Here is a 68,532-nt window from a genome sequence, read left to right on the forward strand (position 1 = left end):
GGTAGTGATACGAATCTATTTGGAGGAATCGGACTTATGGTGTGATAAGGAGTCGGATGAATGCAGAATTTGACAGTCACGTTCTAAAACTTAGGTTGTAGCCAAGTTGGAAGCGATTTGAAATCTAGCAATTTGTTCCATTTGTTAGGAGTTTGCTGATCACATTTTCCAATGGCAATGCAAATCAGCATTGCTTGCGCGATATTAGAGCTTGGGCCCAACGATTCTAACGAACTGAATATAGCTGATGCCTTGTCAATCAAACCACGCAATTGTTGATAGTTTGATTTATCGGCTGGTTGCAGCGTGAATGACGAGGAAATACCTTCCAAAAAATCAGAGTGAGATTATCAAAGCTTTGCCTGCATCTATCTAAAGCCTTCGGGTAGTTTTCTCTGGTTTCCTGGAATGCTGTTACGTTTTCCAGAGTTGAACCCTTAAGGCAGGACAACAAATAATTAAATCGTTATATATATATTTGAAAGCCTAGGTTCACGAGCGATAAGTTGAGTGAAAGATGCAATAAAATTTTTGTATTCTGTACTCCCCCTAAAGGTAGGCAGCGACAACCTTGGCAAGTGTGATGGAGTGGAAATAGGAGTCGGAACTGTTGTCTCGTCGTAGCCAACCCATATTTGCGCTTGAATTCAAAGTTTAGCTGTAAGATAGCTATCCTCTAAATCTGCGCGACCTGTGTCTGATGGATCCAAATCATCAATGTCAGCTTGGACTGAGAGTGCTTGCTTGAAGTATGACTCTAGTATTCCTACCCGATACTGTAACTCCGCATGTGAAGGTTTTTCATAGGAGTCTTTTGATACATCAACCAACGATTTAATATGTGATATATTGCGTTTTATATCAGCGCGCTTACGTTTGTATTGTTTAAGAGACATTTTCCTTTTAACTTTTATTTTTGAATATCCCAAATGTAAAACGAAGGGGATAACTCATAAAGTATCGAAAGCAACTCCGATAACAAAAATGTTCCAATCGGTAAAGTAGCGAATATGCATGCATGTAAACATCATAAAACATACATATGTATAATAATAAAGTTAGTTTGTTTTTATACTTACGCTTTCCAGTGAGCGGTAAATTCAGCATAAAATAAGAACTTAATATCTCACCAGAGTGCAAAACAGTAATGCGCAAATTAAACGGAATCACAGGTCCAGGTAACCTAACAACAACTGCGAATATAACTGCAACGCACTTATGAAATGTTATCGATGTGGCTTGTGATACTGTCCAGTGCTAGGCATAAGGCATCATTTAAGTTGCCGGACCACTGCAGTATATTTCAAGCAGAGGACTTTGCTATTGAGAAAGCCGCGAAGCTAGCTTCTAATGCATCAGCAGGCAACTAGACAGATAACATCTACGTAGACGGCCAAGCAGCAACCAAGCCAATAACCTCCTGTCGCATATCAGCCAGAAATGTTTTGGTATGCAGGGCAGCAGTGGAGAGTGTCGGCAAGAGCAAGCGGCTTCACTTCTACTGGGTGCCAGGTTTCAAAGGCATCCATGGCAATGAGATAGTGGATGAGATTGCCAAGAGTGGCGTTCGGCTGTCGTCCGATAACGTGACCGATATTGGTAAATCCATGCATTTTCTTTACGACTATCTGGATAAGAGCATGTCAAGAAAGATTAGCATTTGAAGGAATGATCTACCAGGATGCAAACCTGCAAAGGTAGGTAGGTAGAAATTGTAGGAACATTATTGGAATACTAGTCACAGTCTGGCGGCGGCACACGCCTGCAGAATAGGGCTGACATAACTGGATGACTGCAGGAAATGTCAAGAGCAAGGCACCAAAGAAACAGTGGAGCAAGGCAAGTGCACTAGCAGGGAAAAGCTTAAAACATTCGAAGAAGTGCCCCATAACCAATTGAAATTCACGTCATGCGCTTGCATTCTAAAGGATTTAATTCTCATTATCTCAAGAACTACGTAACGGCACTACATCTGGCTTCGCTAAGGGCCAAAACTGGTCTATACGTCTCATTAGAATAGCAGACTAACCCATCATAGCCTTAAAAAACTATATTAAATCTTTTTTAATAAAGGTTAGAAACACACGTATAATTCGCTAAAAATCTGATCTCATAAATATCCCACTGTTTTCGCATTTTATTTCTGCTGGATTCTTAGTGGTAGTTCGTTGTTTTGACCGTCATCTATTCAGCGACCCATGTGGTGGCAGTGCTGCCAAATTAAACCACCAAATCATAAGCTCTCTACAAGAAAAGAGAAACGCTTCGGATCATATCATATTTAGTTTTTTTATTGAACCAATTATATTTTCCAATTTCTTACGACTTTGCTTGCCTCTTAAATTTTTTTAGTTTTCCAGTCAAGACTACCAAAATTCTAAAATTAAAAGCATTAACGTGCAATTCTTAAGACTTTTGCTTAAGAAAGTGATGAACGATAGACGTACACCAGAGTTTCGATTAGATTAAGAAACTCATAAAAACTTTAACAGATATCTAATGGCGTTCTTTAGTAAATAACCAGCGATATAAGGGGGGACCAGGGTTGATTCGAGTAAAATAAGACCACATTTAGTTTATATTAACTTTTCTTGGGTGTTTGGAACACCTAAAAGGAAACGTCGAAGACCCAATAAAGTATATAAAACCCAGTACAACAAATTACGAGTAAATTTTTTCCGCAGCGGTGAGATAATAATTTTCGGAAAGAGGAGGTTTTTCATGATTATTTTATCCGAAGAAAATAATAGACTGCTTCGTCTTAGTATTTTGTTACACACAGTTGAAGTTTAAAGGTCTACGGAGTGGTGTAAACATCAATGAAACATTGTAAACTTTGTTTTTTGTGTAGTGCGTTGGCTTAAACTTCGTATCCGGGGGTTTTTGGTGTCAAGGAATTCGAATTTGTGGTTTAATTTAAAATTGTAGACAATCTAGTAAAAAAATCGTCAATTAAACGCCATCTACAGGCTAAGTGGTTGATATGAAACCTAAACAATGTTCCTCATGAAAAATTAGGGTTCTCTTATACAACAAAACTTTCTCACTGAAAGATACACAACATTTACATATTATTTCAAAATTTATTATTAATTGGAATTACTTTTTAACTTTAGAATAAAATATTTAAGTGCATATTAAGTATATGTTCCTTATTCATGTTTTCTGGAATGTTCAGCAGCATCAATTTTTTTTTTCTTTACATTGTTTTTCCACTGTTTTTATTTCCAGTAAGCATAGCTTCCACATTTTCGTCATAGTTTTACGCACATTTGTTGCCAGAAAATTCTTCTACAGCCATTATCATATAGTCGAAAGCAGATCGTTCGTCACAAATCTAAACTTCTTTTTTCTCCTTTATACCATCCTAACAAAGCACTTTGGCATAATTTACATACAAAATGTGGTGTCCAATATGCGTTTAAATTTTAACAACCCGATACAATGTTAACGCTTCTCGATATTTGCAAAAACATTGCATTATTATTTTTTTATAGAGAATAAACCCAAAAAATTATGTTTAAACCACTCCGTAAACCTTCAAACTTCAACTGCGTGTAACAAAAAACTGTGAGGTAACAGTCTATTACCTTCTTCTGATAAACTGATCAGGACAATCTCTCCTTTTCGAAAATTACTATCTCATCGCAGCGGGAAAATGCATGTTGTAAAGTGCTTGCATGGAAAACTTTTTAATTTGAAGAGGTATCTTTACGAAATTAGGCACGAGCTATTGTCTAACATTATTCGAATCGTATTACTATAGCATATAGCTGCCATACTAACTGAAAGATCGGAATCAAGTGCTTGTATGGTAAACTTTTTCATTTGACGAGGTATCTTAACGAAATTTTGCATGGATTTTTTTAAGGCAATAATGCAATCTCCAAAGAAATAGATCGGATCAATGTTGCCTTTAGTTGCCATACAAACTGAACGATTGGAATCAAGTGCTTGTGTAGAAAATTCTTTCATTTGACGAGGTATCTTCACGGAAGTTTTCACGGATTATTATTTAAGGCAACAATATATTCTCCGCAGAAATTGTTCAGATTAGATCACTTTATCATATAGGTGTTAACTAAGTTATCGTTTGCTCTTGTTTTTTTATTAAAATTGTGAAATTTAATATAATATATAATAGTATATCTTTCGAATGGAATGTGCGAATAATTCAAAAAGTTATATAGGGGCATTGAATCAATCTTGAATATGAAATAATTAATTTTGATGAGGATTAATACTAAGGTGCAAATAATGACATTTTACAGAGGCGACATTTCAGTTATAATTTTTTTAATAAAAGAATAATTTTATTGTAATAGTTAAGTTTTATTACAATTTGATATATGTTCTGCAAAGTACATTATTTTGCTCTATAACCAATTCGCAACTCACGCTGTGTAAATAATTTTTTTACACCTTGGGTTACATTATTGATGTTTTAGTGAGGATTCCTAACTTTTTTGAAAATATTATATAGCCTATTTGCACCGGAGAATGTGTAACATCCCAACTGTGAATGTATTTTTCAAACAAACAATCAAAGCGTATCTCTCAACTTTAAAAGGTAAATCAGGATTACGAAAAGTGCGATAACTCAATAAATAAAAGCGCTAGAGACACTAAATTCTGCACCCAAGGTGATACAAAAAAGCTTTATAAGGACCTTTATCAAAATTGGACTAATTTCAATAAAATTTAGCACATAATATTAACTAGACAGTTTTATATTACAGAGCGAAAATGGGAATAATCAGGCTACAACCACGAATACTGTATAATTTTTTCACTTCCCAGTTTACAAATCAAGCACCAATGACTGTATCAGGATAAAACTTTGTACGAAGAGTGCCTCCAAGGTGTGTCACCTTGTGACCGAAAAGTGTCGATATTGGACTACAACTGTTCCAGCTCCCAGATACCGAAAATTGCGAAGTTTTTGTTACAAATTATGGTCAATCTGTGGGATATAATATCGAAATTCAAAAAAAGTCCTTTTCTGATGATAGAATGCTCGTATATCAAAAATGGGTTCAAACGGTCAATACTTTTTTTTAGTATATATCGAATATAACGATTATCGAACTTATAGTTGACTTGATACCGGATATTGGTCAATATGTAAGATATCTTAACAACCGTTACCACCACAGGTCCCTCGACAGTCGGGTTTAACTAATCGAAAGGGGCACGGATATTTATCAGCCCAAGGACTGTCAACTTCAACGAAATTACTTCAAGAATGTTTTCTGGCGCTAAAACAACAACATATATAAAATACTCTGAACGTATAATGTTAGATATATTATAGCCGAACAATGCCCACACGTTTCTCCTCATCCAATTTATCCCACCCTATTCACGAACTGGACGAAGAAGTACAGACTGGATCTCAATATCTCCGACGATGAAGTTAAAATTCCGACGATTAACAACCTTAAAATTTTAGGCGTTACACTAGACAGTCTGCACTTTTTCTCTCCGCACACAAAAGCGATTGTTACAAAAGTACAGAGCCGCAACTAAATTTTCACGTCGCTAGCCGGCTGCATTTGTGCAAAGAGACGTTGTTGACAATATACAAAGCAATCGGTGGGCTGCAGGTTAAAATCCTACACATCCAGAATAGACCCCGATATATAAAACCTATATCCTGCATGCAACGAATCACCGCACAACACTAATCACCTCTTTACTTGTCCTATGAATCCCACTCATTAACCCTTCACTCCCTATGGTCCGAGCCCGTCGAAATAGCTTGCTTTCTGAGCCCACTGTTAACTTGACTTCTTACTTTCCCCAAAACAGGGTCTAAACAAACGTTACAATAACAACAAACCATTCACGATTTCTTCGTAAAATGAATATTAAATGTTTTCGCAACATTTTTTTATGTAAAGTTTTGCCAACACCACATGGGCTTTTTAAGGCTTTCATATTTGCAAGTTGCAAGAGTATAAAATGTGTGATATCCCCGAACTTAGCCCTTCCTTACTTGTTCTTTTACATTTTATTTCGTAATGTTTACTATTGTTTTACACATAGTACAGTTTGTTGTTAAAAAATGTTTTAAGGGGAAATTATGTTAGTTTTTTAAATTTAAATAAATACTAAACATTTTGAATTAGTTCGGGAACCCAACTACCGCATAGGAACATGGTTAGCGAAGTATCGAACATTGTAATCGATTGTTCAATAGTGATATTTATACAAAAATTATCACAATCCTGTGCTGTTGGATATATAAGATATTCTTTCGAGAAGATTAAGAATAACTTTTGGAATTCATAATGGCAAAAATGGCTTTTCAACATCAGGCCGGGACGGCTATGGAATGCTTAAGTGTAAACAAAATTTATTTATTTATTATTTTATATAACAAGCTATATCTTAGATACCTATTACACTTCATAAAGAGAAAGATTACGATATAGAAGGCAGAGAAATTCTGAAATGTGGGTTTAAAATAGGAGGTGGTATTGATCAAGACTTCAAAAAAAGTCCTCAAGGATATACAGATTATGTTAGTAAGTAAAAGTTCAACCAAATTTAATTTAATCGTATACATTTTACAGGGCATTTATGTTACGGAAGTGCACGATAAGAGTCCTGCTTCCCGAGCTGGTCTTCGCATCCATGACAAAATTTTGCAGTGTAATGGCTATGATTTTACAATGGTAACACATAAAAAGGGTGTAAGCTATATACAAAAAAACCCAGTACTAAATATGCTTGTTGCCAGAAAGGGAGTCACTTCAACATAAGTATCAACTCTTCCGCATTTATGTCAGTAATTTGACTCAAGCGCAAATTTTATTTATTTGATAAAATTAACCACCCTTGTCTGAATAGAGTGTCAACTTAGTGTGACTGTCCAACGGCGTCAATTTTGCATTTAATATTAGAAACGCGATTCGTCAAACGACAGTAGATGGCATAGTTCAGTTGAATTACAAATTTCAGTTTTGTTTTCTTTGTTTAAAAAATAAGTAAATTCAGTTAATGGATTATTAAACTAATGTAAAAATTCGGATTCTGTGTTTGTCAATGTGGTTTGAAGTGCACAACAACTTATTTAAGTATATTTAATGTAAAGATTGTGATAAATAAAAATTAAGTAACTAGTTTTACAGAGTGGTGGTTATTTCAAATATCAATGTTTTCAAGTTGAAATGTGAAAAGCGAATTTATTAGCTTCACCTGTATGTATATTTGTAATTTTTTTCAGGGAAAGTGAAACCTAAGAGCAGAAAACTTACACCACGAGAAGGTGTTTTATTTTAATTATTTTAGTATGATACTTAAACAAATTGAAAATATGAGACAAAAAGTTTCACTTTAACTGCGATCGATTGTCTTCGAGTTACAAATGCAGCCAAACTCTTCATTAATCGGCTTAGTTTCTTTCGTCCATCTGTCACATACATACTACAGAGCTGGGATTTAGAATAGTTTGCCCCGATTTTTGTTTATCGTTTTCGAGATATTTGCATTTAAAGTTAAAAAATTTAACTATTTAAAGTTCCTATTTTTTAATTTATAATGATAAATGTATAGTTTAGGTCCTCCAACTAAGGAGGCCTCAAAAACGATTTTTTTTTTAAATTTTAATGGTCTTATTTTACGCGAGGATTAGAAATCCGTGAGAGGAAAGTGAAATTTTGGGAAAACTTTAGTATAACGTCCCACGCTTTCGGGGATAAAATGGGTATGGGCGGATAGAGGAGATCCTCCAGATCAAGAATATATATAGATATAGCCGCGGGAAACTTATAGTTTTCGAGATATTTGGGTTTAAAGTTCAAAATTTCGACTATTTAAAGTACGCATTTTTCCCATTTCGAATGAGTTATACACTTATATTTTCCACTTTTATATCCACTAACACTTCACTAATTCGTTTGTACACATTTATTTTACATTATATAGTGCAAAAATAGTTTAATTCAATAATTAAATTATTGTTAAATTCTATTAATTCTGACAATAGCAAAAGGGTTGCAAAATTTCAAATAACCAGTGTTACCTTATCGACATCTTTTGTAATTGAACTGAAAGAAATTAAAACAGATAATACCCCAAATACAGGTATCCAAAACCTAGAGAAATAAACTATTACAAAGCATTGATGTTAAGTATTATGCTATACCCTCTATGACAATATTACTTTTTTCTTGTAGAACTTTTTGCGTTGGCGGCCTTCGGCCGCGCTTCAAAAAAATAACCCTGGTCGGTCCAACACCGGGGTGTATCAAGGTTTTTTTGCGCAGAACTCCTTTTTGCGTTGGCGGCCTTCGGCCGCGCTTCAAAAAAATAACCCTGGTCGATCCAACAACGGGGTGTATCAAAGTTTTTTTGCGCAGAACTTATTTTTGCGTTAGTGGCCTTCGGCCGCGCTTCAAAAAAAAAATAACTCTGGTCGATCCAACACCGGAGTGTACCAAAGTTTTTACGCGCAGAAATTCTTTTTGCGTTGTTTCCCGTATCTAGGATACAATCTCTCTGTTAATTTTATTTTTCTTCGTTTGCAAAATGTATTAGTATGGCAACACTGATGTTTTGACATTCACAACCATTTTGTTATTGTCAAAATTAATAAAATTAAAGAATGATTTAAATATTGAAATAAAGCTATTTCTGCAGCATCTAATATAAAAAAAATTTCTAAAAACGAATTAGTCAAGTGTTAGTGGATATAAAAGTGAAAAATATAAGTGTATAATTCATTTTAACTCGCAAAAATACGTACTTTAAATAGTTCAAATTTTCAACTTTAAACGTAAATATCTCGAAAACTATAAGTTTCCCGCGGCTATATCTATATATATTCTTGATCTGGAGGATCTCCTCTATCCGCCCATACCCGTTCCGTCCCCGAAAGCGTGGGACGTTATTCTAAAGCCGACCCGAAATTTTCAATAATAATTTTTTTTTTTGAAAAAATTCAAAAAGTATAAGTTAAATATTGAATTAAAATTAGATTTGCACTATTTAACAAATGTGTATAAACAATTTACTGAAGTGTTAGTGGATATAAAAGTTAAAAATATCAGGGAAAAATCATTATAAATCGAAAATTTATACACGTTCACGCTCAGGATCATAACCATGAGTCAGTATAATTGTTTTTCTGTGATACGGCAGAAAATTGGGATCGCCTTTTGCTGTTCAAATATATATTTGGTAAATGTACAGTTAGTTAGGGGACCTAACTAAGGAGGCCTCAAAATGAAATTTTTTTTAATCGTCTTATTTTTACACGTAAACTACAAATCCGTGAGCGGAAAGTGAATTTTTTCAATAATTTATGTATATTTTTCAAAATTTATTTAACACACTGCACATATCACATATTCAAGTCACTTAGTTGTTGTTGTAGCGGCAAAATTCTGCAGAATTCAGATCACTTAGCTGTAATTACCAGTTCAGCGTGTTTAACATTTTCTTATGAAAACAATATACTGAAGAAATGTAACAGTCACAACTTCTTTTGAGCCGCGATCTGATGGTATGGACGAATATCGGAGATCGTCGAACTCCTTTCGGCACTGGCGGCCTTCGGGCGCGCTTCAAAAAAAATAACCCTGGTCGGTCCAAAACCAGGGTGTTCATAATTCAATCGCGTAATTACCAGTTCAGCGTGTTTAACATTTTCTTATGAAAACAATATACTGAAGAAATGTAACAGTCACAACTTCTTTTGAGCCGCGATCTGATGGTATGGACGAATATCGGAGATCGTCGAACTCCTTTCGGCACTGGCGGCCTTCGGGCGCGCTTCAAAAAAAATAACCCTGGTCGGTCCAAAACCAGGGTGTTCATAATTCAATCGCGTCAAACTCCTTTCTGTACTGGCGGCGTTCGGCCGCGCTTCAAAAAAATAACCCTGGTCGGTCCAAAACCGGGGTGTTCATAATCCAGTCGCGTCAAACTCCTTTTCGTTGCTCTCAACCTTGATGATAATTTTCATCATGATGCAGAGTATGTGTAATTATTAATATCACAATAAAAGTGCACTAACTTTGATAATTTAATATACATTTTCAGAAAGGTTTATGAAGAAGAGGAGTAAATACACCAAAAAACTTGAACAATATGCGATTTTTTCAAAAAAAAAAAAATAAAACAATTAATTTAAATGTATCACAATTTTTTATTTTTAAATTTTTTTATTTTAAAAAATTTAAATAAAAAAGAAATATTGAAAAAATTCACTTTCCGCTCACGGATTCTCAATCTACGCGTAAAAATAAGACGATTTAAAAAAAATTTAATTTTTGAGGCTTCCTTAGTTGGGGGACCTAAACTATACATTTACCATATATTTTTCCATAAACTGATTTTAAAAAAGTCAGCGTCAAATCTTTTAAAAACTTTCCCAGAAGTAAGATACAAAGGTTGTTTTTCCCTTTAGGCCAAATTATTTGGACACGTATACAAAAAGAACTTCAAAAGAAAATAGGAGAAATTAAGTTTTCTCTTAAAATTGTGTGGTGGCTTCAAGACATTTGCCGGCAGGGAAATTTCACTGTTGAATTAATACATTTGTCTATTGATAAAATAATTGTCTATTGAGTGAATGGCTAAAAGTATACATCGTATACGCAAGTATACAAAAGTATATTGTATAGAGCCAGTTCATATACAGATTCTTTTGTAACCCAAACCGGTTTAATGTGGTTGAAGGGACGACAAGGAAAGACGAAGGGACTCGTGCTCGGGTGGCACGCTTTGTGTTCTTGTTCGTTATAGCTCGCTGCTACCCTTTTCAGCATTCCTTTTCACTTTCAAATTCTTTGAATGGAGGAGCGCTCGGTTTCAAATGAATCTATGTATACCATTCGTTCAGAAATTTGAATTCTGTTATCTATTTTTTGTATGTGATATGCAAATATGTATGCATGGAATAATAGAAAGATTTTGAAAAATTGTAAATAAGGAGAAAATTAGATACTTAAAATTCAATTAAAAATTTTAATAACATACCGCGCAACCGCAAAGAATTTAGTTCGAATATCATTTTATTTAAAACAAAAATTGTAACTAATTCAAGGATGTTTTATAATAAATAGAAAAAAATATGGAATTAGAAAATGATCGGTCTTTAATACTTATAGATTAGGAAAATCAATTCTGATTCCGACAACTATCAAGTGAAAGAATCAGACGAAATTTAAAATTGTGTTTTATGAGAAGTAGGTGTGTGGTTGTGGTCTGATTTCACCCATATTCGTACTGCGACATAGATTCAGCATAATACTACCTACTGAATTTGCTTGAAATAGGTCGATTAAAAGACTATGTCTCTAGCTCATTTATTTATAGACTTATTGCACTTTTAGTGGTTTTTCACAAAACCGTACACATACATATACGAAAAAATTTCCTACTTATCCGTCCCACTCTAAATTTTTATATGTTGAAAGTCATTAAATACACTACAATTTTATTCTATTTTGAAAAAAATAAAAAATATACATTGTCGGAAGAAATGCTAAACTTTTTGCACACTTTTCTATACAAAAACTAGTTAACTCTATTGAAAAGCCATAAACGTTCACTGAATACATATATTCTCTGAAGAGATTAACATAAGTTGTGAATTTCATATAAGAAGCGATCCCAAGAAAAAGTACGAAAATTACAAATTTTTATACTTCATAACTTTTGAATGAACAGTCCAAGAGCAAAATTGTTTACTGTCGTGATTTTTAATTATAAGAGCAACAACTTGTGTGAATTTCATTAAAATCGGAGACTAAAATTTATAAAGGGTATAATGAATAATTATTATTTTGAGTCCCAATGTAAAAGTGAACTTAGTGTACATGTGTATGTATACATGTCCCTCAATATGCAATTTAAAAAAAAAAATAAAAAATTTGCGCAAGCGACAAAAAAAAAAGCGCAGACGCACCATCACCTACAAAGCAAAGTGCGTTCATTTATAACTCTGTGTTGCGCACTTTTTTCTGTGCGCCTGTTCAACCAAATCGTTCGTTTTTATATGAAATTCCTTCTCGCAAAAGCGCAAGGATGACAAACAAAATAAAGAATTAATTGAGTGAAAAAGTTCAAATTTTCAAATCAACCAAAATTCCAATTTTACAATTGTCACTGATACCATCCCCCCGCATTTGCATGTTGACTATAAATGAACAATGAATGACAGAAGGAAGAATTGACAACATGGCCTATTAGCGACTTAAAATATTATTTTCATTTACTTTATATTTTGCACTATATATGGCATTAAATTATTTAAATTCTGCCGCATTAGCCACTGTTTTATTATTATTATTTGCTCAATAAGCATATTGCTCACGCAACGCACATATTTACATGAATTGAAAAAATTGTCTATTAAATGTTTATGCTTTTCATAATTATAAATTTTGTCATATCATAGAAATTGAAAGCACAAACTTAAATAGGTTTGCGCGTCGAAAATTCATTTAAGAACATTCGTTGGTGTTTTTCCGTTTCCCACATTGCATGGTGTACATTTCTTCTCGAAGTTATATTTTTCGATGAAGGAACTCCTGTGAAAACTACAAATTACATAAGAAATGATTTGATTTAGTATTTGCACTATATTAACATTATTAAAATTTGGTTGGTAACCAAACACATGATTAACCTATGTTAAGGTAATCAAACAAAATGTTAAAATATGAGCTGATGAAGAAATCTTCCACTTTCAATTTTGTTCTGAAATGAACTAGAAGAAGCAATTTTTAATAACAATTCCAATAAATAAAGTATATTTACATATTCAACATACAAGTATATAATATTAGCCAGTTATGATTATATTACATTGGGAAACACTAGTTTTGCTCTATGAAGTTTCTTACCCGACTTTGTAAGATTTTTTCACTCTAATTCCAAATCTGTAGTAAATTTGCCTTTAGCAGCTTTAGTTTTTTACATTTCTAGCCAAATACTACTATAAATACTGTTTATACTTAACATGAAAAAAACTTTCTTTATGTGCATTCCAACGACCCTCGTATCGCTCTTCCATAGTACGAATATACTGATGAAAACGTTCTCCTTTTTCTTCGCTAAAATCGCTTTGGGAAGCTCTCTAAATGGCTAAAGAGGAAGTGCAATATTTTACTGATATATATAAATAATTCCATATCCTTGTATAGAGCTTTTAAAAACTGTTTTTATCAGACCTAACCTTATATAAAGAGGCGTTAATATAATGCGGTCACTGGCTACTAGAGTGGCATTCATCACGTTCATACCTCTCGGTACTAAATTCACTCCCAAAGGCCAAAATTTTTTTGTCCAGTGTTCTGTCTTGGCTTGGATATCCTATAAGCACATTTGGTATATCTTCTTTGTTGACCCAAAAGAAAATTTACCATTTTAAGATGGACGCATACCAGCCGGTTATGTTCTATGTATTTTATTTTCCCAAAGTAGTCCATATAGGTCTTTTTTATATAGAAACAGGTGCATTTAAACTGCATTCTCTAAACACCTAATCACTACAAACATCACAAAAACTATTCGGATCATTTAAACGTGTTCTTCTTAATGTAGACATAGTGTTTTATTTATTACATTTAATAATTTTTATTTACCGTTTCTATTAATTTGAGTGAGCCGAGTAACAATATTTCCAGAAGTACCTGTATCACTAAAACTATAGCTGCTAAAAATAAATTGAGTTTAAATTCACCTCTTTACGATGGCGACATAATTGATTCCAATCGATTTCTAGCTCGGGCAGCGCTATGAGAGTTTTTGTCTGTTCTCTGCAATTATATATAATTTCTTTAGAAGCAAAATAAAATTCAAGAACTTACCATCTTTATAAACGACTTTTGATGTTAAAATTAAGGTAGTTAGGTAGTTGCTGTCTGACGACGCACCTAGGCCTGTAGGATGTCCATTGTGATACCACCGGAACTAATGCTACGCAATTCAGCATTCGTTTTCATTTAGAAACTCTTATCCTGATTGCAATAGCGCTCGGTTTTAAATGAATATATACGATATGTTCGAAAATTTTAATTTTGTTATCTATTTTTTGTATGTAAAATTAAAATATGCATAGAATAATAGACATATTTTGAAAAATTGTGAATAAGGATAAAATTAAGATACTCAAAAATATTTAATTAACATTTCTAATAATATTTAGCGGTATTAAATGTTATAATATATACATATTTATATAAATTAATACTAATAAAAATGGGTTTACTTTTACTTTTTTATATTTACATAAAATATTAAGATGCTTTCATATTTATTTCTTTTAACCGCAAACTTTAGTTCAAATATCATGTTAAATATTACTTAAAACAAGAAATGTAATTAATTTATGAATGATTTGTAGTAAACAGAAACAAATGTGGAAAAAAAATACGGGTTTTTAATAATTCTCGATAGCTATTCAATACATTCTAGTGGATTAGGGAACCCCCGTCATAAGATTTTATTTGAAAATAATAATAGTGGTTATTTTAAATATTGTTCAACCATTTTCATGATAATTCCTTGTAAGCAAAATATGAGACCACCATACCAACATACAAATGAAATATAGCCGAACCGCTTAAACATTTGCGAAAATTTTATGATAAGGAATGACAGAAAAACTCGATTCGAGTCACTGGACTCTTTTCGGTCAGAACGACACCAAAAGAGAATTTGTCGGTAATGAGCGACAAAAGAGCCCCCATTTGAACGCCAGAATGATTGAATACAAGATTACGACAATAATTTATCGTTACTTTTTTCGGTTTAGGCTGTGACAATTATTACAAAAACCAATTGCACTATGGCGCCATCTTGTGACGTAATTATTTTGAGTTGAGAAGAAAAGCATAAACAGCATGTGAAGACTTTTGTTAATTCGTGAAACATACTTAATTTTCTATTTTATAGTAAAAAAATTACGTCATAAGATGGCGGTTGACGTAATTTCTTGGTAGATCTTAAAAACTTTAATTAAAAGGCCTTTGGGCCTCTTTAACTGCAAACGCACTATTTGAGTACGCATGGATACGAGTAGGTATTATATAGACTAGGTAGAAAAAGTCTCCGCTCACTGGGTACAAAATATTTTAAACTTAAATAAAAGTTTGACCAATTAAGAAAATTAAAAATTTTTTGTGCTATTAAATCATATATTTTCGTTTTTCATATAATTCAATAAACAAAAGCCACAGAGATCATTTTCATTTTAAAAACAATTAATTTAAACGGAAAAAGTCTCCGCTCATCAAACAGAACCAATAATATCAAGTAATTATAAAAAGTTTAATAGCTGGTGGGGTAGCCTCGAAATTTTAAATTTTGAATGCTCAATTGATTGAGGTCAGGTGATTGTGGAGTTGAATGTAGCTGTTTTGGAGCATTGTAAAGAAGCCAAAGGCGAACAAGATCCGCTGTATGCTTAGGGTCATTGTCCTGTAGGAAACAAAATACGTTTGGCAATCCTAATTTGTCAGCACTTTGCTTCATTTGTCGTTTTAAAATATTTAGATAATAAAATTTATTCATTATTCAAGTTTGGATGACGTATCTGATTTCACAAAAGCTTTTACCGTCCTCCCTTAATTTTAATATTATTTACCTCTCATCAACACTTATTTCGATTAAAGCTGATAATTCGAAAAATTTACACACAAATTGCAGATTTTTCCTTCGATTATCTAAATCTGTATTATTGACAACAACGCACAAAAAATTATCAGCTCTTAAACGCGTGGAAACTACAATAAATTAAGGTAATAAGCACTTTTTCTGCTTATTCTGTATTAGTAGAATTCAAAAAATGCCGTTAACTTTTGCAAACGCACATAGGAATTCCAAGAAATTTGGCGACTATGTTATTAGCATGCGCATCTGATGTTCTGACAAGAACTTCAAAAACACATTCCACGAATTGGTGAGCGGAGACTTTTTCTACCTAGTGTACATATATATATTTGTCCGTAACAGTTCGCTGCTACCCAATTCGACATTCGTTGTCATTTGTAACTCTTTTTATGGTTGCAATAGCGCTCGGGTTCAAATTAATATTTACATGTTCGGAAATTTGAACTTTATTATTGTTGTACTTTTACTATGCATATTTTCCAAACCACTAAAGATATTTCACGCAAACTTGCTGAGAAGAATTCCCTCTAATGTTTTTTCAAGCAATGTGAAAATAAGTGAAATCAAATGATAACCATGTCCACTATCCCTATAACGGCAATGTTATTAATTGGTGGAAGTGTGAAACTTAGCCAGTTATTGCATTTGTACGAGTATTTGTTTAAATACAAATATATTTTACATTACTACTCAGGAGATCTTTCTCAATCCCTCGTATTTATTTTTACCGTTACAATTTCATTGAGACCTAAAATGTGTCAAGCAATTAAAACTAAATTACTGAAATATTGAGTAACTTCTTGGCATTAGAAAAGTGACAAATTTGTTGAGCCTCTAGATAAAAATCTCAAAGCTGGACGAGGCAAGCTAAAGTGTTTTTTTTTTATCTGAAGTTGAATTGCTTCAACTTCAAACTTCGCCTCCATACCATAAATACAACCATTAATGCAAATACATCTTCTTTTCATAGTGGAATTGAAAGTGGATTTGAATTATACAGTTTTCAATGGTTGACTTATTTTATATAATACACAATGAATAAAACATACACAGGATTTTAATTTGAAATATGTTTATTACAAAACTTTTAAGTCCGTTCGTCGTTCTAGAATGTGTATACAAGTTTCATACTTGAAATTAACGATGCCCAACTCCTTCAGTGCGTTCACCTTTTGCTCGAGATTTGTTTGAGATATTAGAGCTTCGTGTAACAAAAGTGCAGTACCGCGTGCGGCGTTCAGCAACTTGCTTGAGTCGTGAACTCTATGTAATAAAACAAAATCTATTTAAATATTATATTTCAATCTATCATTATGTGTAAAGACATCATAAATAAATAAATAATAATTGTACATAGACATTTACTGGTATATTTTTATCTTCGCTAAAGATTTGTTGTATTTTTAACATTCCTATATAAACATGCCACACAAAAAAAAAAAAACACAGGTCCCTGTTAAAAATAAGTGCAGTTTATTTTCCATAAAAGTTTGTGAAAGCTAAATAGATAATTAGTTTGTGCATAAAAATATTTTTTAGTTTTACCGGGCCGCCTTGAGAAATAACGATGGCCTTACCAGTCATGGGGCTCTGGCGCGGCGAAGTGTTCTCCTATATAACCAGAGATCTGAAAGCTCTTCACCATGAGAGTCCATCTTATGGACCAAGATGAGCGAAGAATAAGAACAATAATCTCAACAAAAAACCGACAATAAATCGACTGCGCTCATTATGGTTCATGCGAGAGACGACGATATGATGTCATGCAGTGGCACCTACAAGACGACTTCTACTGCGATCGACGAGACGTAGACCCCAGAACAATGCCTTTTCGGAGGGCGTAAGGGGAGGAAGAAAGCTTAATGTCCTTGATGGTGGTCTTGATGACCCTCGCGGGGAGGCACTTACATGATGGTTAATTACCGGAAGAGACTGAGAAACTCACTTTGAGTAAGTTTAGGTTGCAGCAATTCCTACAAAGAGAACAGCAGGAGAATATACCGTGTCCAGCCAGTGATCGCAGTGCAGCACTTCGTTCGAAATTCTCGAGATAGTTGAGGGTCAACGTAAATAGTCCGAGGCTTTATAAGGCATACTGATGGCGGTATTGCCTCACAACTATCCGCGTTAACATTGTGGTCGGAGAAGTTGAGAGTTCCAGAAAAACATCATCAACAGGAGGTGTGGGTACACGGTCTATTTGCATGGTGTTTAATTCAGAATAGGTCTACTGCTAGTCAATTGCAATGACGAAAAGCCTGCCACCTGCCAGATCACTCCGAAGCTAGAAATCTGAAAGGTGCAGTCCTTTGCGCAAAAAGGGACGAAGAAATTCTGATATTTTCTCAGCATGAGGGCGCCGGTAGTGGGCTTAATATCAGCATAGAGTTCGGAATGGGGGTTCCGTCTGAACTATAGGTTCAATGCCGTGGTAATGAGGCCTAGGAAGCCAAAAACCATGGCAGAAAAAGCGGTTAGTAATGAAGAGAGTAGGGCAGTTAGGCAGCCACGCGTACTGGTACCTGGAAGGAAAATAACCATCACCTTACAACTTACAACAAAGAAATTAGGTCCGCGTTGGGCGACATTCTGCACAAAGCTCTGTCCATAGGCATGACTGCAGAAAAAGCAAGGGCAATTCTGCTTGCGCATTCCATAACCATGGATAATAGCAAAGATAATCTTCATACGTGAGGTAGCAAGACCAATTAGCCTTACTTCCTTCATGTTAAAAGGCATTAAAAAGAATATAGACAATGAAGTAAGGAATAATATAAGAAGTCGTTGAAGATCGCACTACACGCAAATCAGCACGTTTACAGAACAGGTAGGTTCTCTAATACGGCTTTACATAGCTAACGGAAATGCAAAGTTCGCTGGACTAAGTAGAGGTGACGACATACGCCTTCCTAGACATCGAAAATACCTTTGACAATAACTAACACGCAAGTATAATAAAATCACTAGAGTAAAGGAATCTTATTTATGTGGAGACGAGAATAACTATTGAAAATCGTAACCAGGCAGTCTATTTTTTTAATAAACTAACGCTTGATGCTCGAAACGCTGTGAGAAATAAATCCAGATTGCTTAAATAACAATGTTAGTTATTAATATTTTATTAAATAAAAATAAATACTGGACGATTAATCCCGAAAATTTCACTTATTTATCTCCAATGGTTGGTTTAAAAACTCTTTTTTAAATGAAAGTACCTAAAATTTTCATTTCAAAATACAATTATATTTAAAATTTAAATTTTTAAAAATCATTCATTAAGTCATGTCGGCTTGAAGTTCCATTTGTGTGTACTGGATTAAAAAGAAATCTTTTCGCCAATTTTTCGTGTCTTACTCCGATGCTAGATTATATAATTTACGTGCTACAGGAATACACGTAAAGCGACAGCTCGGTCGGTGACAATACTAATCCAACTATTCGTACAAGTTTTTTGGCTTTGAAACGACCTATTGTCGTAAGTTCATTCCTACCGATCTCCATATTTCATTTGAATGTCCATTTCTGGACAAAAAATTGATTGCTTTATAGACGTATTAATATAATATTAAAACTTGCTTCTTTAGCTTCCCATATTTCTTGATTGATAAATATTATTGTTATGTTGTTTGTATTTCTTTCAACGTCTGCTTGTTTCCCAATCTCTGTACGATTTTTGGAAAGTTCTTCTCAAAGTAGAAGCAACAAAGAACCGAAAGTTCGCTGTAATACTAACCTATCTTAGTTGCCAAAGGACACGTGCACCAAGTGTCATAAACATAACTTAAATTTCACTGAAGTTAAGGCTAGCACGGTGATTGATGGATAGACACAAATAATTTCATTTTATCTACATTATTTCTTTGTTATTCTATACTTACTTTTTAAAGAGTAAATCTGGTCGCCGGCAATATTGTCCAAATAGGGGAAAAAGATTTCGAGTCATGTCGAAATTAAATTGGGCGGCTCCTGCTGGTGTAAATTTGTTATTCATAACAAGGCTATCGAAAAGAAATTCGTCTACGTTGTTAGCTATTATACGCAGCGTCAGCCTAAACAGGTTTAATGATAGATCCCGCTCCAGATTGTGAAGCGTTGTCACCATTACCTACAAAATAAAATTTAGAAAATATAAATATATTATCATTTATTATGATACTATTATCATTATTTGTCCATGAACAATGTAGTGTGCCGCAATCTTTAAAAACTATAATACTTAAGCACTATACGCAACTAAACATTTATACTAACATGATATATATTGTTAAACTGAAAGGGGTATTAAACGAACCTTCTTCTGTTCTTGTTCTATGTATGTGAGTTTGTACGATAGATTTTTTCTTTTTTAAAAAAATATCCCGAGGGTTTTAGCAACTACGTGAAAACCATACCTGGAAGAGTTAAGTGGTGCCTTAAGCGTCGATCTGAATGTATCTGAAAGATCTCAGTAATTTGAATTTTAATGAAACTGAACAGCTGTTTCCGATATATACAGTGCAGACAAAACCTCTGTTGCTGGAAAAGAACCATCCTAATTTTAGTTGTTGATGTAGGGGTGTAGATGCGGGATATCTCAATGCGTCTGCAAGTTCATGCTTACTTCTTGGAATAATTGTTTAAATTACAGAAGTGTTTCGTATTTTCGGTTTCGTGTTCTCAGTAAACTAAGATGCTAACGGTACTAATCATACCGCAGAGACAGGTGACCCCAGAGATAAAGAGATGACAAAAATAATGCATGCGTGAAAAGTGTACGATCATCTTATTTCAATACATTCAATTTTAATTAAAACTTAAATAAGTTCCAAAAGAAAATGAAGGAGATGATGTGGGGGTAGACGTGGGAGAAAAATACATTGAATATATTGATATTTTAAAGAACAAAGTATTGTAAAAATTGGTTTTTTGGACCTCGAACATTAGGCGAAAATTGTCAGGTTGTGGCTTATTTATAACGTTTTAAAACAATTTTCAACATCTTTATAATGAACTAATCCGAATCCCATTGAACACCTATGGAACATAAAGAAATACACCATAACGATCAAATGCTGAAAAGAATCATCTGAGATGATTGGGGATAAATTACAGTTGAGGAGCCTTTAAAGCTGGTTAATTATAAGACCAAACTGTTTAAACACCGTGGATACCCTACTCATTATTAGAATACCATTTTTCATTAGTATTTATTTTTTTTATTTATTTTCTTTTGATATTTGGATAAATTGGTATTTATGGGCGTAGACTTTTGACGATTAAATTTTTGAATTGTTTAAGCAAAATTTAATTATGTAGATTTCATTTCATAAATTATTTCCAAACTTGCAACATAAAAATCATCAAGTGAAGTGACTGAATAACTTTTATACTTTCGCAAAAAAACATGTTGCAAGAAGAATTTTATTAATTCACCTAACAGTTATTTGTACATACGTATAACAATGATCATGAAGATCAGTGTTGAATTCCGTTGTTGAGAATTGAGATATCTTGATGAATTTGGTAGACGTGTTTTTCGGCACTTAGAGAGAATATGGTACTTTGAAGTGTTAGCAAAAGTTTATATTAAAAATGTAGGGAAGGGCTAAGTACGAGTGGGACCGAACATTTTATACTCTTGCAATTTGTAAGAAGGGAGATACTATCAGGTGCTGGCAAAACTTTATATCAAACAAGTAAGAAAGAGCTAAGTTCGGGTGGAACAGAACATTTTATATTCTCGCAACTATTCGAATTCGAATTTCAATAATATATCTGACAGGTTGACCGATATTTTCAGTAAAAATTACGCAATAGGAACTGTAGTCCACATATTCAGGATCTGTAGTTTTGGTCGGACTTGCACAAGACGGCTCACCTCAAAGGTACTATTAGTGCAAAGTTTTATCCGGATACATGGATTGCTTCTTGATTTGTATACTGGAAAGTAAAAGAATCAGATGGAATTCAAAATTGTGTCATTTGGGAAGTGGCCGTGGATTTTGTCTGATTTCGACCATTTTCGAACTGTAATTTAGGAATGTCAGGATAATATTGCCCAACGCATTTTATTGAAATCGGTCGAGTAGGTCCTGAAATATAAATTTTTACCTAAATGTAGGCGGTGCCCATCGTCCAAATTTGACACCGGTTCCTATTCGTACCATCTCGGCTGTAAAATTTTATGACTCCGGCGCATTTACATAGTTATAGATTTATCGCACTTTTAGTAGTTTTTAGAGAAACCGTTATATGGGGAATTCACCCATTTTTACAAGGTGAATAGGGATGCCAAAAAGTTTTGCCTTGAGCAAATTTGAATTGAAGGGACGTTGGGTTATTGTAATCCTTCTGTACTCACCAAAGACTGGAGGGTGATTAGGCCGGAGAAGACCGAGGAACCATATTGGCAAGCGGTGATACTCCTAAACAAGGAGTCCCTCGCTCCTCTTAGGGTCGCAAAGGGGCCAAAAGCTATGGCTTCGGGAGGGTGGTTCTCAGGATACTCCCGACAGCAGCCAGGACGGGATTGTTGGACAAACACGAACCCCTCTGTTGGACGTCGGAGCTAACGCAGATCAGATATTCGAGTAGAAGACTCTTCAACAAAACACGTAAAAGTGGCTCTAGTGATGACTAGGCGCTGTATAAGGCTAGAATGGCTATATGCAAGTTCGGGTTAAGGAAAGCCAAGAGAGCCTCGCGGAGAGCCAGCTGCGGCTGGGTAGAGGTTTGTCAGGAGAGGCGTATTCTAGGGAAAAATTCTACTGTAGTGCTAAGACATCCCGAAAGGTTAATAGGCGCAGGATGGGGTTTAACGACTTACTTGAAGAACTCAAGGAACAAAGCTGTCGGGTGATAGCCTACGCTGACGATGTAGTGTGGTTAAAGGAAAATTCCTAAATACCGTCTAAGGTATCCGAAGGGTATCTCAACGTGGTACCCCACTGGGCGAATAAAAGCGGTCCAGCCCTCAACCCAAGTACAAATTAAATGGTTTTATTTATGACCAAGTATAAGATCCCAAACGTACTTCTCCCTCTTTCGAGGGTTCACGTCTTCAAGCTGTTGATTAGGTTGAATACCTAGGGCTTAGGGCAAACATTGAGGAGATAGTTAGGAAGGCATCGGTTGTTGCAGAGGATCTATTATGAACGGTGGTGACTCTCACTAAAAGTTGTATTTTAGTTTTACGAAACCGTAGTCAAGCCAATAGTGTCCTATGGTGTATTCGTTTGGTAGAATGCGGGCGAAAGGGCTACACTTTCCAAAAATGATTGAGCGTGTTCAAAGAGCGGCTTTCATCGGAATCTCCGGTGCACTACGACTACACCAACAAAAGCACTTATTGCTATTTTAAACATAGCACCCGTGGACGTTGTTGGCAGGGGCATTGCCTCGAAGTGTGCTCTAAGGCTCAGGGTAGCTGGGTTTTTGAAGGGGTATGAACAAGGACACGGCGTAATTCTCTCCTCCTTCAACTACATTCCTGAAAATTTGGATCACTGCGTCACAGAGGCCACTAGTTGCGGCTTTTTCTCTGCTCATGGAAATGTGGATGGGAAGAAGTCGATAGAAGGGGATGTTTTCTGTAAGGAGTTTTCCTTCAATCTGAGCTTCAGCCTACCGGACCACTGTTAGTTGTTTTTACGTGGAAGTGGCTGCTAACAAGATGGTGGTACGAAGTTCTAGCACTGTACCAATGAACCGCGAGGTCACTTAGCAGGTGCTGGTCGAAGATCAGTTCCTGTGCGACGGCGGAATCTGTCTGACCTAGATTAGAAGTGATCTAGTGAACTACCCGCCCTGAGCAAAGTTCATCACGCCACAATCGTAGGAATTCTCACTGGACACTGACCAACAGGCATTCATGCAGTAAGGCTTAAAGACTTATCCTCCTTAGGATCAACCACTTAACCTAACCTAATATGTTGCAAGAGCATAAGAATTCAACATTTGTTTTTCGGCGAAATCTTGAATAGATTATCATATTTGGATCTTATTAACTTTTATTATATTATAGCTAATGTTATTACTACATTTTGCCTAATGTTCTAAATATTTATATTAAAATCAACCTATTCAACTCAAATGAGATAGATGTAATATTAACTCACCGAAAGTGACTAAATTGAATATATTTGGACCATGAGAAAAAGTCAACCAGAGAAACAGAAAACATTATATAAGGGAGAAGTGTAATTTTATTTATGTTCAGTTCTAAACCACATTCTGTTTAAAAACCATAACCACTTAATTTCAATAAAATAACACATACATACCATATATTGACCAACATTAACGATTTAATGTCAGATGGAAAGTCGAAAAACACTATTTTGGATATATTCTGGCAAAGAGAAGGTCTGAACTATTTGCAATAACTTTTGGCATTACTCACGTAAAGTCTGCTAGAGAATCGAATATATTATATGTAGTATAAGGAGCGTAATTCATAGACCGATTTTAACTATAGTATATCTGTTCTATATGTTCACTTAATTATGCTAAGATATCTTACATACGGTATACAACTAACCGAAAGTTTTATGTTTATATACATATATATTTATTATATTAGGGGTACTATTGAAATGATGTTATCAATTTTTGATATCTTTTCTCTGACTTTTAATAAGATACCTCACAGATTGATTGATACCTGAATTGTTTTAGTTTTTCGATACGAAATTTTCTGCTGTTAAATTATCGGTAAAATCTTCACATCAAGAACAATCAATGAAATTTTAACTGAACTTTGTTGTACATAGCTCGTAATACCAAAAACAGTTTGGTTTTTAAAATTGAATTGCTTCAGTTTCCTTTAACTGATTGGAAAATACGGGAAACATCAAAAAAATGTAATCCCAAATACTGGGATTGAAAAAAATAGTTATCACAAGCTTATAATTAAAATTAAAAAAATTGTTTTATAAGATGCATTTTGGGCTTTGCCCCATCTTCCATCTTTTTTTGTTCAAATATAATCAGGACCATTACTTGTTTATTTTCAATCGTTTTTGTACGAAAATAGTGTGCGAATTGCATATCCATTTGAATTTTCTACAAAAAAAATCAATTCTAATTCTCAATTAAAGGACATATAAAATCAATAAATACATGTAAGCGTATGCTTTCTGTACACGCCTTGCTCGCTGCGTATTCAGAGAGCAACTGGCACTGTTAGCGTTGATACGGTATAATAACGGTGGCAAGTATGTGTGAAATAAGCGTATACTCAGCGCGCGCTGATAGTGCCCGCGCGAAATGGGATGCCGATCACTGTTGGTCGGTAAAATTACACATTCAATTTATATTTTTATCTATTTTTAATTTTGATTTTGAGACTGATTATATTTTAATTTTTTGAATGCAAAAATTTGCAACCCAGTGTATAAATCTGTTCATTATTTGTGACTTAGCCTTTACAATTAATTAATTAGCAAAATAAATAAATAATAAATGTTTGTGTGTATAAAATGAAAAAGAAATAATATGTAGTTTTGAAATCATAATCATTCGTAAAAATATACCTGAAACATTTCTCCTGCACTAGAAGACAAAATAAATGGCTCTTTGCAATTCTGATCTGATGCACTAGCCCAACAGTCATGTCGATAGGTCATCGACTTTGCTTTTATTTCATTTACCGCCTTTGTCGCCAAGCTGTCAATAAGTTTTTTGATCCAATGTTCTAGTTCTCCCACAGGTTGCTCAAATACTGAGTGAATTTCAATTGAATTCTGCCCTACTAGTGCAGCATGTAAATGCAAATAATGAATGTTTTCGCCCCATTCATTTAACACCAAAGACAAGTAATTTATAGCGTTCAAAATGGATATTATTTCAATTACTCCACTGCTAAAAAGTTGAACGAGGCGGCGTCGGAAATTTTCTATCAGTTCTAATTGAAGCGAAAGAAATTGTAATTGTTGTCCTGGTTGGATAAGTGTACCATATCGCTCTTTAATAGCCTCAAGAAGTCGTATAAATTGATCAACGCATTTCGGGATTTTCAAATCGTTATCGTACATGAAGGGATCAATAATCGTCCAGGCATCATCGCCTTGTAATATAAGGTCCATTTTTTCCGCACAAACTGTAAACAAATTACTCATCAACTTATTATAAAGCATGCGTAGATCTTTATGTACTTACAACGCTCTTCAAGAGAAATCCATTTCAATAAGTATGCAGGTTGAGTTATTACGCATATTACACTTGGAAAACTACTTGGATATCCGAAGTTTCCCCGAAGTTCAGCTTCGAACGCTAAGGTTTCATCTAGTAAATGGGCAAATAAATGTTCATCCCGGCTAATATCCTCAATGTCAGCTGTAAGTTTTTCAATTATCATCTGTACGAGGCCACGAATGAATTCTAGCTGTAAAAATATTCCATTTTAGGAATCAAATGGCGTTATTAAATATTAAGTCAGAGGTTGCCTCTACGCGATATTTCAACGATATGTGCGTTAAGTTGATAAACCTCGACGACTTTGTTCAATTTAAAGCTTCATTCTTTTGGTCGACTTGTAAAGCGATTCAATATTAGCATTGTATTGGATTGAGGTTTGCGAAATTCATTCTGTTAATAAATGTGACAATTATTTAATGTTTACATGCCACTATATGTCTTATTTGATTTCAATATAGTAATTGATTTCTTGAGTTATCTAAGCTAATGAAGTCTAATACGACGACATTAGAGGTATTTGTGGCTTTGTTGTCACACTTTGCTAACGGTATTACCAAACAAATTAACCAACCTAATTTAGATCGGCAAAATACAATAGTTTTAGAGATAGGAAATGCCACATTAGCAAAAATATCACTTATTTTTACATTTCTATTACTCTTTCTTTCTTTATATATGTGGTATATACACTCCAATATAACGGTTTCATATATCTGAACACAAATTGTTAAAATACCAAGTTCACATAAATCTTTGTCAAGAGGACTACATAGTCTTTAGGGAATCGTTGCAAAGCGTTCAAATATTAAGTAATTAATAGCTAATTTCGGCTATAACTGTCGCAATTAGAGATAATGAAAGGTCTAAAATTATTTACAGATTTCTTAAAAGAATGTATATCCCAATTTCTTCAATCACACACATTCTATCTAAAGCTAGATATTTACTTAATGCAATTAAAATATATCAAATAACTGATGTATTCGACAAAAAGTTAGAAAAGTAGGTCGAAAATCCATTTAAAGTAGAAATGCTATCAATAAGTTTGATGTATATAAGGAAGCTTTTGAAGTTTGAGGGATTGGTATACTAAATTCATTAGATGTCGGTCGCGGTCGGTTTTTTTTTATTTGGACTCAATATAAAACATTTTGTCGACTTTCTTTAATAAACGTTATTAAATGTACGTATTTGTAGAGAAATTTGGAACTATTTTTTTGTAATGAAAAATGTACAGTCTCTTTACTTACTAAATTACAAATGAAATGATTAGCAAGACGAGCTGATTGGATTTAGCAATGTCTGTCTATCTGTATAGACTAGTCTCTTAGTTTTTGAGAAATCCATCTAAAATTTTGCACACGTGCTTCACCGATATACCATAAAAACTGAGCGATTAAAATCAAGTCCTTGTTGTTCACCCAATTTGGTATGTATTATTGCCCAAGCCAACAGTACAATTTCCGAAGAAATTGTTGATCGGATCACTCTAGCATATTGATGCCATACTAACTGACCGATCGAAATCTAGTTCTTGTTAGAAAACTTGAACCTGTAAAGGATATTCTTCGGTGTAGTCGAAGTTACCAGTTTTTCTTAATTTTAATTTATTTATTTTATTGAAAGTAAAAGTTCTACACTTCACCTCCAGCACATCAAAATTTATGCAACGTTACACCAACCGCCTCCTTTAAAATTGATTCTTACCCGTATATTGTAGTCCACTATACCAGCTTTAATAGTTGATTGTTGGAAAGTCCTTCCAACGAAGATATGAGCCTCTTTGCTCCAATTCAGTATTTGTGTAAAATACCATTCCGGTTTGTCCAGCCGATTCGTTTGGCGTACGCCCATAAAGTGAAATTGAAACCTTCAAAGAAGGAAACTAGGTGAGTTTATGAGAATATAAAGTAATCAATAATATAAACAAGCCTCTGCGATGGAAAGAACAACGGTGCAGATAAAGGAGGTTTAGGAGCAAAAAGTTAGTTTAGCTTCCTAGATGCCCCAACGCCAGAGAAACGTGCGTTGTTTGTAAAGCATGCTAGAGATGATGACGATAAAATGCCCTTATACAGCATAGCTCAGCAGGCGACATCTACTGCGGCCGATGCTGTTGAAGCGAACCGCACTAAAAATCCTCCCAGCAGGATCAGGTGCTCGAATTCAGTGAGTCGTGACAGGTTTCAACCGGAATGCTCGCAAACAGAAATGGAAAAGAAGAGGCAGACTACTACCAGCTGTTTGTCCCCAAGGACAAGACATCTCTAGGAGAGAAAAACTCCTGAGGAAGCCGAGAAGCTAGCACGCAACAGGGTTAGAAGCAGCAGTGCCTCCCCTGCCTCTGAGAGGCGAAAAAGTGACAATATCGCGTCCGTTGCCGAACGGGGTAGCAAGACTCGAAGTCGTCGTCCGGTTCCGCAACCCCGACGGTATGGCGAGGTAGCGCCTCCGACTACCCAAACTGCGAAACGCATGACCGCCACTGAAGCCACCAAACTCCAAAAGACAGAAGGGCAACTATGCACAGGCGACCGGAGGCCGACACTTCGCTCAGAATCCCCCCCAAGTAGTGGAGAGGCAGCGCAGATATTTTTAAGGGGGTCGGAGGAGCTTACCCTTCTTCAAGATCTCCTCATTGAAGAGGTACCATTTATAGAGGATGTAGGTACCCAGTGTCTTTCCATGGGGTGTATTTCAAGAGAGGAATGCGTTCTACAGGTGGATTGCAAGGACGAGAGGACTGCTAACTGACTAAGGGAAAACGTTCTCAAGCTGGTAGGCTCGAAGGGTCCCCTCCTCTGCGTAAAGAGGGGAGATAACATTCCGCCCATGCAAAGCCATATAAGTTTGTTCTCGGGCTCATCATGAATCAGAACGAGGGCATTAATACCTCGCCCTGGCGAGTGGTCGACAATGTTTGCGGATGGAGGCTAAACCTCTGTCTAGACAATGAGTCCTACAAACACAGCCGGAAGGAGGGTTTCCGCTTGAACTATAAGCACAACGCGCCGTCAGTCTCGGCTGTCATCGCGAGTAAGCTCATGTCGGATAACCTGGTATCTGGCTTATCCTGGAACTATGGGTCCACAAAAGGGTGGTCAGAGGCCTCAAAACGGATGCAAATAAGGTATTCTGGGATCTCTCTAGTGAAAGACTCTAGAATTGGTGTAGTAGTTCTGAACGATATTGATTTCTTCTACATTTCAGAGTTCCTAACACAGGACCCGGTTGCTGAGCAGGCCAAGGACATTGAAGTTGCGGACTTCGTCCTGGCAGCGGTCTTCTTTCCGGGTGAGACACCGGCAGCACCCCCATAGGCCGTGAATAGCCTAGTGGACCACTGCAGGAGAAACAATAAAGAGTTCTGCAAAACAGCAAAGTTTTAGGAATTTCCGTGAAAACGACTCCTCAACTACGGAGGCAGCAAGGCTGCACAGAGCTCGGGCCAAAGGCAAGACTGATACAGAATTAGATATTAGAAGTTCTGATGCGACCTATTCGACCAGCGCAGAAGAAAAATCTGCGGGCCTCTTGCTTGTGCATTTTCAGGAGACAATTCGGGAAAACCAAGGTCACCTGTGGTCGAACACAAGCCATCTCGCTCGGATTGGATAGTCGCAAGACAGCTTTTTACTGTTTTTTATAAGTTACCCTTGGCAACAAGACTGAATGGAATGATAGCACAATTAAGTGGTACACCGACTGCTCGAAAACATCGTAGAGAATTGGTACAGGGGTCGCAGGACCGCGTACCAAACTCTACATATCTATGGGTAGTTTTTCGAGCATCTTCCAAGCTATAAGTCGGTGTGTAGAGATAAACCTCCAACGCAACTATCGCGACGAATGTATCGCCATAATACTCATCGATAGCCAAGCGGCATTTCGAGTGATCTCTACTTATGAGATTAAACCGCTACTGGTGCAGGAATGCATAGAACGGCTGTACAGCCTATCAGATCGTAACCAAGTGCACCTTTTGAAAGATATATACATTAAACCATTTAGGGGCGGGGTTACGCCCACCCTTAAAGTAATGGAACACTATTATCAAATTGTTGCATTGTTATCGGTCCTTGACACGTCTGCAAAGTTTCAAGTTGTTTAGTCTTCTGGAAACCGGTCAAAATTGAGCTCTAAGATTCCATTTACATACATTCAACCCAAGCTAATAAAAGCGTATTAATAAAAATAGATACGTTTACTAGAATTGAAGTAATTTTCACGTTTGTAGTAAAATTACTATTGTAACGGGTGATCCAAGTAGATGTACTTTTTTCAATAGCCTTTTTTTGACAGATCACGCATGAGTCTTGTTATTTTTGTTCAGTATTGTTTGGCATTTCATCATGGAAAGACTTACGCCTGAACAAAGTTTACAAATCGTTCAACAATGAAGTTCGAGATCTCGGCAACATTTGGGGTCAACAAGACGGCGCCACTTCCCAAACGTCGCATCATTCAATGGTTTTATTTTTAAAGAACACTTCGGTGAGCCGATAATTTGAACAAAACTATTATACTCTGTAGCAACAAGTTAAAAGAGTATACAAATATTCTTCCTATTTATAAATAAATATATTCCACTATGATTTTGAGTTATTTGAAGAATATTTCAAAAACATTTAAATCTATTTTTTATTGCTGTCTCACTCTCAGCTCACAGTACGGTCTGTGGAAGCGGGAGCTAGAAGCGGTGGTGAGTGTTCGGTGTTGGAAGCATTTGAATGGCATTCTTTGCAAAAAATCAAACAAGTTGCTCGTTGTTCAAGTTGGAATAAACTTTTGCCGCTTTACATTAAAAAAGATGAATTAAAATAAAAATGAGCTATATACAAAGTATATAAGTTGTAACAAAAATAGTAAAAACCAATTTTAAATTAAATATCTTTTTAATTTAGACGTTAAAATAAATACGTGAAATGGAGAGATTGAAATGAGATACCATAGAATCCAAAAATCCTTTGTTTGAATTTATAAAAAATATTCGGGTAATTTTTTTTTAATTCTATGTGCATTATTTTTAGTTGTTTATATTAAGATGTATAAATATATGACTTAAAAGTTTAGAATGATTAAAGAAACCACAATTATATTTTTAACTGTGCCAAAAAAATTTTCATTTCTGATCGATTTTTAATCATTGCAGACAAATTTCAGCTATGATGAATTTATTGGTCCCAGTGAAAGGCGTGAGAATGAGCAGTATAGAAATATTGTTATTCCAGTCAAAATACCGATGAGAGATGCGCACGTAAACTTATACGTTTATTTACATTATGTTTTCGCACAATGCCCTTAGGAAAATAATACAAATTTTGCCTGAATTGGCGTGCTGACAAATTTTTTTTTAGCTGTGAATGTCAAATTTCCGGTAAAATTATTGTTACTGTTCTTGTAAGGTAAGGGAGGGTAACAGCGCGAGGGTAGACAGTTTTGCAAATTTTTTGACTATACTCAGTTAGTGTCAGGTGAATATTGCATAACAAATTTAATTAATTTAGACGCGCTGTTAATGCTATATGAAATGTCACTGACATTTCATACAATAACATGCAGGTAAATCAGGGTGATTGACTAGTAGTTTGTAAGATGCATTGAATAGAGGAGGGGATAAACGCACATTTTGAAAGTATGTCACTCCCTCCAGGATCGCATTCAAATTATGGTTCAAGTTATAGCGCAATTAGTATTTGGATATAATAATTTATTTATTTCCGTAAGTTTTCAATTTATATTAATTATTTTCTAATAAAATATTATTACATTCGCCCTGCTATAGTTAGAATTTATCCAGCGTTTTTCATTACTTTAAATATTCTCACAAAATGAAGTCACACTCAAATCCCTTAGACTATAAGCTATTGTTTGATCACAGTCTCATTGAATGTCAGTCGATAATATTCTTTGAAATAATTGCCGTTTATAAGGAGATAAACTCAAATCATCCTTCAAAACACGCGGAAAAGTGGTAACACGAACTCTAAATTAGCTCAATCAGTTCGATCAGGCGGATTGGTCTTTAATGAACCACAGGTTTACAATGTCCTTCTGCCATACAGACATAATAGAACACAACCATATTTACTTTAATAAAATTTCTATTTTTTTGCAATAAACTGCTAAAACTAAACTGAAAAGCAAATTTAAATTTTTAATTCAGATTTTAAATTTTTAATCCAAGATGCTTAGGATTAAAAATTGATTTGTTTTTAATTTAAAATCAGAATTGAAAATTGATAAAACATAAATTGTTTGAATGCGTAAGTTTGCCGACCAATGCTCTAGAGTCTAGAGTATTGATGATGATGTCCCTGCGCGAGCTCTATTTCAAAATGATAAAACACGAAGAACGCAACCGCGAAAAAAAGTTAATTCTACAACTTCTTTTTTTTTTTAATTTTAAATGCTTGGGATTTTTCCCCAATCCGGTATTTGGGATTAAAATTTTTTTTTTTTAGTACCGTATTTGGGATTAAGAAAACATTTTAATTAAAATTTTGTGGATTACCAAATAAAAAAAAAAATAATTCAAATGTTAATTCATTTATTTTTTAATGTACTATTTGCAACTATGACTGTAACTTATATATACGTATATATGTTTTCAATAAAGAAAAATATTAATTGTACCTTTGTTGATATGGGGCCAGCAACAATTTTGCGACAGTGCTAACTGGTTGACAAATAATGCTAGGCGTTATAACTTCCAGTGGTTCGTCCTCTTCAATAGGACATTTAATCTAGAATAATACATAAAGTTACTAAAAGAAAATAATAATATTATTTGAATTACTAGAAACAAATATTCTGCTAACAGCTTGGCTTTGGCAATATTCTCACATGATGGTGAAAACATCAATGAATTCCATTCCTTACAGCCCCAACGCATACATTTTAAAATAGACTCCAATTCTCTAGAATTAGAAAATGCAAATTCATAAAATTCACGTAATTTTGAGATTAAATACTTTTCCACGTTTCTTTCGTTTTTTTGCAGTAATGTAGATGTGTGGACAAAGTATTTTTAGAGTTTATATGATTGCAGTTCATTATTAATACATAATATATTTATTGTTGTGTCCATTCTTATTCATGGAAAAAACGTTTAACCAAATGTGCTATACTCCTAAAGAAAAAACTGCAACACAATCAAAACTACTGATAAATCACCATTAACGAAATGGGTAAGTCTAAAAATTTCTGCTCCGACGTGACCAAACTGAAATACGCGTTTTTCTTTTCACTGATGACCAAACATTAAATCCGATCCGTTTATTTGCCTGTACATTAAAAAACTCAAGACTCAGAAAGAAAATATAATTCAACAGGTGTTTTCGAGGTTCAAATAGGTAGGATTCAAGAGATGTTAGCTATGAAGAATTAAAGTTTGAGTGTTGTATGTTATCAATAATATAACTTAATTTCGTCGATTGATACTGTTGAAAACAAGCTAAGTAATTTGAATTTGATGGTTCGACAAAACATCGATAAATATGCAAATGCAAATCTATAACTCTCCGAAATAAAGATGATGAAATAGCTTGTTGCAAAAACGTAATACAAACATACACATACATATGTAGCGGATCTACATAGACAATTTTGTACGACTTTTCTCAACTGACGTTTCGGCAAGACGACAAAGCTGCGCACATCGAAAAGATAAAGAAAATGTAAAACAAATTGAAAATCAAATTAACTCGTGCCTTATTATTTAAATATTGTGGTTATTATTAAATGTAAATTGCTCTATCTATAATTGCAAGCTGTTGTTGCTTGCTGCCACACGACAATCGATAAAGTTGAAAAGGTGCAGCGTAACCTCTGTAAGTCACTGGCCTATAAACTATCGTCACCAAGTCACATCTGCACTACTGATGAGGTCTACCAGTGCTACTGTATAAACAAACTGTCTTCTCGTCGACAGGTCGCTGACCTCTGCTTTTTCTACAAAGTAGTCAATAACATCACTGATGCTCATGAGATCCTAAACAGTTTTGAACTCGCCCCTGCTGGTCTTACCCTGAGGTGAAATAGATTACTAAAAACATCGAAATCCAAGAAAAATTATGTTATCCATGGTCCTCAGAATAGACTGGCTAATTTAGTAAATTCACTTCAAGGTGAAATTGATTTCTATGGAGGAACATACGCTGCTTTTACCGAAAACACCAAGAGACACCTGCTCGTCTGAATTACATCTAAATCAAGTCTGAATTACATATTAACTTACAATTATTTAAATATTTTCCAGATATTACACTAATATACCCTAGCCACTTTTGTATAATACTTTAATTCTTTATTATATCTATGTATATTGCCGATTGGCGTTTAAATAAATAAATAAATAAAAGTAATTTCACGGGCGGAAAATGCTGTCACATACGTAGAGTACGAAATAGATCATTTTGTGACAATTCACAAGAAATCTTTCTAGGGGTAACGATTACTGTCCCGCTGAGATGAAGGAGTGGTAGCAACAGATGTACAGTTGCCGGTCTACTAAATACATATACTTGAAAACGCTGGCAAAATCCCCGATTTTTGTGAAGCATTATTAAAAGTGATAGGCAGCATTGCCTATTGCAAGAAGGTTTAAACAGAAAGTAATGAAAAACAATGATAGCATAAACACAATACGGGCGACGGCGAATATTCGTTGTTGTTGTTGTTGTAACGGTTATCTAGTCCCCGCTTGGATGGTAAGTAAAAGTTTGGTTGTCGTCGAGGTCATCTAACGGGAAGCCCAAGAAACCGCCTGTTTCGACGGGGTCGGACCATAGGGAAAAGGGTGTTAGATGAGTTGGGTTTGTTGTGAGGAGTGAAGGAGCACAGACTGTCCAATGTGACGCCTAAAATTTTAGGGTTATTTACTGCCATCGACTGAAACGTCCAGTCTGTACTCCTTCGTCCAATTTGTGAAGATGTACGCTGTGGATTAAGTGGGGGAGAGTGTTAGGAGTAAAATTCATTGTAAATCAAACAAACGCGAACCTTTAATACTTGAATTTTTGAACTTTAAATACACATGTTTATCTCAAAAACCATAAGTTAGTGGCAACTATATCTACATTTTCTTAATCTGGAGAACGTCCTCTATCTGTACATATTCATATACATACCCTAATAATGATGCTGTTATACATCCCAGCCTTTTTTTCTTTTTGAAATATTACAAAAAGTTATTTCTCTTTAATAAACAATTTAATATACTTAGTAAAGATTACCTTGCGAACTTGTCAGTAAGAATCCTATGCCAATAGGAAGCAGTTTCCGTTGCGAACAATTTGAGGTAATATGATTCAATATTAGATAACCGGCCGATTACACTATTCTCACAATCCTTATCTTCAAATAGCGTCAAATATATATTGACCGTTTTAGCGTCATCTCTACCATTGACAGCGTCACTTAAACTCTGACTAACAAAAATTATTATTAAAAAGGAAAAACGAAAAACAGTCATGTTACCTGATCTCTTGTATATCTAGTACTATTTTCATATAATGCGACAGCTGTTGCAGTCTTCGTATATTTCCAAGATCTTTAAGCACGACGGATAGCGCTTCATTAGACCTATCAATTTTTGGAGTTAATTGCTTCTCAAACTTAATCAATTTCTCTTTTTGCAATTCCATGCTTTTATTAGCGTTATGCTGACTCCGCAGTGCAGATTCAAAAATTCTTAGATCTGCATGGTTTTTTTCATTTAACTAAAACAATGATATAAAATAAATAAACCAAGAAAATTAATACACAACTGCATGCGAACGTACGTTTTGCTTTAGATGTTCAATTGAAGTTTTGTAATTTTCTATCAAGACAGTATTTCGATGAAGTTTCTTGAAATCACTACCAATTTCCTTATTCACGAACTTAATTATTCGCTGTTCGATTAAATCTTTGCTCATTTTTAAAAAAAATTTTAAACTATAAAAGCCTGAATAAACAAATAAAATCTAAAGACAAAACATAGGTGAATAAATCGATATTTTACGTTTAACCCTTATACGGCGTAAGTATGCAAGTCAAAACTACATATCTACACAATTATCTGCAGGTACGTACCATACATGTTCAATAATTTTTAAAAAGCGGATGATTAATAGAGATTAACAATTCAAAGATACGTTAAAATATTTCGGAAAGGTCCTGAAATTTTTGGTACGTAAATAACTATCGTTTTTTTTTATTTATCAAACCTAAACCTGTTTTCCCTGACGAATTGTATTGTAGTCTCTCAAAACTAGTAGGAGCGTGACTTAATCCAAAAGGCATTACGGTAAATTCCCGTAGACCGTTGGAGATAACTGAAAGACATATTTTCTTTGTCTTCTTTGTTCACCTCCACTTGCCAATAACCAATTTTCAAATGAAGTGTTAAGAACCATTTTGTGTCTGATAATGATTCCAGGTTGTCATCGATCCTAGGTAGTGGATAACTGTTTTTCTTCGTTACATCATTCAACCTTGTATAGTCCACATAGAACTTCATGTTTCCATCTTTCTTCTTCCCAAGTACTACAGATGAAACCCATGAACTTGATGATGATTCCATAGTCCACAAACAACCTCATGCTTCCATCCTTCTTCTTCACAAGTACTACAGGTGAACTCCGTGCATTCGCTGATGGTTCGATTACGCCGCTTTCACTCATTTTAAGTATGGTCTGACTTACAACTTCACGTTTTGCTAAAAAAAAAAACGTTTCGAGTAGCCTGGCGGATGGGCATTGCATCCCTCGTCTTAATAAAATGTTTCACAACATTGTTTCTTTCTGGTATAGAATGGCCTTTATCAAATATGGTTGCGTATGTGAGAAGGAGTTGTTTAGCCTAATTTTGATGGTCTGCCTCTAGTTTCTCGGTCCATGCGTTAATGTAGCTAAATATGTCGATTTCGCCTTAGTCTTATCTTGTCATAGCCTGGGTTTTGCCTATATGTAAGTTTGGTGTAGATTCTTTTGTGGCCTCAACAACCCATAATCTGTTTGCCTCATAATCTTCATTTAATTCTGCCAAAATAACTGCTTCTGATTTTGGAGGAATCTGTTGACTCTCTGTTCTTATCATTCGCCTAAAGTTGTACTTATTATCGTTACCGAACATAAGTGGCACTTCCATATATGCATAAATCATAACCCTCTTTGCCGTCTACATACTCACTAACGATAACGTTAGTCGTATTCCTGCTCATTTGTGAAATGAAGATTACAGGGCATTTGCTTGCGAGAGAGCTAGCCCGTACGCTTTTCGGCTGGCTCGCTTTAGTTGAACGATTGGTTGTATTTGAGATTGTCCTTACCTTCCTCAGATTTGCGTTTGCGTTTGGAGCGGTTATATTCGATATTACAGTTGCGTGCAATGTGACTACTTTTTCCGCAGTTGAAGTTGTGGTTAAATACACTATCATTTTTCTTACGCGTTTCTGTAAACTTTTCCAGTACTGCATGTTTTGTTTAACTTTTTCAAGTATTTGGTTCACGCAGGTGTGTTTTTCTATTTCTACTTGATGAGCTTTAACTGTTTGATTGCTAAGAAGAGATGCAGTTTCCTGTGTCAGAGCATATGAAACTGTTTCCTTAAACATCAATTTTGGACGTTCTAACGTAGCAAAACGTGTAGTGTCATCTCTTATTCCGCTAACAAAGATCCGAACTTTCGTGCCTCTATAAACTTCACGGATTTATGTGCATAAGTTAACCTCTCAACCTCTGTAGAAAACTTGAGCATTTTTCTTCTCTTCTATCTTCGTTGTTTCTTCATCTAATTCCAATTGAAAGAGAACACGCAACCGTGATTGTAATTCGGCTTTTATTCATATTGTTGTCAAACCACGTTGCTCGAGCCTCTTTTTTAGTTGTGGAGTCTTCAGAATCGTTGAACTTGGCCCTTTCAGAACAATTCTCTCTATGGGAATTTATTTGACAATCCCACTTCTGACAGCAATTGTAACGGTCGGAATATCGTTACTCGAACATTCGGGCAACTACGAATTTCATTGTCTGGTTACTACTAGCAATTTATCGTCGATTCTATTTTGTTCCGGCATTCGTGTTCGCACCAAAAATATTTTAAAACTCTAACAATTATGGACATCGACGGTTGCGATGGTGCAAGATTAAATCATTCGCGTTGCATGTTTGATAACTGCGAGCAGCAAGAAGAGTTATTAATAATTTCAGTAGTAAATTCGGCGCTATAATATCCATTTGAGAGGCAGGAGTTAGCTTAATTTACCGGGAAGCAAACTAACAAACTAAACAGACGTAAATAAAAATAATATACTAATGCAGTTGGTTGGCAGATATTAAAGTACATATATTTTTGAAGAAAAGGAGCCGAATCATTTTAATTGAACGATTGGATATGTAACAAATCGAATTAGAAGAGCAAGTTCCGTATAGTACAGCGATACAAGTAGCACGCAACAATTAGAATATTTCAAAACTTACTTACATCTCTCCCAGGCAAAGCGACGGGGAAAAGAGCTGTAACAGTAGATGTAGTTTTGTACTCAAACGAACATTATAGCTTTTTCGCACAGGAGTTAATTGACAAGCGGCCTTTGCTCGATTAAAGCGCTAACTTTGATCGATTTACTATACCACATAAAAAACTTTTTTTTCTGCATTAATTCTTAATCGATTAACCACCACAACCTGCTCGTTGCATTTGAGGTGTGGCCGTTGGCGACACTGCTTGAAGGATCACTGTGCCTATCGGTGGTAGCAGCCTCGTCTTCCAACGACGTTTGGACCGATATCCCAGTCCGCTTCTTTTCGTTATCGACTTTAATTTTTAATCGGGGGTCTTTATCCCTAGCGTTTTATGCCTACCGATAGGTTCCTCATAAGCAATGGCCGTTGTATTCACCCGTTCACTTCTTTCTGAGATTGCATAAAAGGCAGTCCATCATAAAGGGATGATTAAGGAAATACATTAGCCTTCGCTAGGAGCCGCCTACCTGCAAAGTCATGACTCAGCTAGGAATCACGAGATTGTAAGCAGCGACCCCTATTGCGCAATCGACACCCGATTGAAGGATATAGCTAAGAGGAATTGGGGAAACTTTAGTATAGCATCCCACAATTTCAGGGTTAAGAGGGGTATGGTTGAATATAGGAGATTCTTCAGATAAAGAGTATATATACAATAATTATAGCCACCGGAAACTTATATTTTACGAGATACTTACATTTTAATTTGAAAAGTTCACAATTTTTATCTTACAATTTCTCGATTTATAGTTAATTTTTCTTTTATATCATGCACTTATTATACACTAACACTTCACTACATTGTTTCTACATATTTATTTTATATTAATTATTTTAATATTTGTTATAAATATGCATTTTATTTTACACAATTTTCGTTATATGCACAATAACAAATGTGTTCCATGTTGACAGATAATAAGTGTTGCCATGTCTATTTACATATGTCACTTGATTGTTAGGAAGTTCCAATGGATTTAAGTGATCACGAAGGCATTTTCTTATGCGCGGGTCATCAGTTTTAGGCCCTCATTTTTGTCATCGTAATATAAATCAAAACTTATGTCCATTTTATTAATTTTCCGCCTTTTCACAAGAAATAACTTAATTCTTACTTAATATCTTAAATTCTAGCTGATTAATTATATGTAAAATTTTCGGTATTTAAAAATATCTGAAGTTGAATTGCTTCAACTGTGTGGGGTTGAAAACCGTAAGAGCTCAACAAATTTTTCACCTCACAATTTATTTGTAAAATAGTTTGTTTTTGCCCATTTTCTACTAATATTTTCAACCACTACTGCTTGGTAGCAGTTGTAATGTTTGGATATTCTGTTTGGTATAAAGTTAAAAACCGTACTGCCACAAAAAAGTTGAAATTTGACACTTTAACCAATTTTTTTTTGACGTTTTGAGGTGATAACTATAATTCTGAATTTCAAAACTTGAACCAAAATGTACTTGAATTGAAAACCGTTGTTGGGTCATCGATTGAGAACCACTGCATTATACAGTCATATGTTCTAATATATTTTGTGCTATTTCTTGTTCTCTATTTATTTGTGTAATATTCAAGGGCAAGCATTATAAGACATTCAACTCAATGCAGTTAATATTTGTATTTGCATTGTGTGGATACATAATTGCTTGTTTGCGCTTGCTTTGTACACTTATGCTACCGCTTTGTTTTTCTCAACGCAATTATATGAACACTTGTTTGTGCACATTAGCTAGTCCCATTTAATTTGTACTAAGCTTAATATGTAAGCAGCCTCTTGCAATGCTGCGTTTCCATTTTTTACATTTCTCTTTTTCTTAATAACTACATTATATACGAAGGAGCTATAGCGTAAAGTATGTACTTGGGTTATTCTCCTTTTATGAACTGTTAAAGATATATATGTAACATACATACTTATGTAAATGTATATGCACTAATACAAAACGAAACTATGTATTTAGCGGTATTGAAATATTGCTTAGAATATTATTTTAGAAGAAGAATTTTACAAATAAAGTTAGTCTAGCAGCTGACCACACATAGCGTCATTACTTGGCCCTTTGTATTTTTATCGTTGCTGGAGCTTCGCTTAAATTTTTCACATTATGGATATTTGCGCGAATACAAAAAAAGCTTTGTAGCCCTACAACTGTAATAGGGTGCTAAGTAACATTGTAAACGTCGTTACATAAGACCTCACTGTCAGAAACTTGGTAATGTAAAATCTGCAGAATGCAGAGCATGCAGAGAGAATGGTGGGACGCTAGAACATTACTTTTGCGAATGCACTACCTTCAACTGATTAAGGCAAGATATTTTCCTATGTTTCAGATAGGAGTCGTAGCGAGCCCACTGCGCCAGTGAGCCGCGCTGCACTTTATTTCTTCACATTGATTCTGCTCGCGTGCCTCAATGACGCCTGTATCGAATTTTATGTTGCAGCCTAGCCGCTCACCCCGTGACTTTTTTCTTATTCTTACATTTTTAAATTCGTGATGTATTTCAAACGGAATGACCGAATCAAATAACTCGAAAACTTATATTCGTAAATCGTTCCGTTTTTGATTTTTCGGACACCAGCAAATTATTTTGACACCCTGTTGTGGAAATCCGAACCGTTACAATTTTCTCGTTTCAAATTAGGCAAGTTAAACGAAAGTTAAATTAAAATCAACTTTTTGTTCAAGTAACATTTATTACAATGCAAATATATAGCAAAATAAAGTAAAAATAAACAAAATACAGAGTGGCTCACGAATCGTGCTAAAAAACAAACCGTAGTAATTTTTTAAACATTTATTATATCAATAACATTTATTAATTTTTTAATTGCATAGCAAATTTTATTTTATTTTATAAAATTAATTGTTTTTAAAAATTATGGACCGCAAATTACCTCCATACTCAGCTGAGCATATGCGACACCTAATTAGATTATTCATTGCGTAATGAACTAGTTCAATTCAGTCAGAATTTTTGGTTTTGTTTTGAACACCTCTCGCTTGACATAACCCCATATCAAAAAGTCTGGTGCAGTCAAGTCAGGTCACCTTGGGACCAGCGGAAAGTGGAGTTACTTGATATTAATTTGTTTACAAATTTTTGTTGGAGCTCCGCAATAACTGGTCTGGCTATGGATGCAGTTGCTCCATCTTGCTGGAACCAAACGCTATTCAAAGAGAGTATGTCCCGACAATACACTTTAATGAAACTGCGCACTATACAGAGCAACGTTCTGTGTGAAGTTCCAACTTGTGAATTATTTCTGGATTTCATTCACTCTATATACGGCAATTTTGTTTATTGGCAATTCCGTTTAGGTCAAAATGGGCCTAGTCATCAGACATAAACAGGCAATTTATCAAGTTATTGTGTTCTTCGGCCATTTCAATCATATCTTGGCGAAATTCCAGGAGAAGAGCAAATTTAGAGGGTTTAACCGGCTTGTTTCTTGAACTTTTTACGGAAACAGGTTTAAGTCATCTTGAATTATCCGTTGTAATGACCGTCTGCTAACTCGAAGTTGCGCCGGTAAGTTTCGAGTTGAACTCTTAGATTTGCCTGAATTGACGCGATTGTTTCTTGAATACGAACATACGAATCTCGAGGGTACGATCTTCTCGCAGTATTTCCAGATTCGGCAAACATGTTTACTAACCTCATAATGGTCCATTCACTCGGAGGAGTGCTGCCGAAATCTCTTCTGAATTCCCTTTGGACGGAAATGACGCACTGCAAAGCATGGTACCGCTGCATTCATTTTTAAAAAATTTAAGTAATAACCTGCAAAATAAATAATAAAAAAAGTCTTTAACTCACACAGTAAAAAAGATATTACGGTTGGTTTTTGTAACACGATTCGTGAGCCCCTCAGTATAAGTGTGAACGTTATTTTTAAACTTTAAGGGGAAAACACAAAATAAACAATTAATCCTACCTGAATTTATAGAAACGCATGCAGATTTAGCATGCAGGAGCTAGCCACATTGCTGAATATATAAGGCCCACCCCAGAAGAACGTTAACGGATGAAAAAAAGTAAGTGGTATTTGCTCGATATTACAATTAATGAATTTTAATGTATTTTGTACTAGCATACGCAGCCCGTTTTGCTTGGCTGACATTAAGTCTGCCTTAATTAAACAATTAACAAAATACAATGAAGATAATATTTAAATCGCCACAATTATGATCATCATTTTTCTTCAGTTTCGTTTTCTTCAACTCGTTTTTCTAGCGGGTGAAGATTTTGACCCAAACCCATAAACAAATTAGTTAATACTATATTATCTTTGTGATCGATGCAGAAACAAATTTGGCTTGCTTCAACGTTGACATTATAACTTCGTTGTACAGCTCGTGTATTATAAATATGAACAACCTAAAAATTAAATCAATGAATATCCAATATAGTGAATTGATCAATAATTTACCTGATGTTGATTTAATTTCAAAATAAACAGCTCCGAATAATCCCTCAGCATCATTAAGTAATGATTATTGTTATGTTCAACAATGAACATAAAATAGCTAATATTTCCAGACGTTCTCACACCAACTACGCTTGAAATTACACCAACAATTCTTGTGCAAATAATAAACAAAAAAGTTGTAATTTTTTTTTACCGACAAATACTAATATCAAATTTTTTAAATTATTAGTTTTATTACATTAATAAATTAAAATTTACCTTTAATTCTGATTGATTTTGAAAATATATAATAATTAATTTTATAAAACCAATAGTGAACTTGTTTGATAAATTATTAATTTATTAATTGTACAAATATTTATAATATTATATTTGTTTTTTTTTTATTTTCAATAAAAATGTCAGTTGACTCGGTATTTATTGATACGTTTATTTAGTTTAAAAAACTATGTTTGTTTATTTACTAATTTATTGAAACTTCGGTTACTAAAAGATGGTAACTATTTTTATTTATAACTTTACAAAAAAATTTGAAATTATATGATGTCGGATTCCATTTCTTTCAAATCTTTTTGACTTATTTTGAGATCTAATATCAAAAAGTGCGTCGTAAATAAATATTAAATAATAAGCTGAGTAAATGTTATTAAATAATACTCTATGGCAACTATGTGGTCAAATAATATATATTATTTAAAAAATATTTACTTTTCATTTTGCAAAGCTCTTGCAAGTCTTTTTGTTTGTGTAATCTTTGTTCTTTTAGAATCAAAGGTCTGAGTTGTGCAAAAGACATCAATGTGTTCTGAAATGATTCAAAGAACGACGCCTACAAAAAATAACAACAAAATTTTCAAACAAATTCTAAACGCAATGAATTAAAAATGTTTCACCTGTCTCACGTCCCCAAATGCATTCAATTTCCTCTTTGAAACTACAGTAGAAGTTCCAAATGACTCTCTTGTTAATTTATTGTTAACCTTTAACTAGTAACGTGTAGTCTCGCAGGCGTCGCGTGTTTTGCAAATTCTCAGAATTGACTAGGTTTTGTTTTAGTGCTTAAACGACCGCGGAAAGTAGCAGATGTGTCGTCCGTTGTTTAACAGATAAGTAATACTAATTAGAAAATCGGCCGTAGCCTATAAGGTTACATGTCCCTAGTTATCATACAAATATTTTTTCGAAATATTTTTTTAATTTTAGTGCAAAATGGCTGAAAACGCTAAGAAACGTCAATTCCAGCCCACGAGTTCATCAAAGAGAAAAATATTACGAGTAGACAGTCCATCATTTAAAGAGGAATTCAATGCCCTCTTGCTGGCTTCAGACCAATCTGCCAGTGAAGATGACGACTTGTTGGTTTTCGATCGTGATCAATTACAGTTTCGTGACCAATATGAAGATTTTGAGTAGAATATTCCAGAAGTGGAAAGCAGCAATGAGAGGAGCGTTGATTGTTCTGATGACGCTAGAATCGATAGTTCTGATGATACCAGGCTTCTTTCGGAATTACGAAGGTAATAATTTTTATTACGGGAAAAATCGTTATAAATTGTCAAATTCTCCTCCTAATGGTCCTAAATGGTCCTAGAGTTCGTACACTTCAACATAATATCATAACTCATGCTTGTGCTTCGAAATTGACATACGCCGATGCAAAAGACCCTATCAGCATTTGGCATAAGTTATTTGTCGAAGAAATGCTTCAACAAATATTGACTTGGACACACCGAAAAATGTCTTTTTATATAGAATAAAGTTTGCTCGTCAGAATAAACCTAAACTAAAATACATAGACATGACTGAGCTGAAGGCTTTTATGGGTTTTTTACTTAATTGAGCTGTTTTAAAATCTAGCCACGAATGCACAAGTTACTTATTTGCTAAGGATGATATATGAAATACTTAGATGTGGCATGTCAGAAAATATATTTGTTATTTTGTTACTGTGTTTGCGTTTCGATAATCCAGACGATCGCGCTGAAAGGCAAAACGATGATAATTTGGCAGCTATATCCTTTATTTTCAACAAGTTCGTCAACAATTTTCAACAGCTATACGAATTGAGTGAATGCTTCACCATAGATGAGATGTTAGTGAAGTATTGAGGAAGAAGTCACATGATTTCTTACGCGAAATACCAAGCAAATTTTAGCCCAAAAAAAAAATAGAGAGTTCCAGTCAACTTTGTTTGGATTTACAAATCAAAAAACTATTCGCTCATATGTGCCTAAGAAGAATAGAGCTGTGATACTTGTGTCCTTAATGCATCATGGAAAAGTAGTTGATGACGATTCTAAAAAGCCAGAAATTATCCTGTATTGTAACACAACAAAAGGAGGCGTCGATGAAGCAGATAAAAAATGCTCCATTTTTTTCAGCAGCCGCCGAACAAGAAGGTGGGCAATGGTGGTATTCTATCGCATTGTGGACTTGAGCGGCATAACTGCCTATATATTATTTTTAAAGTCGTTAGCCCGTTCGTTACTGCTACCCAAAACATATTTAAAAAAAATTAAAAAAATACTGATTAAATTTATTTAAATTTGTTTTATTACAATCAGTTAAATATCAACACAATTCTAAATCATCTAGATGCTATTTTATGACAAAATTTAACTTTTAACTTTTAAGCACTTTTAAACTATAGCCTGTGAGATAGTGTTATAAATTTGTCATGTCTAGTCCAGTCATTTAAGCTTAAATTAGGTAAGAATCTCGGAATTCAGATACCCAGCTGTAAGTCTGTAAATACTTGTATATTGACACCCTAAAAGTTGTCTCAAAACCTACATATGGTAGGGTGTACGCAACTATTAAATTTCAAGGTCAAAGGTCACAAAAATCGTATAACAATATTGTAGAATACAAAATTCTCTACAAATTTTGTTTAAAATTTTTTTCATACGGTGAACCGTTTTCGAGATAGAGGGCTTAGAGCGCGCGGTCACAGCATCACTTCAGGTCAACCGTTGCCTCCGATCAATAACGCGCCATATGTAGTTGATGAACTATCGATAAATCAATGATTATAAATATTTGTCAATTTTTATTAACTATTATATTATATATTTTATCATTTTCTTCATGCCTTAAATCTTTATCTATTCAATAATACTGATCACCGTTTCCTAAAATTAAAAAATAATGAAGGGAAAAACTTAAATCTTACTATAATTATATTCCCATTAATACTAATGACATTTTAATTAGAAAATAATTAAGTGCATCTTCTTTAAAATCTGTAAATTTGTAAATAATAGGACAAGATATTGATTTACTCATCATTTTAATTGGGCGTACACTGTCTTACGAACAAGAAATTTTCTTTAAAAAAGTTGGGAAAGGCAATGTAAAAACGGAGATATACTCGACTAAAAGTTTTGATAATTATCCTCATTCCAAAACACATATTTTATTTCTGCACGCATTAAGTGGATGTGACACAACTTCTGCGCTTTTTTAAAAAGGAAAAAAAAACATTTTTAAAAGTTTTTGAGAAACTGACCAATTTGGATGAACTAGCTGCAGCATTTGAGGAAGAAAATTGTTCGGCCCAGAGATTATTAGAGAGTGGAACTCAAACCTTATTGGCAGTCTATAATGCTCCAAAATCTGTGAAAAGTCTCGATCATCTTCGTTATATGCATTACGTCAAGTCTACAAAACTTAATAAACCTGTGCAGCTTTCAAATATTCCACCAACAAGTGAATTCAGATACCCAGCTGTAAGTCTGTAAATACTTGTATATTGACACCCTAAAAGTTGTCTCAAAACCTACATATGGTAGGGTGTACGCAACTATTAAATTTCAAGGTCAAAGGTCACAAAAATCGTATAACAATATTGTAGAATACAAAATTCTCTACAAATTTTGTTTAAAATTTTTTTTCATACGGTGAACCGTTTTCGAGATAGAGGGCTTAGAGCGCGCGGTCACAGCATCACTTCAGGTCAACCGGTGCCTCCGATCAATAACGCGCCATATGTAGTTGATGAACTATCGATAGATCAATGATTATAAATATTTGTCAATTTTTATTAACTATTATATTTTATTTTATCATTTTCTTCATGCCTTAAATCTTTATCTATTCAATAATACTGATCACCGTTTCCTAAAATTAAAAAATAATGAAGGGAAAAACTTAAATCTTACTATAATTATATTCCCATTAACACTAATGACATTTTAATTAGAAAATAATTAAGTGCATCTTCTTTAAAATCTGTAAATTTGTAAATAATAGGACAAGATATTGATTTACTCATCATTTTAATTGGGCGTACACTGTCTTACGAACAATATTGTAGAATACAAAATTCTCTACAAATTTTGTTTAAAATTTTTTTTCATACGGTGAACCGTTTTCGAGATAGAGGGCTTAGAGCGCGCGGTCACAGCATCACTTCAGGTCAACCGGTGCCTCCGATCAATAACGCGCCATATGTAGTTGATGAACTATCGATAGATCAATGATTATAAATATTTGTCAATTTTTATTAACTATTATATTTTATTTTATCATTTTCTTCATGCCTTAAATCTTTATCTATTCAATAATACTGATCACCGTTTCCTAAAATTAAAAAATAATGAAGGGAAAAACTTAAATCTTACTATAATTATATTCCCATTAACACTAATGACATTTTAATTAGAAAATAATTAAGTGCATCTTCTTTAAAATCTGTAAATTTGTAAATAATAGGACAAGATATTGATTTACTCATCATTTTAATTGGGCGTACACTGTCTTACGAACAAGAAATTTTCTTTAAAAAAGTTGGGAAAGGCAATGTAAAAACGGAGATATACTCGACTAAAAGTTTTGATAATTATCCTCATTCCAAAATACATATTTTATTTCTGCACGCATTAAGTGGATGTGACACAACTTCTGCGCCTTTTAAAAAGGGAAAAATAAAACATTTTTAAAAGTTTTTGAGAAACTGACCAATTTGGATGAACTAGCTGCAGCATTTGAGGAAGAAAATTGTTCGGCCCAGAGATTATTAGAGAGTGGAACTCAAACCTTATTGGCAGTCTATAAAGCTCCGAAATCTGTGAAAAGTCTCGATCATCTTCGTTATATGCATTACGTCAAGTCTACAAAACTTAATAAACCTGTGCAGCTTTCAAATATTCCACCAACAAGTGCAGCTGCTCATTAACATTTCGAACATGTATATTATCAAGTTCAAACTTGGTTAGGGCATGATTTGGAACCCCAGGTATGGGGTTGGGCAATGCGAAACGATTTTCTGGAGCCTATCATGACAATTTTACCACCTGCTCCAGAACATATGCTAAATACAATTTTCTGCAACTACAAGAGTGGTTGTGGTTCGCGATGCGGATGCAGGAAAGCGGGCTTGCAATGCTCTTTAGCTTGTGGCCAATGTAATGGGCAAGCTTGTCTCAATGCTCTACCATATCAGAGCGACATTAACGAAGATGGAACTTTTGACCCCGAAATCATGGAAGAACTTGAAACAAATGTCGTTGAAGACGATAATGAAGCACAGTTTGAAATTTACCAGCAGCCGGAAGACGACGATGAAGAGGAAGAAGATGATTAAAATTATAAATTGTAGTTTTTGTACCCTTTATTCCATTTTTTTACTTTTAATAAAAATAAATGTATTGAATGATATTTTTTAATAAATTTTTTTAATTTTATTTTTATCATGTAAGAAGTTATTAATATTAATAAGGTTTAAATTCAAATATAATTCCTATATTTTCATTAACAATTCTGCAATTTCATGGGCAGGTAAGTGTTGTTAAATAAATTAATACTGAATAAAAAGTGGATAGGTTAGGAAAAAATGATAAAATATAATATAATAGTTAATAAAAATTGACAAATATTTATAATCATTGATTTATCGATAGTTCATCAACTCTATATGGCGCGTTTTTGATCGGAGGCACCGGTTGACCTGAAGTGATGCTGTGACCGCGCGCTCTAAGCCCTCTATCTCAAAAACGGTTCACCGTATGAAAAAAATTTTTAAACAAAATTTGTAGAGAATTTTGTATTCTACAATATTGATAATAAATACCAATAGAAAAAAACCCATAGGAAATGAGATATTTACAAAAAAAGCGCAAAAAAAACGATTTTTGTGACCTTTGACCTTGAAATTTAATAGTTGCGTACACCCTACCATATGTAGGTTTTGAGACAACTTTTAGGGTGTCAATATACAAGTATTTACAGACTTACAGCTGGGTATCTGAATTCCGAGGCGAACTTACTATAATGACTGGACTAGTCCCTAGTTAAAGGTTAATGCAAAATTTTATGGTGATAGTACCTGATATTAAAATACTGTCTTCTCTTTCCTCAACGTGATCTTTTCAAGTAATTTCAATTATTTTTAACTCGCTCATACACATGTTGTATTTTTATTAATTATGTAGTAGAGTAAAAAGCGAATAGGTATTTATATATTATTACTCAGCAATTATTTTATTACTAGTTACGGTATAATACCAATTATTATCTCCAAATATTTTATTAGCAAAAGTTTGCAGCATTTCCCCACTTAACCGTTTTGACATTCTTATTATTATTAGCATTGATATTATTATTTCCACTTGTGATGCAAATATTTATAAATAGCTTAAAATAAAAAATTTAGTTTTTTTAAGATATTAAAAAAGAGATTTTTCCAAAAATATAAAGTCCTTTTAAAAAATATAGAATATAATTTAATTATATTTTTTTGGAGAATTAAAACAACAATATAATTGTGAATGACAAAAATAAAAAATAAATAATTAAAATTAGATAAACCTGACTTGATACTTATTCAAAATCAGTTAAAATTAATTTATTAGTTGTAAGTGACAGATTAAACTCTTTTGTTTTAATTCGTAAATAAATAAAATAAAATAAAAAAATATATAAAAATATAAAGTATCAACGCACTTTTATTCCTGAGAACTTATTTTAAGGCCAGCGAGTAATTAATAATTTATTTCAAAGCCAGAGGATAGACAATATTTTTTTGTTTTTTGATTAGGCGTATAAATGTAAAAAAATTTTGGATTACCCATTCTTGAGCAAGCAACAAATAGCTGACCATGTGAAAAACAGTTGCGTCTTCATAATCGTCTTCTACAAAAAAAAAAATCATGTACATACTAATTTTCTTAACCTAATTATACATATATAAGAAGATATATTCTTTAATTGTTAAGATATGGTCTGACAGGAAGGGGTGAATTCGCCAAAAGGTGGTAGGGCTGAACTCAGAATACTACCGGGGTCACAGCTGGCGGATAGTAGACGGCCTACAGTAAGTATGATTGATGCGAGTAGTAATACGCAGCCCCCAACCAAGAGCTGCTAGAGAGTAGAGCTTGGCTCAAAAAGCCTCATGCGCCCAATGAACCTCCGGCGAAGAGGCGAATAGATGCCGCCTGTAAATAAGCGTCCACAACCCAAAGCTTTCATTATGCTGCCTCTGTATAGAAGCCAAACACGAACCAGTTGACCATATACGGGGCTCTGCAAAATGCGTAGTATACAGGAAATACCTGAATAAATGAATATCCTAAGGCCGATATGCACAGATTCAAAGCTGCTGACGCACTACTCTCCCAGATGGTGATGGAAATGCTATGATTTAATCATCATAAGCGAACAATAAAGAAAGAAAGATAGTGGAACCTGGCTAGAAGATAGTAGCTCAACTGCCGCTATGTGGCTACCCCCAAGAAGTAAAATCACCACCACAGGTAAAGGGAACAGCAACGGTTTCGTCTGGGCCAGTTGCGACCTTTTCACAATAATAAGCTGCTACCTCACGCTAAGCGATAGCATACACGAATTCTAAAAAAAGCTCAACGACATTGAAGACACGGCTAGGTCTAAAGAGGACCATTAATTGTGGCCGGAGACCTAAACTCGAAAGCCATAGAGTGGGGTATGTCAAATACCGACTCGAGAGGTAAGCGCACCCTAGATACTGCAGCGCGCCTCGGTCTAATAGTGCTAAACACAGGAGACGCAACTACGTATAGAAGACCGGGGCGCGAGAAAACTACTAGAAGTATACACTGATAGTGATCATCAGTACATCTCCTTCGCGATTGACACCGGCCTCCACGATAAAAACCAGAGAAAAAATACCGCCAGCCGAAAGTGGAATGTTTCGAAAATAAACAATTCGAAACTAATCTCCGAAATAGACGAGCCGAACTCATCTAGCAGTTCTCCCAAAACCGCAAAGAAAATTTTCGAGCACACAATGCTTAATATAACAAGAGCCTGTAACAAATAACCTTGGACGGACATGTCTTGACACACACAAAAAAAGGCCTAGCGATCCAGAACAGACCATAAGACCTTCCCAGATCCCCCAGTTCACACCCGAAGAGCTGCAACTGGCCGCAGGCAAGCTCAAGGCTAACAAATCACCCGGCCCAGATAGGACCCCAGGAGAAATTCTTAAAATAATCGCTGCGAAACGACCGGTAGTACTTCTGAACATGTACAACGCCTGCCTCGAAGCTGGAATATTTTCTGAACTTTAGAAAAAACAACGGCTGGTCCTAATCAGTAAGGGAAAAGGAGATCCCTACTTGCCATCAGCATACCGTCCACTATGCATGCTCGACACAGCGGGAAAGCTTTATGAAAGACTACTTAATCCCAGACTCGAAGCGGCCATCAACGAAGCCGGAGGACTCTTCCCTAGACAACATAGATTTAGACCCGGCAGGTCAACTTAAGGAGTTATCAGATGCGTCAATAAAAGTGTAGAAGCCGCACAGCGCAGATGTCATAAATACAAAATAATAATTTTGTTGGCGACCTTAGATGTCCGAAACGCCTTTAACAGCGCTAGATGGGTGGACATGATCGACGCTCTCGAATAAAACTTCAGAATCCCCGACTACCTCAGGGCGATGGTGTGGAGCTACCTTAGCAAGAGAAAACTGTTGTACCAAACTAGAGAGGGATCGCGACAGATAGCGGTTTCGTCTGGAGCAGCACAAGGGTCCATTTAAAGCACAGACTTTTGGAACATCAGCTACGACGCCATACTAAAATTCGACATGTCAGACGAATCCTACCTAATTGGCTACGCGGACGGCCTCGCAGCAGTAATTACAGACCGAGACACAGGAGATGCGCGAAGAAAGCTAAACCAGGTCATGGTACGGACGCAAGCATGGCTTGACTTACACAACCTACAGCTCGCTACCGAAAAAAGAGAGCTACAACTGTTGACAAACAATCACATTTCTTTCGAAATAAGTATGCAAACGACTACGGATATTCTAAGGACACAAAAAGCACTAAACTACCTATGCGTCAGACTGGACTCCAGATTATTTTTCTGAATACAAATCCAGTACGCCGCAGGAAAGGCAGCGAAAATCACCTCCCAACTCAGCAGACTAATGGCCACCAAAGGGGGCCCATTCAAGAAAAGAGAAAGCTCCCAATGTCCACGACCATCAGCGTCGTATTATACGGAACAGCGATTTGGGCAGATGTGCTAAAAAGGGAGAACCAGCGTAAGGTATTGGCCACCGCACCGCAGCCCTCAGAGTTGAATCAGCTTACCGAACAGTGTCAGGTGATATAATATTAGTTATAAGCGGTAATATCCTAATTGACCTCCTGGCATACGAAAGGGAAAAGCTGTGCGAGCTAAAGAAAACTAAAACCTCCACAGAATGGGAAAAGTCGAAGAGCCATCATGCCTATACAACTACACGAGAGAAGACGACGCTGAACACACATTTTTTGAATGTGCGCGATGGCAACGGGAACGCAGCGCCGTAGTAGACCGGATTGGTCCAATCAAAAAAAAAAAATTTAATCAGCGTCATGCTGAGCTAAATCTCTCAATGAGAAAAATGGGACGCCACCCTGAAGTACCTACAAGTGGTACATGCCGCTGCTGTGACGACAACAGTGATGATACGGAAGGCATTTTCCACCCCCGCACCCGCAAAAAACATAAACAAAAAATTCGAAAAAAGATTGCGCATAGCAATTTAGAGCAGAGACCGTAATGATTATAAGTTATATTTTAAAAGTAACGTAATAATGATTATGTTGCGGCAAGCAACATTTCGAAACTAAAATAAAATATATGTTATAAATAAATTGAAAAAAAATTAAGATTAATTGAATAATATTGAAATTAATTATAAATGTTTTATGCTATAAAAATACTTACCTTTATTATACTTATTACAGAACACATTATCTATTACAATAATCTTTTGCAATGAATTAACGAAACTGTTATACTTATACTTACCCCTTTCCTAATACATACTTACTTCGGCTTAAACTGTTAGGTTAAGGTTTAGGCTAAATTATAATATACGTAAAATAAAGAATTCTATTGTGATAAAACCACACTCGTGAACGCACTTCTTTTGACTGCAGGGACTTAGTGCGTGCTTAAGATTTAAAGTGTATATTAATTTTTCGCAAAACTAATTTAACTTTTCGTTTGCAATTGCCTGCGCATTATCTCTTTTTCGGGTTTCGGTTAAGTGACTGCAAGTGACAAAAAAAAAACAAATTTTATTATTAAAACAAATATTAAAAACAAACCTCAGTGAAAAAAGTAAATATCGAAAATTAAGGTGTATCTAGTTAGAGGTACTTACCTATGTAGATCCTTTAACAAAGTACATACTTACCTATTAGTGCTAGAACAAACAAAAAAAGGGAAAAGTAAAGTGAAAAGCAAAAAGTGCTTCTGCAACAACATATGTATAACATACGGCAATTCGTTTAAATACGGCAGCAACAGTGGAGTGCGCAAATAAAATCACACAAGTGTTTCTGATGTGAAAAATATATTTTTTACAAAGTGCGGTAAATTAAATTAAACATTATTTTAAAAATCCCGCTAAATTGCTGTTTTTACAATTACCGCCATTACAAAAAAATAACGTTCCGCTAGTGCCGTTAACTATTAAAAGTGTCGAAACAGGGGTACAAGACCGTTTCAAAAAAAAAAAAAAAAATGTTCCCAAAATTGAAGTTAAAACAAAAAACCATCGCTACGTTAGTTGTTTTTTCTGTACGGATTTGTGTCACCATTAACAACGGCCGGCTGCTGCTAACGTTGACGCAACTGCATCCTCTGCCAAAGGGTAGTGAACTCTGGCAAACCGCCTACGCATTCACGTACGTATACAAGTATGTGCATATGCATTTTGAAGTGAAAAAGGGATTGAGGAATTTGCGGTAGCGTCCTTATTTGTACGAAAACATTAAGATGCTACTTTTATAATTGGCACCACAAAAAATAAACAATCAAAAAACACGAAATTTAATAATATTTTACAATTCGGTCTGTTTTTTGGCAAATTTTCCCGGTTATCCGAAAGTTATCAATTAAAAAAAACTAATTTTCTCGCTTTCAAAAAAAAAAAATCTAATTGTGCTATTGCTCATTTTACATATATTTGGTTTGGCTTTTCGTATAATTGGGAATCGATACGTTTTCGTCAATCGATTCCTTATATTTCAGATTTATTTCTGTGCCAACTTCTATAATTTTTCGGGAATTTCTATTCAAAAAAGCCAAAATGAGCAAGACAAAGCCAACTATCGCCAACCCCTCTCCAAGTAAGGAGTTGATCGACTTAAAATCTTTAAAGCGTCAAAGGACGGTGGCGAAAAGTAGCATTTTGCGCATAAAAACGGGCCTTCTCGAGAAGACTATGTCTCTAGATCCAACCAAATTGGAATGTCGTCTCGACATATAATATTAAATTCACATAGCGAAAAATTGGTGAAATGCCAATCTAAGATTGAAGAAATTGATGAAGACGACATGGCCCGAGGGGAGTTAGAGGACATAATTGATGAAGACAAGTTAATAATTAAAACAATTTTAGCAAAAAATATATATATATGTCTATTGCCGAAACATCCTTTGTAACATTTCAGAGCTCAAGGCTCCCAAAAATTAATCTGCCGAAATTCAAGGGAGAATATTCGGAATTTAAAAATTTCATGAGTTCGTTTGAGAGTTTGGTTCATAATGATCCAAATATCCCAGATATTGAAAAATTTAACCATTTGGTTAATTGTCTATCTGGAGAAGCTTTGGGAACGGTAAAGGCATTTCAAATGTCGGTGGAAAAAAATGTACGATAATAAATATTTGATATTTTTCAATACAATTTCAAAACTGTTCGAGCTGCCAACTATCCCAAAGCCATCAGCACCTTTATTGCGCACGTTAATCGATGAAGTGTCAGCTGTTTATGACTCATTGCTATCATTGGGCGATGAAAAACATATAACAAATGCGATAATCATACATATAGTCATGACAAAGGTTGACTCTATCACCCGATCCAAGTGGAAAGAGCAGCTGGATTACGACAAGCTCCCATTGTGGAAGGATTGTGAAGCTACCTTGAACAGACGGTAGACCTATCAGCAAAAGGAGCATCGTGTTCGAAAACGAAACCTATAGTCGCAGTCAGCGCGAGTCACATTAAGCAAATGGACAGGACGAAGTCAGCTCTATCAGTGCAAATCAAAGGGCCATTAAATAACCGCCTGTCCCACTTTCAAAACTCTCTCTGTGCAACAGAGATTTGAGTTTGTCAAATCGGTACCCTTATGCATAAATTGTTTGCGTAAGGCACATACGGTCTTCAAGTTTAGGGCGGATCGATGTCGCGTGTAAAAGCGATCCCACCATGCGTTACTGCACCAGTATCCCGTTTCACTTGCTGTTGCACCTCCTCCGCAACCAGCAACAACTACACATGCCATGCATACAACAAGCGGACCAGATCGTGTAATATTGGTAACAGCAGTTATTCTTGTGAGGACCAGCTGTGGAGAATACCTGCCCGCTAGAGTCTTGTTGGGTTCAGAATCACAAGGCAACTTTATGACGGAGGATTTGGCCCAAAAATTGCGGATTTGACGTCAAAGCAGGACGTTAAATATAATAGGAGTTGGAAATTCCTATATGAAAGTCGATGCGAAATAAAGCGCGTTTGTTAGGTCCCGGGTAAATAGTTTCGAATTTTCGCGGAATTCTGGATTATGCGATGTATTTCGGCAAGTCATCCAGACTATCACATCAATGTTAATGGCTGGAAAATTCCGCCCAATATTAAATTGGCGGATCCAGAATTCCAAAAATCCCAAAAGATTGATGTGTTATTGGGAGCAGAAACCTTTTTCGATCTGCTAGCTGTTGGCCAAATTAAAAGTGGTCCTAATCAACCCACGCTACAGAAAACTCTTTTGGGATGCATTGTGTCTGGCAAATACGTCAGCAGTGTAAGTCCTCCTCCCGAAGTAAATAGCACATTATGCAAAACTGAAGAAGACTTAACGTCAATAGATTCAGTAGTCCAAAAGTTTTGGGCTCTGGAGGAACTTCCTTCAGAAACAAATGGCAACAAATTCACATCAGAACAAAAAGAGTGTGAAAAGTTTTTCGTTCATACAACTCAAGTATTACCTTCAGGAAGGCTTCAAGTCAGAATGCCCTTTAAAGCTGACCGTAAGTTACTCGGTCACTCCTTTGCAGTTCGGCGGTTTAAGGCCCTGGAGAGGAGAACATTGAAAGATCCAGAACTTCGTAAAATGTATCTGGACTTCATGAAAGAGTATAAAGCACTGGTTCACATGAGCCCAACAAATAATAAGATCCCGAGTGAGCCTCACTATTTCATTCCGCATCAGTGCGTTTTGAGGCCAGAGAGCACAACAACAAAATTACGAGTTGTCTTTGATGCGTCGAGTCTTCTTCGTTTTCGCTTACACAAGTACGCTTTAACGGCAGACATTACTAAAATGTACCGCCAAATAATTATGCATGAAGAAGATAGAAACTGCTTATTGTATTGAGACAGAATCCCTCAGAGCAAATTCATATTTTTCGACTTAACACCGTCACTTACGGCACTGCGCCTGTACCATTTCTCGAAACACGGTGTTTACAAATGCTCAGTGATGCTAATACAACTAAGTATCCACTCGGTTCACTGCCATTAAAAGAGACTTTTATGTTAATGACTTAATAACAATATCTGAAAATTTTGAGTCTCTAGATGTTATAAGAAGTGAGGTACAGTAATTAAAATATTAAACTTGGCTGGATTCACCTTAACGAAGTGGTTTTCGAACCACCCTAAATTTTTTGACAGTGACTGCACTGAAAAGTCATTAAGCTTCAATGAAAAAAAATCAACTCAAACACTAGGAATCCATTGGTTGCCGAAAGAGGATTTGTTTCGATTTGTTTTGGCTGCTAATTTTAATTATCTGCGAGGCACTACACGAAACATAGTGTCAGTCTTGGCACGCCTGTTCGATCCTATGGGATTATTAGCCCCTCTAGTCATCAAAGCAAAGATTTTATTGCAAGAGCTTTGGATCCGAAAACTGGATTGGGATGAGTCGGGCGCCTTGACACTAGTTGGCAAAATTTCAAAGCCAACCTACTGCAGCTCACATCAATTAGCATTCCTCGGTACGTAAACCTGGAGTCGAGTGCTGTATGCCAAATACATGGCTTCTCCGGTGCTTCAATTAGAGCGTACGGATGCTGTATATACATACGAAGCCAATCTGCTAGTGGTGTCAAATGTATGCTGCTTACTGCAAAGTCTAGAGTGACTGAAGACCAGTCTCTTCCGCGTCTCGAACTCTCAGCAGCACATCTTCTTGCCAAATTATGGTCACGAGTAGCGCCTATGTTGAGTCCACAACTCGAGAATATTACATTTTGGACAGACTCTGAAATCGTGTTGCATTGGGTTAAAACACTTTCATCTACATTACAAACCTTTGTCGCAAACAGAGTGTCCGAAATCCAAGAATTTACTGACAAAGCGTGTTGGATCGTTGCGGATCATTGGTCTCGGGGTTGCAACGTGGACGAATTGAATAATTCGATATGTTTTGGCGGTCAACAGTTCCTTCTGGAAGACCCCGCTTTATGGCCAATTAACACTCACTTCCAACTCTCCCCAGAAAACGAAGGATTAGAGAAGAAGAAAAATACATTTACACTAGCTGCAATTGTGAAAGATAACACAATAATGGACCTGATCGCAAAATTCTCTTCTCTCAAAAGTTGCTTCGTGTGGTCGCATATTTATTACGGTGGATTAGACGACTAAAAATGCCTACTGTGGGAAGGAATCTGACATCAGACGAGCAACACTTGAGTTTTTTTGAAAATTGTTGGTCCAACATTTGGAATTTGCAAATGAAATCCAAAAACTGACTTAAGGCTCTCAAACTTGCAAAAACTTAATCCGTTTTTGCATGAGTACTCAGATATGTCGCTTTCATTTAAATTAATCGGAGTAGGAAGTCGCCTATTAAATGCACCTCTCGCATACGATGCCAAATTCCCCTTATTACTGAATAAATATTTGCATTTCGGTGACTTTTATTTACGGTTCCTGCACTTTCGAAATCACCACGCTGGGGCAAAAGCGTTGGTTGCGCTTCTTCGAGAACGCATATGGCTGATTAATGCCAGAGAAGCATGCAGTAGAACCATAAGAAACTGTACACACAGTTTTCATTACAAGCCGAAGTTGCAAACCCAAATAATGGGAAATTTGCCAGTCAAAAGACTTCGAGCGCTATGACCCTTTATTATATGTGGCGTAGATTTTTGAGTACCAATGTATACTACATTAAAAATACACAGTCGAAGAGCTGGGAATACTGCTGTCCGAAGTGGAGGCCATTCTCCATTCGCGACCCCTCGCACCGTTGAGCCAGGACCCCAACGAAGGCGAATCGCTAACTCCAGCACACCTAATCATAGGGTGCTCCCTTCGATCACTACCACCAGCACAAGTGGCAATGGACCCAATTCGTTGCTGCGAGAGCTGACAACTTGTTATCTGTCTCAAGCAACAGTTTTGGCGACAATGATCCAAAACTTACGTTACGAATCTTCAGGAGCGCAACAAATGGTTGTATCCGAAGCGGAACCCTCAGCCCGACGATCTCGTCCTCGTTCACGAAGACAACATACCACCGCAGCAGTGGGTACTAGGACGAGTCGTCGGAACCGTAGAAGGTCAAGACGGCAAGGTACGAGTGGCAGACGTGGCAACCAAGGCAGGCACAAGTAAGCGTCCTATTCACAAGCTCGCCCTGCTACCCATCAATGTTGAAGGACCATGATCCTGTCAAGGTGGCTGGTGTTGCGTCAAGTAACTTTTCGAAACTAAAATGAAATATATGTTCTAAATAAAATGAAAAAAATTAAGATTAATTGAATAATATTGAAATTAATTATAAATGATTTATGCTATAAAAATACTTACCATTATTATACTTATTACAGAACACATTATCTATTATAATAATCTTTTACAATGAATTAACGAAACTGTTGAAATATACTTATACTAACCCCTTTTCTAATACATACTTACCAATAGTTTAAGCCATTGGGTTAAGGTTTAGGCTAAATTATAATATACGTAAAATAAAGAATTTTATTGTAATAAAACCACACTCGCGAACGCACGTCTTTGACTTAACCGGATATTTTCAGTTCGTTTAGGCACAGGCAATTGGCACTTTTTGTATAAGATGCGAATCCCAACATTTTATTTCATCTCAAAAAGGATTAAGAATTTTCAGTTATGAATTGAGTTTTATTATTTTCTTTACCAATAATATTAATTTAGATTAACTTTACAATGAATCATATACTATAATTATTTTTTTGCTCAAAATATGTTTCTAATTGTCGCTTCGGACATTTGAATGTGTCGTGTTCTCTAATTTTTTTCAATGTATTCAGTATGTTTACAATTTCATCATGCAAAGATATACGCACGAACAACGTTTAAAACTTTTTCAATTTTATTATCAAAATAATGGTTCTCCAATCATCTTTTCTGATGAGGCTGACTTTCATCTGAATGGTGTAGTAAATAAAGAAAGAAGAAAATCCACAAATTATTCATGAACAACCATTAATTACATTCACCTAAATTAACAGTTTGGTGGAGTTTTTGATCTGGTGGAATCATCGAAGTTTCATTAAGGTAACTGACATACCATCATTAATGTATAAGGAGTAAAAGCAACCGGATGTTTGAAAATCCTGATACTAGTTATATGGGGCTAGGGTAAGTTTTCACCCGATTTTATCCATTTCCGACACTAAGATGCAATGTTATTACAAGAACACGCTCTCTTAATTTGTTTAAGATAACTCACATATTAGCCGCTATATGCGGTATAAAGTCAACCTGAAGTTCGAAATCTTGATGATCCTGATTTATCTCATTTACATACAGATATACTATTATCCGGAAAGGATTCTCTCCAAATTTCAATTGTATATCTCACATATTGACCGATATTTTCGGTAAAATTTTAGTCCTAGTCACTAGGGTCCACATATTTGGAAATTGGGGTCTTGACATTTATGGTCCGATTTTGACGATTTTTAGACTTGAGATTGCATACATACATTTGTGCAATGTTTTCTCCCGAAACATACATTGGTGCTTAATTTTTATACCTGAAAATGAAAGAATCAAATGGATTTTAAAATTGTGTTATATGAAAAGTAAGCGTGGTTGTATTCCGATTACGCTCATTTTTTCACTGTAACATAGAAAAGTCAAAATAGAATTACATACCAATTTGATAGAAATTCATCGAACACGGGGGTTACTCTGTAAGGCGTTGCAAAGAGCAATACGCAATGTAAACAGTGTTTAACGGCTTTAACGTTGCCACATTTTCAATATAATTGACATTACTGGCCAAAACGGAAGAAAATTAAAACAAAATCAACAATAAAGTATAAAAAATAAACGGACGTATATTATTCAAATTGCGTAGTATTGCAAATTTAAATTTTGTTTTTTATTTTATGGATTGGTTTTGTGTTTGAATTTTGGGTAGGTTTTCAACATTCCCTAATATAAGAAACTATTTAAATAATAAAATTTAAACTACAAGTAAGCGTTACGAATTTACATTGTTTGTCTGTTGCGTTTGCCAGTTTGATGACGAATCGAAAATTCGTTAAAGGCACAAGTTTGATACTCGTTTACTCAATACAGAATGCTGTCATTGCAAAGCGGAAAAACGCATGCGAAAACAAGCAGTTTACAATGCGCTTATCCTCATACAGTTTTCGCAATAGCGAACATTTTTACTTGCGCAACGCCTTACAGTGTAACCCCCAGGTCCCGAGATATGGGTTTTTACCTAAATATTGGCAGTGAAACGCTCATTTTATTCATTTTAATACCGGCTTCTATAAAGACTTTTTCTATCATATCCCGCAAAATTTCATGCCTCTGACGCAAATAACTATTGATTTATCGCTCATTTAGTGGTTTTTAACAAAACCGTTATACAAAGAGTAAGCGTTATTATCCGATTTTACCTATTTTAACACTGTCGCAAGAGGTGTCGAAAAGATTTTTCCTGTGTAAATTTGGGTAATATAGCTTGCATGGTTTTGGAGATATATACATTAAACCTATTAGAGTATATTTTTTAAACATTTTCAAATCATTAATGAGATTCGTTGTACTAAATTACAGCTTTATATCCTAATTTGCGGCTATGTTCTAAGTTTTTGATTAATAGCTGTGGTGTCGATTACGCCCATTTACAATACCAAACTATTTATGGTACCAAGTCTCATGAAGACGACTAAGTTTTTACTCAAGTTCCAACTTTCACGGACGGACGGACAGGCAGACAGTCACTCGGAATTAAACTCGAACATTTGTTATCTCTCGACATTGTTATCATTTATATATATCTTCATATCTATCTCTAACAGTTTTAGGTAATACAAGCAATGGTTAGGTGAACAAAACTATTAAGCTCTGTAGAAGTATGTTGCAAGAGAAAACAAATATATATATATATATATATAAAATACACCAAACATAAAATCCCTAATATAAATAAGGAGTTCTAAGCGAAATAACTGAGAAAACCCCGGTGATGGGTTATTTTTTTTAAAGCGCGACTGAAGACCCCCAATACAAATAGACTCACTTTTGGTGATTTTGAAATCGGGGATTTCAAGCCTTACCCCGTTTTGACCAACCAAAACTTCTTATGAACTACATATTACATCTTTTACTAAAAATATTGTTTTTCTTATTTTTTTAGTCAAATTAATTTAGAAAAAATACAAATTTTTGTTGCCACAACCAAAACATCTATTTATCTTTTTAATAGTTGTAGTCTTGGAAAACTTATAAATCCACAATTCTTGTTTTTATTTAATTTTTCCACAACTTTCGAGTTTAATAACTTTAAAAGTTAGAAATGTTATAGTTTTAGCTTGTTATGCGTACAATCACTTAAATGTGCTTAGCCTCACGCTGGATAGATTTACTTGGAAATAAAGTTGGAAACAGTTATTCTTGTCATCATATTAGGCGTTTTATTTAACCGTCATAAGCTAATAGCTAAATCGTTGACAAATAAAACGCACTTGTAGCGCAATTCAGTAAGCAGTCTCTAGTTACTATTTGAGACATTTTGAAGTAAAGTCTCAATATGTGACAAGTTACTATTCACGATACAGTCCACCGATAGGCCAACAGTAATTGATGCATTAGTTATCCGGTAGGTTACTTTTGTTCTAGCCTCGGGAAAAAACCACTACATGTCAGTGTGATTATCTTACTCACTCTCTCTCATTTATTTTGCGCAAATACTACATATTGTTAATGATCTACTTTTTCCACTATTTGGGAAAACTATCTGTTACTCTTTGGCTAACAGCGTCCTGTTCATTGGTTATTTGTTTGGTTAGCCATCTCTTCTTGAAAATAGTTTGTTTGGTTATTGCTATGGTTTTCTATAAATTACAGAAAACTGGTTGATCGGTTACCTCGTCAGCCTCTATGGGTTATTTGTTTGGTTATTCATTAGCTACCACTGCCTTACGTATCGGTTACCTTTTTCCTTATAAAACAAATGAAATTCTCCTTTAATTTTTTTTTTTTTTAATTTACATGATCTGTACAATATTATTCGACGAAATTGCAAATAAAAACGATTTTGTTTATAACAAAAGTAAGGATGTCATCGATGATTTCATTGACAAGGGGAACGGCAAAAGGAAATAAAATGTTGCCCATAAGGCAACCACCTCATGGTGAAAGGTATAGCAGTTAATTGGAAATACGTAATTTTCTATTATGTGGCAAAAAGAGGGCTGTCCGCAGTAGATTTAGAAAGAAATTTGAAAAAAAAACATTGAATTCTTAGAAATGATAGGACTCAATGTAAAAACGATCATTTGTGATCAAGGCCTGGTGAATGTCCGATTGTATGAAAATTTAAATGTTATAAAATTCAAACCATATTTTATAACCAATGGCAAAAAAGTTCATTGCCTATATGATTATTGCCATTTGATTAAGATGGTTAGGAATAATTTGTTAAAGTACGACTTTCAACTTCCTTATAACTTTGAAGCTAGCTATGCCATCGATTGTGAGTCATAATTTTAAAATATGCCCGAAGTTGACATCCTCCCACATATATCCAAATAATTTCGAGAAAATTAGCGTTTCCAGAGCTACACAGGCGTTCAGCAATTCCGTAGCAGCTGGCATCGACATGGCAGTCATGCAGGGATTATTGAAATGCGTCAAAACGACACAAATGCATGTGGAACGCATGAACGACTTGTTCGATGAGCTTGATGAGCTAATTCGAGTGATAGAGTTTTTGAAATTTGTCGGAGGCAGATGAAGTGGTACATAGAGCTTTTCGGAAAATATGCTTATGTACGTGGAGTTCGAGTACTCATCGAGAATGCCTTAGTGGATAGGACTAAAAACGTTTTTCCGGAATGGTTTTTAGAAGCTAGTGAATGCTTGGATCACCGACAAATACTGTTAAAGTCCTTAGTAACAGTGTTGTTGTTCAAAAAAGCGAAATGGCTGGCTAAAAAAACGCAGCAAGAAAACATTGAACGCCTGAAGATTTGTAAATTTAACAAAATTGCATAAATAGAAAATAGAGATTATGTTGCACTTAATTTAAACTAATATTCGATTGATTGAGGGCTATATGTACAAGATGTGTTTTTTTGTGCAAGTTATAAAGCATAAGGCGTATTTAGCACCAGTTTATTAGATATGTATAAATTTTTCTTCCATATTTAGATGTTCTTCTATTTTCAGCTTTTCTTTATTTTTTCTTTTCAGGGGTGAAAAATTAAGTTAAGTACAGAACTTAGAAAGTAGTTTTGTATGTACATAGTTATAAATGAAATTAGTTATAATTAGTTTCAGTTGTAGTGTAGTTTTACTAGTTTATTGCACTTGAGCCTAGTGTTATAAAACAGGTGAATTATTGATTAAATCTATGTTAATAGAAAAAATCGTGAGAGAATTTGTGGTTGAAGATTAGGCGAATTCGTAAATCATGTGCAATTCAAAATATATTTTTTTTTTAATCTTTACATTTTAAAAAACAAATTCTTTATATACATTGGTTTCTTTAATTTCAGTGTTTTCTATTTTTCCACTTCAGCTTTTACATTAAGAATTATGTATTATTATTTTAATTAAATAAATAAATTTGGAAGCATACATTTATTTGGCTTTGATTCTTAATTTGAAGATTTTATAATACATACATATGTACATAGGTAAAAATGCAATTTTTCGTTTTTGTACCAGCTAGTGTTCATTTCGTTTACACAAAGCAGCCAAAAATAGAAATACATACATACTTGTAAATATAATACATGAATTTGTCACGATCTGTTTGTACGTAAGTCATATTTTCTTGTTCTTCAATATGACTTCTATTCAATAATACAACAAGAACAATTTTATTCAATGTATATATACTTACATATATGTATGTACCTTCGCGTTCATACACCAAAATAAGCGCAAATGTTTGCGATATATTTTTACAAATGTTCAAATAACACCAACAACAAATTCATTTTTAAGAACGCGCGTCTGCTACAAAACAAAGTTGTTTTTTCTGTGCTCCTGGTCAATCACAATTAGTTTTCATATGGAATTTTTTCTCGAGAAGTGAAGAAAAATTAATGGAATGAATTTTTAGTAAAATCAGCAAAATGCAATTGAACTCCACTAAAAATCCTACTTTCTCCCTCGCATTTGCATGTTGCCTAAAAGCTGCTTCCTCACAACGATGCTTAAAATCAAAAATTGAAGAATTTGTCGGATATTCCCTTCAGACAGGAGTACTGACAACATGGTCTATTAGCGACTTTAAATAATTTTCAATTTACTTCATATTACTTATTATATAATATATGACATCATATTATAAAATTTATATAAAATTGCCATTTATATGAAATTCCTTATTACTTCTATTAGTTCTAAGCACATTTCATATGGGGCTTATGCATGTTCACTTAATATCATAATTTATTTGATTTTCGATTTAGCCCATTTTATATAAATTCAATGGCATGAAAATGCAACCCAATCTGTAATCGCAGTAGTTCAAAAGAGCATAAGTAAATTTTCAATACCAAACCACTGCAAAAAGGCAAAAATGACAACTTAGACGACATTGTAGCAAGATTGTGGATTGAAACAAATTTTGTCACAGAGGCGTTTCAAGAGGACCCTTAGTATATTACGAGTATTATGTTGCTTAATTTGTATTGAAAAATACTGATGCTTTAATGACTTATTTTCGTAATATAATAAATATATACGTAACAAGTAAGGAAGGGCTAAGTTCGGATGTAACCGAACATTTTATGCTCTCGCAAAGTCAAATGGTATACTCGTTTGAGATTTCTTTGTGGATTGACTGATATTTTCGTTAGAAGGTCAACTATAGGCACTGGGCTCCACATATTTAGTACTTAGGAGCTTGAACAGTTTTGGTTCGATTTAGACAATTTTTGGTCACAAGGTGGCATACTTTAAACGTATTATTCACGCAAAGTATATAATCATTGTTGCTTGATATGCATAGTGGTAAGTGAAAGAATCAGATGGAATTGAAAATGGCGTTATATGTGAAATAGGCGCACTATAACATAGAAATATGAAAAGAACGTTATGCACCGAATTTGGTTGAAATCGGTTAAGCAGATCCCAAGATATGGGTTTCCCCCTTTTTTTTTCATCGCCGCAATAACAGCCCTTGGCCGGATAAAATCCGGGTCAATTCCGGAAGATAAAATTTAATGTCTCTGGCGTGTTTAGTGCTTGGTTTATCGCGCTTTTAGTATTTTTTAACAGTACCGTTATATGGGGAGTGGGCGGGCTTGTCACCCGATTTCACCCATTTTCACACCGTCAATAGAGGTGCTAAAAACATTTGCTCCCAGTGAATTTGGCTATTATAGCTTCAGCTTCAGGAGATATGCACATTAAACTTATTAGGGGCGGGACCTTTAAAAACAAAAAATTAACTGCAGATGCCCCTCCCTAATGTAATCCTTTGTACCAAATAACAGTCTTGTATCTTATTGCGGAGCTTAGTTATGGCAATTTATTTGTTTTTGATTAATGGTTTTGGATTAATGATTTTGTGAGCGTCGCAGTTGTCCGATTGCGCCCATCTGCAATAACAACCGTTTTACGGTACCAAGAAACATGTGTACCAAGTTTCATGAAGATATCTCAATTTTTACTCAAGTTACAGCTTTCATAGACGGACGGACGGAGAGTCACCCGGATTTCAACTCGTCTCTTCATCCTGATCATTTATATATATATAACCGTATATCTAACTCTGTAGCAACAAGTTGCGAGAGTATAAAAATATAAATACAAATAAGTTCATACCTATAAGCGTTTTTAAAATAAATTCGGTTAATAAAAATATATCTGAAATAATTATTTAGCAGTGCGACCCTGATCTTTCCCTTGATCGGTCAACTTGCTTCTCGCAAAAAATAAAAAGTGGAAAAGTCTTTGTGCGGGGCAAGAAGAAGCAAGCATCAGCGTACGTGTACTTATGAATACATGTGTGATTATCACATTTATGTAAATACGCATAATAAGGGAATATTCAATAAACGAAACATATCAACATATTTTCCTGAAATATTCTAATAATTTCAATAAGTAAAAAATGCTATTGAATTGAGATCAGTAAAATGTCAAATATCAATATAAAATAAGAATTATGATTTATTTAACAGATTTACAGAATTCGAACGTAAGCGTTTGTATTCGGAATGGTTTAACTCCTTGACACTTACGACCTGAGCTATCGCAAAAGTGGAATCGCGGCCGCTTATCCACTGTTTTATTGTTCTTAACATTCTCTGTATAAACTTTTTATATACCATATGTATGTACATAAAAACTCTTTGTAAAAGTATCACTCTTTATATCACAATGATTTTCGTTTGTTGGTTTCCTGTTTTGAACATTTATGAAAATTAACAACTTACCTGACGCCATTGTATAAGCCTAGAGTTATACAATGCCTGACACCCTTCAAATGGCAAATTCAATGGCTCAAATTTTTGACAGATTCATTGTCTATGTGTGCACCACTTTTTTTTTGCATTCAAAAATTTTGCATGATGAATGTTGCTACTCTTAAAACATAATTTTTCATTTAACACCAAAAAATTCGAAGTGGTTATGTAGTGGTGTAAGACATGAAACTTTACAAGTGTGGTAGAGAATTGGTTACTCCCGTTTTTGTAGGACAGTCTTTTTGGAAGCAACTTAAACACGTAGAAATTAACAAAAAATCAATTTCAATTTTATTGGCAATTATGATTTTTGACTGCGTCATAGAAAATTTAGTATTTATTATCGTCATTTTATTTTTATTTAGGTTTAATATACATCTCTAATCTCCGTTGAGAGAATTTAGGACTGTTACGTACTGAATTGCAAAATCGTCTTAAGTCACAAAAAATTGGCTCTTATTTAATATTTCAAATTTAGAGACTTGTGACTGTAGCAAAGTACTGAATTCCTATATTAGCTTATTAATTTATGTATATATTTACAAATATATTTAAAGAACTTGTTGTTGTGAGTTTTTATGAAAAAAAAAATACTGAAGAAATGTAACAGTCACAGTCATATCGGAGATCGTCGAACTCCTTTCCGCACTGCCGGCCTTCGGCCGCGCTTCAAAAAAATACCCGGAAAAAATTAAATAATTAATTTAAAAAACAATCAAACAAACGTTTTTAAAAAAAAAAAATCAATATATAATAGCATTATTGAAAAAATTCACTTTCCGCTCACGGATTTGTAATATTCGCGCCAAAATAAGACGATTTAAAAAAAATTTTATTTTTGAGGCCTCCTTTGTTGGGGGACCTAAACTATAAATTAACCGAAAAAAGTATGGAAAACGAAGGGATGGAATTTTTAATGTTTGAAAGTACTTTAGGAAGTCCGGAAATAAAAAGTTTGCAAATGTCTGTAGTGTAAATCGATTTCATCCAAATCTGCATCCAAGCCTGAGGTAAATTTAAATTAAAGAAAGCAAGTTAGCAATTTATTTATTACTTCTGTAGGTCTGTCGACTCTTATTTCAAACGTGTCATATAGTATGAAGAAAATTCGAAAAGGAAAGCGAAGATTGATTCTTCATTAGTTAGATTGGTTTCACCAAATTTTCAGGTATTTAACATCGTTTCGATTAGTGGTTTTCGCTATTTCGGGAAAATTTTAGATCCCAGATATGGCTTACCTAGTCTTAATCATAAACGTGATGTATATTTAAAAATCATTTCACAAATAAAAAAGAAAAAATCGGAGAACATGCTGCACGACATTTCTCAT

At 34.7% G+C, this 68,532-nt stretch overlaps 2 protein-coding genes across 4 annotated transcripts; one reads left to right on the forward strand and one right to left on the reverse strand.

The window, feature by feature from the left end:
- The first annotated feature begins 6,186 nt into the window (after positions 1 to 6,186).
- On the forward strand, positions 6,187 to 7,154 carry LOC106620449 (tax1-binding protein 3 homolog). Its single transcript, XM_014238954.3, has 3 exons — positions 6,187 to 6,347; positions 6,398 to 6,526; positions 6,579 to 7,154. The coding sequence occupies exons 1-3, from the start codon at positions 6,294 to 6,296 to the stop codon at positions 6,765 to 6,767; spliced, it is 372 nt and encodes a 123-aa protein (XP_014094429.1). The 5' UTR covers positions 6,187 to 6,293; the 3' UTR covers positions 6,768 to 7,154.
- A 9,531-nt stretch (positions 7,155 to 16,685) lies between these two features.
- Positions 16,686 to 35,788, reverse strand: Rint1 (RAD50 interactor 1). Of its 3 annotated transcripts, none has more exons than XM_014238959.3 (10): positions 35,592 to 35,788; positions 35,287 to 35,528; positions 35,043 to 35,237; positions 32,606 to 32,726; positions 32,443 to 32,552; positions 27,514 to 27,676; positions 25,768 to 25,993; positions 25,143 to 25,708; positions 19,509 to 19,735; positions 16,686 to 16,912 (listed from the first exon to the last, which is right to left on the reverse strand). In XM_014238959.3, the coding sequence occupies exons 1-10, from the start codon at positions 35,724 to 35,726 to the stop codon at positions 16,894 to 16,896; spliced, it is 2,004 nt and encodes a 667-aa protein (XP_014094434.1). In that variant the 5' UTR covers positions 35,727 to 35,788; the 3' UTR covers positions 16,686 to 16,893. The 3 variants fall into 3 exon arrangements, with proteins under 3 accessions (XP_014094434.1, XP_014094432.1, XP_014094433.1); XM_014238957.3 differs by having other exon boundaries at positions 16,686 to 16,893; positions 35,592 to 35,787; XM_014238958.3 differs by lacking the exon at positions 16,686 to 16,912 and adding an exon at positions 18,852 to 19,433.
- Between the last annotated feature and the right edge of the window lie 32,744 nt (positions 35,789 to 68,532).

This window comes from Bactrocera oleae, chromosome 6 (genome assembly GCF_042242935.1).
Source record: "Bactrocera oleae isolate idBacOlea1 chromosome 6, idBacOlea1, whole genome shotgun sequence".
Taxonomy (NCBI): Eukaryota; Metazoa; Arthropoda; class Insecta; order Diptera; family Tephritidae; genus Bactrocera; species Bactrocera oleae.

What these genes read in the sequence shown, in the direction of transcription:
- LOC106620449 (XM_014238954.3), top strand. Translation starts at nt 6,294, where the DNA reads ATGGCAAAAATGGCTTTTCAACATCAGGCCGGGACGGCTATGGAATGC. An exon ending in CGGCTATGGAATGCTTAAGT is followed by an intron (nt 6,348 to 6,397) that starts GTAAACAAAATT and finishes GCTATATCTTAG; the next exon opens with ATACCTATTACACTTCATAA. An exon ending in CTCAAGGATATACAGATTAT is followed by an intron (nt 6,527 to 6,578) that starts GTTAGTAAGTAA and finishes TACATTTTACAG; the next exon opens with GGCATTTATGTTACGGAAGT.
- Rint1 (XM_014238957.3), bottom strand. Translation starts at nt 35,726, where the DNA reads ATGAGCAAAGATTTAATCGAACAGCGAATAATTAAGTTCGTGAATAAG. An exon ending in GTGCAGGAGAAATGTTTCAG is followed by an intron (nt 19,736 to 25,142) that starts GTATATTTTTAC and finishes TTTATTTTGTAG; the next exon opens with GTAATGGTGACAACGCTTCA. An exon ending in CCAGATTTACTCTTTAAAAA is followed by an intron (nt 16,894 to 19,508) that starts GTAAGTATAGAA and finishes TTTATTACATAG; the next exon opens with AGTTCACGACTCAAGCAAGT.